Source organism: Gadus macrocephalus, chromosome 4 (assembly GCF_031168955.1).
Source record: "Gadus macrocephalus chromosome 4, ASM3116895v1".
NCBI lineage: Eukaryota > Metazoa > Chordata > Actinopteri > Gadiformes > Gadidae > Gadus > Gadus macrocephalus.
Genome location: NC_082385.1, coordinates 10,823,399 through 10,884,439, shown reverse-complemented (window position 1 = coordinate 10,884,439; position 61,041 = coordinate 10,823,399). Strand labels below are relative to the sequence as shown.

General features: G+C 43.2%; 3 protein-coding genes and 2 pseudogenes across 3 annotated transcripts; all 5 read right to left on the bottom strand.

Annotated features, from left to right (window-relative positions):
* Positions 1-470: 470 nt before the first annotated feature.
* On the bottom strand, positions 471-1,636 carry LOC132454862 (myosin heavy chain, fast skeletal muscle-like; the record flags this gene model as incomplete). Its single annotated transcript, XM_060048411.1, has 5 exons — positions 471-704; positions 797-1,105; positions 1,140-1,219; positions 1,306-1,471; positions 1,565-1,636. Coding segments are annotated over 5 exons (861 nt in total), but the record flags the coding sequence as incomplete, so codon positions are not given.
* A 7,355-nt stretch (positions 1,637-8,991) lies between these two features.
* On the bottom strand, positions 8,992-16,951 carry LOC132454861 (myosin heavy chain, skeletal muscle-like; annotated as a pseudogene).
* Positions 16,952-22,561: 5,610 nt separating this feature from the next.
* LOC132455080 (myosin-2-like) lies at positions 22,562-23,145 on the bottom strand. Its single transcript, XM_060048796.1, has 2 exons — positions 23,006-23,145; positions 22,562-22,911 (listed from the first exon to the last, which is right to left on the bottom strand). The coding sequence occupies exons 1-2, from the start codon at positions 23,135-23,137 to the stop codon at positions 22,720-22,722; spliced, it is 324 nt and encodes a 107-aa protein (XP_059904779.1). The 5' UTR covers positions 23,138-23,145; the 3' UTR covers positions 22,562-22,719.
* A 7,664-nt stretch (positions 23,146-30,809) lies between these two features.
* Positions 30,810-44,317, bottom strand: LOC132455068 (myosin heavy chain, fast skeletal muscle-like). The gene is made up of 41 exons (XM_060048777.1): positions 44,248-44,317; positions 43,803-43,837; positions 43,478-43,692; positions 43,230-43,373; positions 42,982-43,138; positions 42,865-42,892; positions 42,650-42,764; positions 42,444-42,536; positions 42,290-42,353; positions 42,110-42,208; positions 41,706-41,809; positions 41,476-41,614; positions 41,233-41,351; positions 40,961-41,110; positions 40,670-40,840; positions 40,269-40,569; positions 40,065-40,135; positions 39,863-39,950; positions 39,647-39,764; positions 39,433-39,556; positions 39,225-39,361; positions 38,889-39,144; positions 38,560-38,802; positions 38,264-38,440; positions 38,010-38,155; positions 37,827-37,917; positions 37,347-37,736; positions 37,109-37,235; positions 33,811-33,929; positions 33,527-33,723; positions 33,258-33,441; positions 32,993-33,158; positions 32,786-32,910; positions 32,395-32,703; positions 32,097-32,300; positions 31,889-32,014; positions 31,639-31,809; positions 31,452-31,556; positions 31,253-31,348; positions 31,041-31,172; positions 30,810-30,911 (listed from the first exon to the last, which is right to left on the bottom strand). The coding sequence occupies exons 3-41, from the start codon at positions 43,682-43,684 to the stop codon at positions 30,891-30,893; spliced, it is 5,814 nt and encodes a 1,937-aa protein (XP_059904760.1). The 5' UTR covers positions 43,685-43,692; positions 43,803-43,837; positions 44,248-44,317; the 3' UTR covers positions 30,810-30,890.
* A 3,217-nt stretch (positions 44,318-47,534) lies between these two features.
* On the bottom strand, positions 47,535-55,841 carry LOC132454860 (myosin heavy chain, fast skeletal muscle-like; annotated as a pseudogene).
* Between the last annotated feature and the right edge of the window lie 5,200 nt (positions 55,842-61,041).

Genomic DNA, 61,041 nt, shown 5'->3' with positions numbered 1-61,041 from the left:
ATTTTTGGTGTGATGACATCACATTTTGGATAATGGGGGTGATTCTAGTTGAGTTTAACCTTTCAAACAATGTTGGGGTCAGGGCAGCTCAGCAACTTGTTTCTCCGTATGTGTATCGCATAACCCTGCAGGCTGCAATAAGAATTGCAATCCGCTCTAAAAGACACCTCGTAAAGTAGTCTGCCCAATGGTCATATTCTAGAACTTTTGTTGTTTTAACTCAAATTTTTCCGCCAGTATCTTTCATCGTTTCTATATCAGATGCGGATAGGGCGAGTGCTGTTGCACCTGTTACAGTGTCATCAAACAACTTGGCCCAGACAGACGACAAGTTGTTTAATGTAAAAGTTTAAAGTTGTTTAATGTAGCTCAAAAAATATACATATAAAAAAAAACATATACATTGTGGATGTGGTCATATGCTAGTAGTTTCTGCCCCACTGAAATTTAGGGTCACCGCACACTGCTGTTCAAATGATAGGATTAGAATGTTTGTTAACCTGAGAGTGCAGCAGTCCAACACGCTCACTGGCGTCCACCAGCTCTTGCTCAGCCACTTTGCGGCCTCTCTCTGTCTGTTCCAGAGCTGCCCTCAGTTCCTCAATTTCAGCCACCATGAGACCGTTCCTACGGTCCACCATGGCAGCCTGCTCCTTATGGTCTCCTGCAGCTCTGATAGCATCATCAAGATGCAGTTGTGCATCCTAATATTCACAGAAAACTTTTATCAGAAAACAGCCCAACAGGATGGCTTGAACTATGTTTTACATGCGCCATACATTTGTTTGTGTCATACCATCAGTTGTCCCTGAACATTCCTCAGCTGCTTCTGGGCGTCAGCAGCCTGGCGGTTGGCATGACTCAGCTGGATCTCCATCTCATTCAGGTCTCCCTCCATCTTCTTCTTGATTCTCAGGGCATCATTCCTGCTCCTGACCTCAGAGTCCAGGTTACTCTGCATGGAGTCGATGACCCTCTGGCTGTTTCTCTTGATCTGGTCCATCTCCTCATCCTTCTCAGCCAGCTTCCTGTCAACCTCACCCTTAATCTGATTGAGCTCCAGCTGGACACGCAGAATCTTGGATTCCTCATGCTCCAGAGTTCCCTATTGTTTGTAATTAAATTAGTCAAATTTGTACCACCTGCTTCTTGGATTTCTCCAGCTCATGGATGCTCTTTCCGGTCTCGCCAATTTGTTCGGTCAGATCGGAAATCTCCTCTACAGAGCAGATTTGTACTTGTTATAAGTCTGATGCATATTAATCTGCAAATTAGTAATACTAATATTATTGACCAAAAACTCACGTTGGAGGTTTTTATTTTCACGCTTCATGGTCTCCAGATGATCCAGTGTTTCTTCATAGGAGTTCTTCATCTTGAAAAGCTCAGTGCTGAGAGAACGATCCTCTTTCTGAGTTCCTTCAAGCTCTGCCTGGCCCTCCTCATATTTCTGCTTCCAGTCAGCCAAAACCTATACATTATTTTTGGTAAGTGGTGGTTTAGGACCGGAGGAAGGATCATGGGATGATAATAATACAATTTATTTAAATTAATTAAAACTCACCTTATCAAAGTTCCTTTGCTTCTTGTCAAGGTTGGCAGCCAGTCCATTGGCCCTCTCCGCATCCAACCCAGTCGCCAAGAAAAAACGTTGACGGTGTACGTTTCCATGAACACTGGATACGTAGCATTTCAATGTAAAATAGCGTGTTATACCTACAGTATCCACGCGTGCCGCTGTGGAGGCGGGTTTCAGGGTTTGGATTTCACAGGTTTCGCGGCAAATTGTGGACACGATTGTTGAAGGGGGAGGTAGACTGTTGTTGACCGGGGAGGGGGGGGGGGGGAGACACGTTTGTTGAGGGGGGGGGGACACGTTTGTAGGGGGGGGGGGAACAAGTTAGTTGAGGGTGAGGGGGGGGAGAGACACGTTTGTTGAGGGGGGGGGGGGACACGTTTGTAGGGGGGGGAAACACGTTTGTTGAGGGGGGGGGACACAGATACACCATTAAACGCGTTTCTAATGACATTTCTAGGGAGAAATGTACATTTTCCTTACATAATCTTCAGTCAGTGAATGTGTATGATCTTTATTAATCTTTATTATCTGAATGGGAAATGCAATATTTTAGGACCGATTCACCGTTATACGTGTTTCTAATAACATTTCTAGCGAGAAATATACTTTTTACTTGCATAATCTTCAGTCAGTGATTGTGTCTGATCTTTAGTTTTATAGTTATTAGGAAGATTTTATCGGCTCCCTCGCATGTTTCAATGACGTCAGGTTGTTAGGGACGCTGCTTTCGCTAAACTAGCAGCTCACGTGTTTCCTGCATTTGTGTTATTAAACCTCTACTTTATGTAACTTTTAATGATATCATCTTGTTAGAAACACGTATATCTGAGAGCCAACCCAGTCGCCAAAAGCATACGTTGACAGTGTACGTTTCGTGAACACTGGATTACGTCGCATTTCAACATAAAATAGCGTGTTATACACACACACACACACATACGCACACACACGCACACACACGCACAGACACACACACACACACACACACGGTGCATTTCGCTGCTAAAACAACAACAAAAAAATATTCCCTCGAATATTATTACTTTCAAAACATTGACCAAAATGGCCAATAATATCATTTTTATTTGGGATGCTTCTAGGACATTTTGAGTGGATTTTGAATGGTACGTGGGCAGCACGTTTTTTGCAGGACCTGGCAACCCTGCGCTGTTGCCCGAGGTGCTGAAATGCTCCGGAACAGATCTGGATCCACCCCCCCCCCCCTAAATAAATACTATGGCAGAATAAAGAATCAATTCATGCATTATCATTAAACTTGAACATTTGTTTTGACAGTAGAGTGGTGGAGGGATGACGTATGTTGGCCAACCCCGAAGTTAGCGTCGCCCTGGGTTCCCTTGACAAAAAGCCAAAGGGTTTTTCCATTGGATTTTGGATTATTGCAGAAAAATTAGCATATTTGAAGCACCTCCTCAAAAACTGAAAATAAAAAAATAAATAAAAGAACCATGCTCCTAAGAACGAAATGTAAACCAATGCATTCTGAATGGGAGTGTTTCTCCGATTTTTCCATGCTACACAGAACGAAATGTAAACCCATAAAAAGACCCAAATAAAGACTTCATGGTCATAATAATTTAAATATCATTAATCTCCTGAGTGTGTTGGGTGGTATTCTATTTTTTTCAACGGGGCTGCATCCAGTCACTTGACCGTCATGGTTGCTATGGTGGTTGCTATCGACCGCCCCCTCTAATCCTTACATGGCTCTAAAAAACACGCGGCAAAGGAGCTGCCGTCAATTGTGTTGTTTTTGTCGTAAACTGGGGTCCGACAGTTAAAAAATAGACAGATATTCCGAGGTATCCTTAAAAGGCAGCTTGGATGTTTTTATTTTCTGCAGTTTAGACTTCTTCTATAACCTATTTTTTAAAGCAAAACACCAAGTTCATTGATTTAACGAGGCAGGGTTATTTGAAACAATTTATTAAAGAGCCCATGCCATTAAAATCACATTTTTCCTATTGTTTGTTAAATAACATAGGTCTGAATAAGTTTGTGAGCTGTGGTAAGTTTGAAATCTATGCAGTTTGTCTGCTGAATGCAATAGGCAATGAAAGGAAAAAGGCAGAAGAAATGAGCCGATCTGGATAAGGTGACACTGTGACGTAGCGTTGTCAAACTATTATTCATGGCCCTGCCCACTTGGTTGGTTCGTAACCACCCACAAGAATTCTGAAAGTCGTGATTGAGCTAGTGCTAAATGCTAATCCGTGTACGGTAGTTGCTTAATTCGTAGTAACAGGCTAGTTACAGAATTTTGAATGCAATGGCAGAACGACATCGAAGTACATGAACTGCGACATGCTGCCTGCCGCCGGTTGCCGCGAGGCACCACCGCCGCGAAGCACCACCGCCCGGCAGCGGGCAGCCGGGCGGTGGTGCCTCGCGCCGGGAGCAGCGCGCGGTTCTGTCTACTACAGATTGATGTGGAAGTGGAAGAACCAGAGACGTCGGAGAACCCGACGAAGTCCTTTGTGATTCATTATATCGTCTGGACGTGCACACAGCTTTTGGCCGTGATAATATGTATTTTTTGATATAGATATCTATGTATCATATGATATTATTTAGATATAGAGCTCCAGGACTGTAACGCAATTGTTGTACACTTCCTTGTTATTTGGATAACCGTTCTGCTGTTGGTGTGATGGCGCATAACACGTCGGACTCTCGTCTCTGGTATTTCTACAACGAGACTCGTAGTGGGGGTTATCTCAGCCATGGCCAAGGGATTGTTGACCGCGGTCGTCTCCCGCCGGAGTCTCGCTGCCGATGGACCACCGCCTCGGCTTCAGGAGGCGGTGATTAGCGCTGACCGCTGCCGAGGCGGTGGGAAGCAGGGCTCAAGCGGGATACATTCGCGGCCAACAATCCCCTTCTCCTCCATGTCGTGGTTCATGTACTTCAGGGAGTCAAAGCCAAAGTTCCTTTCCCCCAATTCATTATCAACCATGGCTGCGATAACCCCCACTACGAGTCTCGTTGTAGAAATACCAGAGACGAGAGTCCGACGTGTTATGCGCCATCACACCAACAGCAGAACAGTTATCCAAATAACAAGGAAGTGTACAACACTTGCGTTAGAGTCCTGGGGCTCTACATCTAAATAATATCATATAATACATAGATATCTATATCAAATAATACATATTATCACGGCCAAAATCTGTGTGCACCTCCAGACGATATAATGAATCACAAAGGACTTCGTCGGGTTCTCCGACGTCTCTGGTTCTTCCACTTCCACATCAATCTGAAGAAGACGCAGTCGTTTGAGATTCATAATAGCCTATCGTCTGGAGGCTCACACAGCTTTTGGCCGTGATAATACATATTATATATTATATGATATAGATATCTATGTATAATATGGGTTTCTAAGAGCCATTGCGATACATCCACCGTAAACAGAGCGCATGGTACCGTGGCTACAAGCTGCTCAGGGCCAGGTGATAATATATATTATATTATATAGATATCTATGTATAATATGGGTTTCTAAGAGCCATTGCGATACATCCACCGTAAACTGAGCGCATGGTACCGTGGCTACAAGCTGCTCAGGGCCAGGTGATAATATATATTATATTATATTACATAGATATCTATGTATAATATGGGTTTCTACGAGCCATTGCGATACATCCACCGTAAACAGCGCATGGTACTGTGGCTACAAGCTGCTCAGGGCCACACCCCCACCCCCCTCCTTGACCTGCCTTGACACGCCCACCGTAACCAGAGCGAATGGTACTGTGGCTACAAGCTGCTCAGGGCCACACCCCCACCCCCCTCCTTGACCTGCCTTGACACGCCCACCGAAACAGCGCGTTTGGGGGAAGCTCAATGTGCGACTAGTTCGGAGTGGCTGTAACTCTGCACCACGGCTGAATTTCGGGGACGTCTTTGAATACTGTGTTTGTGGCCCACTAATACCTATATTAAAGCATCCATAAAATAGCATGGCATGGGATCTTTAAATAAATATTTGTGAGAGGTCATTCCTTCTCCTGAGTTTGCTTCCTATTTATGTCTAGTGTACACCCCTACTGTCCAAAAGCATCCCCCCCCCTCCCCATATGGATTTGGAGAGTTGTTGCCACGTCCCAGTGGTGGAAGTATCATATAATATGAAAGAGGGCATTCAATTATACTGCAATGATCAATTAGGAGGCCGAAGCCCTAAAGGAAGTGATGCAATAGGTGACTGAATCGAGAACATTTAAGTAAACTGTACCTTGGGGTCTCTTATATATCAAAGGGGGTTTCAAAGGACGCATACGCTTCAACCTGTTGCTCCAGCCCTACAGGAAATGACTCAGCAAGTGCTCCATCTCGTTGCACCTCACCCACCGGCTCGCTTGCAAGATTTTGGCCTGAAGTTCTTCCCAGACCTACACCCTAACAGTCCAACATGCATATCTGAGAATCAGGCCTCTCTTCAATAATGACAAAAAGTTATGAGAGAAATGCACATTCACTTTTTGTTATCTCATACATTTCGTTCTGTGTAGAATGGAAAAATCGGAGAAACACTCCCATTCAGAATGCATTGGTTTACATTTCATTCTTTGGAGCATGCAGCCGCGTGCCGTCCATATGGGCAGGTGGGGCGGCGAACTCCCTGAAAAGCATGCTCCCAAAAAAAATAGTTCCTCAGTAAATCATTGCTCCAAGTTTATTTTTAATAATGTGATTGTCACATTAACTATCTAAAGTTTCTGTAGGCTTTCAGACTATTTTTGGTCTGTCGATATCAAATTGATGGTGGCGATTCTAGTTGAGTTTAAAGGTGCGGCCACACCAAACGCGTTACCCGCGTACCTTGCGTATAAAATTGTCAAATTTTCCATAGGGAACCATTGGTTTACGCGCGTATGAGACGCGTACACGCGTTACATGCCCTAGAGCAACATTTTACCCGCGTTAGCCGCGCGTACATAGCCGCGCGTACATAGCCGCGCGTACATATACGCGCGTACATATACGCGCGTACATATACGCGCGTACATATACGCGCGTACATATACGCGCGTACATATACGCGCGTACATATACGCGCGTACATATACGCGCGTACATATACGCGCGTATATATACGCGCGTACGCGAGGAGTTAAAAAAATGGAACTTTTTACGCTCATACGCATGACGATTAGCCGCGTTGCCCAATCAGCGTTGAGCTTGACCCGACGTCACTGGCAGAGAGTAGTGAGCTTGGACAGAAGCATACGGCCGACATCTTTCTTTATTCTGTGTGGAAATAGTAACATAGTTACGCCATTAAATGCTTTTATGGAAACATAGGCGCGTAGGAGCGGGCGCGTTAGGAGCGTATGCCCATTTTTGACACAAAATGGTCAAGCAACATTTTAGCTGCGTTACGCGCGTAAAAATTACACGAGATACGCGTCTGGTGTGTTCGTACCATAACGTGTCATGCAATGTGGGGCGGCGGAGCTCAACGACCGCGTCCCTCCCTATGTTTCTCGCATAACCCTGCAGGCTGCAATAATAATTGCAATCAGCGCTATAAGACGCCCATATGGTCGTAAAGTAGTCTGCCCCATGGTCATATTCTAGGACTGTTGTTTAAAATCGAATTACTCCGCCTGTATCTTTCGGCATTGAAGACTATTTATTTCAGCAGGTATTCAAATTGCATACCTGATTTCATTCCTGATTTAAACAGCTGTTATTGAGAAATATCTGATTTCAAAAGTGTTGTTATTGAGAGATTTGCACACATCGTCGGGCCAAGTTCCAAATCGAAGGTCTGCTTGATTGATGACTTGTATTTCTACTTTTCATGTATTTGCAATGCACTCGCTAAGCCTGTTGTCAAAATAAAATATGGAAGAAATAACTTCCCTATAAGGGACATGACGAGTGTTGCGGATGGCACTTCAAAAGCGTGCAGTAACATTAGGCTATTAGTTTATTTTTAATTCTTACTCACAATTAGTTTAGTTAACATGTTTTAATGTAGCTCAAAATATATATGTAAAAAATAAAAATAAATTGTGGTCATACGCCAGTAGTTTCTGCCCCACCGAAATGAAGGGGCACCGCACGCTACTGGGAGCATGGTTCTTTTTATTTATTTTCAGTTTTTGAGGAGGTGCTTCAAATATGCTAATTTTTCTGCAATAATCCAAAATCCAATGGAAAAACCCGTTCGCTTTTTGTCAAGGGAACCCAGGGCGACGCTAACTTCGGGGTTGGCCAACATACGTCATCCCTCCACCACTCTACTGTAAAATAATTTATTCTGCCATAGTATTTATTTAGAGGGGCGGGGGGGGGGGGAGGGGGGGTGGTGGATCCAGATCTGTTCCGGAGCATTTCAGCACCTCGGGCAACAGCGCAGGGTTGCCAGGTCCTGCAAAAAACGTGCTGCCCACATACCGTTCAAAATCCACCCAAAATGTCCTAGAAGCATCCCAAATAAAAATGATATTATTGGCCATTTTGGCCAATGTTTTGAAAGTAATAATATTTGAGGGAATATTTTTTTGTTGTTGTTTTAGCAGCGAAATGCACCGTGTGTGCGTGCGTGTCTGTGCGTGTGTGTGCGTGCGTGCGTGTGCATAACACGCTATTTTATGTTGAAATGCGACGTAATCCAGTGTTCACGAAACGTACACTGTCAACGTATGCTTTTGGCGACTGGGTTGGCGCTCAGATATACGTGTTTCTAACAAGATGATATCATTAAAAGTTACATAAAGTAACGGTTTAATAACACAAACGCAGGAAACACGTGAGCTGCTAGTTTAGCGAAAGCAGCGTCCCTAACAACCTGACGTCGTTGAAACATGCGAGCGAGCCGATAAAATCGTCCTAATAACTATAAAACTCAAGATCAGACACAATCACTGACTGAAGATTATGCAAGTAAAAAGTATATTTCTCGCTAGATATGTTATTAGAAACACGTTTAACGGTGAATCGGTCCTAAAATATTGCATTTGCCATTCAGATAATAAAGATTAATAAAGATCATACACATTCACTGACTGAAGATTATGTATTTTATGCTATTCAGAATTGTGTCACATTGTATGACTTTTACAATGTGCAATATTTCCAATGGAAAGGAATTATTCAGCACTCTCCTTGCCCTACGAGAAAAAACAAAACAAATGTAGGAATTAGAGATAAAGTATTTTTTAAATTAAATCATTAAAGTCGATTCTAAGATATATATTTGTGCAATAATCTGAACTGTACTATGCCATCGAAATACCTTTCCAGAGTCACGGCTCTTGGCCCTCAGCTTGTTGACCTGAGTCTCGGCGATGTCAGCACGTTCCTCAGCCTCCTCCAGCTCATGTTGAACCTTCCTGCACTTGGACAGGTAAGAGTTGGCCTGCTCCTCCTGTAGGAACATTCATAATTTGTTTAAATAGGTACTAAAATTGATAACTTGATTTTGTTACGTAGCTTTTACTTGCCGCTTCCTCAGACTGCCTCTTGTAAGCCTTCACCTTCAGCTGCAGCTTATCAACAAGATCCTGGAGTCTGCAACCATTCTTTTTATCCTCCTCAGTCTGATGCACATTTTAAATCGAAAAATCAACATCATGTGGCCTTTAGATATCAAAATTTCATCAAAATGCTAATGCCGTAGAAACATATTTAGAGATGTAAGTTTGACATACCTGGTAGGCGAGTTCCTTGACCCGTCTCTTATGTTTGCGGACACCTTTTACAGCATCTGCTCCACGTCTCTGTTCATTATCAACCTCTGCCTCCAGATCACGAACCTTTCGAATTAAAGTGAATTAATGAATCTCCTTATATTGGACTTAAGTCTATTCTTAAATGCTTGATGATTAATTTCTTACTCTGGCCTCCAGTTTCTGAAGTTGCTTCTTGCCACCCTTCATGGCCAGGCTCTCAGCCTCATCCAGGCGATGCTGCAGGTCTTTCACTGTGACCTCCAGGTTCTTCTTCATCCTCTCTAAGTGAGAGCTAGTGTCCTGCTCTTTCTTCAGCTCCTCAGCCATCATGGCTGCCTGGACGTAGAAAAAAGGAGCGAATTTTTTTATGAAGAGGTATTTTGATTTGTCGTTTGATGATTTAAGAAATAAAAATAAACCTACATCAGTGATGGCCTTTTTGGCCTTCTCTTCTGCATTTCTGGCTTCCTGTACACCATCGTCCACCTCACCCGGGACTTGGACCAGGTCGCTTTCCAGCTTCTTTGTGTTCAACAAGCTTGTGTTCTGAAACATATTACAATGCAATTACAGTCAAAATATTTGTGTTCTTGTATTCAAATGATAGGATTATATTGTATGGTTACCTGAGAGTGCAGCAGTCTAACACGCTCGCTGGCGTCCACAAGCTCTTGCTCAGCCACTTTGCGGCCTCTCTGTCTTTTCCAGAGCTGCCCTCAGCTCCTCAATTTCAGCCACCATGAGACCGTTCCTACGTTCCACCATGGCGGCCTGCTCCTTCAGGTCTTCTGCAGCTCAGATGGCATCATCAAGGTGCAGTTGTGCATCCTTATATTACCAGGAACAGAAAACATCAGAAAAGGATATCTTGCACTACATTTTATATGCGCTGTTCATCCTTGGTGTCATACCTTCAGTTGTCCCTGAACATTTCTCAGCTGCTTCTGGTCCTCAGTAGCCTGGCGGTTGGCATGACTCAGCTGGATCTCCATCTCATTCACTCTTCCATCTTCTTCTTGATTCTCAGCGCCTCATTCATGCTCCTGACCTCAGAATCAAGAGTGGTCTGCATGGAGTCAATGACCCTCAGGCTGTTCCTCTTGGTCTGCTCCATCTCCTCATCCTTCTCAGCCAGCTTCCTGTCAACCTCACCCTTAATCTGGTTCAGCTCCAGCTGGACACGCAGAATCTTGGATTCCTCATGCTCCAGAGTTCCCTAATGTATACAATTAAATTATGCACATTTATTAAAATTAGATCTACATTTATTTAGATGTGGTTTGCTGATTTAATCATCCTCACCGTAGCTTCCTCAAGGGCTGACTGGATCTCAGTCTTCTGTCTACACCTGCTTCTTGGATTTCTCCAGCTCATGTATGTTCTTTCCGGTCTCACCAATTTGTTCAGTCAGATCAGAAATCTCCTCTGCAAAGCAATTTTGTATTTGTTATTAGTCGGAAAAGCAAAATAGTGATACTGATGTTATTGACAAAAACTCAGGTTGGAGGTTCTTGTTTTCACGCTTCATGGTCTCCAGATGATCTAGAGTTTCTTCATAGGAGTTCTTCATCTTGAAAAGATCAGTGCTGAGAGAACGAGCCTCTTTAAGACTTCCTTCAAGCTCTGCCTGACCCTCCTCATATTTCTGCTTCCAGTCAGCCAAAACCTGTTTATTATTATTAATAGAGGGGTGCATGTTTAGCCCCTGAGGAAGAATCATAGGATGAAAATAGAAAAATGTATTGAGATGAATAACAACACACCTTGTCAAAGTTCCTCTGCTTCTTGTCGAGGTTGGCAGCCAGTCCATTGGCCCTCTCCACATCAACCATGAGGTCCTCCACCTCACCCTGGAGTCTCTGTTTGGTCTTCTCCAGAGAGGCACACTTTGAGTTAACAGCCTCAATCTGTTCCTCAGCCTCCTGAAGGCGCAGGGGCCAGCTTTTTCCTGTTAATGAATAACTTGGCTTAAATTGTGTACATTCATCAAATATAATGTCTACTAAAACAACTATGTTTTAAATGTGTGACTCACTTGGACTCCTCTAGCTCTTCAGTGCGCTGGATAGCATCAGTTTCATACTTGCTCCTCCACTGGGCCACCTCACCATTGGCCTTGGACATTCCACGCTGCAGCTCAGCCTTAGCCTCCTGCTCCTCCTCAAACTGCTCCCTCAGAAGGTCACAGTCATGGCGGGCTGATTGCACACCATGAGCAAGAGCATTCTTTACCTACCAAAGGCGAAACAGAGATCTCGTAAATTCAATGCATTTCTTGATCTTTGAACCCTACCGTCTTTATGAATAAATTATCCTTACTTTTACTTCCTCCTCATTTTGCCTCTTCAGCTCCTCAACCTGCTGAGTATAGGCCTGCTTGCCTCTGGTCAGCTGGGAGACAAGAGCTTCCTTCTCCTCAAGCTGTCGCCCAAACTCACCTTGTCGGAGGAGGTGTATCGAATAAGTAATACATATTGAATTTGTGAGAAAATGTATGTTCAATTATATTCCCAAAATGGTACCCCCAGAATTTAAAATGATACAAACGACTGAATAAAATAATATCAACCATTTTCTGTCAGCAGTCTTGCTCTCTGGGCACTGATGTCATTGACCTGGCGAGCATTCTCATCACTCTTAGCCTTGATTTCACTGAGTTGGTCCTCAAGGGTACGGCAAATCTTTTCCAGATTTCCCTGATGATTAAAAGTTAATCAATTTGAAATCAATGTTGACTTATAGTTATTTATGTTCTTATTATTTCTTTACACAATGAAGGTTTTGAAGAATCACTTACCTTGGCCTTAGAAACAGCTTCCATGTTGCCGGAGATGTCATCAATCTCCATCTTGTACTCGCTCTTCTCCTTCTCAAGCTTCTGCTTGACACGCTGGAGGTTATCAATCTGCTCTCCCAGCTCTGCTACACTGTCAGCCTGCTTCTTACGCAGAGCAGCAGCAGTGGCTTCATGCTGCAGGGTGGACTACTCAAGGTCACGACGCAGCTTCTGGAACTCAGCTTCACGCTTCTTGTTCATCTCAATTTGAGCAGAAGTGGCTCCACCAGCCTCCTCAAGCCTGTCACTGATCTCTTCAAGTTCTCTGGAGAGATCAGCTCTCTGCTTCTCAACCTTGGCACGAGCAGCACGCTCAGCCTCAATCTCTTCCTCCAGCTCTTCAATCCGGGACTAAATAATGAAAATATTGAGCCAAATAACCAAATATTCATTTCAGAAAATGTATATTCCTTTTGTATTATTTTCTCACCTGTAGCTCCTTGATCTTTTTCTGAAGCTGAGCACCCAGGGACTGCTCATCCTCAATTTTGCTCAGAAGCTGGCTGGTCTCAAAGTCCTTCCTGTGAATGATTAATAAAAACAAAAAAATAACAATTTTGGTGGCGAGCTGGCTGTCGCCTTGCATGGTTGACTCCGCCGTCGGTGTGTGAATGTGTGCGTGAATGGTGAATGTGAGGCAATATTGTAAAGCGCTTTGGGTGGCCGATGGTCAGAAAAGCGCTATATAAATGCAGTCCATTTACATTTACATTTACATCCTCCAATCTCTCAGTTGTCTCTTTAAGTTTGGCCTCCAGCTGAATCTTACTCTTGATGAGTCCTTCACACCTTTCTTCAGCACCATTCAGATTTTCTCCTTCCTGTGTGATATTTAGAGATGTAGAACATGTAACATCACATTTACCTCACTGTGTACGGACAGGGATACAAAAATAATGTTTACTTACAGAAGCAACTTGCAGTGAAAGATCATTCTTCTCCTGCAGGAGAGAAAACATCTTCTGCTCAAGTTCCTTCTTCTTGGCCAGGGCAGCTGCCAGGTCTGTCTTCATCTTTTCATAGTTATCCTTCATATTGGAAAGCTCCTTCTCGGTTTCAGCACTCTTCAGAAGAGGCTTGATCTTGTAGTACACCTTCATCCATGGCCAGTGTTTGACATTCATGAATGAGCGGATGTTGTGCTGAATAGTATAGATGGCTTCCCTATAGAATAAAATAAACCATAATTTTGGGGTTCTACTTGGCAGTTAAAAAGCTTTTTGAGTTTTGAGCACTATGTCTAAAAACATACCTCCTCTCTCATCTTCACATACTCCTTTCTCATGACATAACCTCTGCATGCAGCCTGAATCATTCCGACAAGAGCAGCCAGCTTCTCATCTCGCATCTCCTCAAGAGTACCCAGAAGACCAGCTTTGAAGAACACCTTAATGTAAGAAAAGACTTGTCAGCTAGTGACTTACAATGAAGTATAAACATAGTTTTTGACAACAATAAACTGACCTTGGTGTGTCCAAATTTGTACTCATCGTGAGGCACATCGATGGACCCAAGCAGTTTCTCAGAAGCCTTCTTGTTGTCAATAAACTGGCCTACAGGGATGACACCGGCGTTCAGTACTTTGTACCTGAAGAAGACCATTATAATGTTTTTAACATTCATTCAAATGTCCAAAGGCATTTGTAAAGTTGTCCTTGAAAAATCCTTGAGTTAATACCTCTGCTTGAAGTCAGCATAGAGAATTCTGCTGGGGAAGCCCTTTCTGTTAAGGAAGGCTGCGGGTGCAGGCAGGCAGGTAGGACCCAGACGCAGACGGTTTCAGGAAACGGCACTTTAATCAGGCCTAAAGGCTAAGGCACAGGAATCAGGGAACTCGGGAGACAACAGGGAACTCGGGAACACGCAGGACTAGCCACCACAAATAACCACAGACAACCACAATGACAGCACAAGGAACAAAGGAAAGACGAGGGCTTAAATAACAAACACAACGAGGAACAGCTGAGACACATTAGGGGAGGGAACAGTAATCAACACAGGAGGGAAACACAGGAAACACACACACCCTGACAGTACCCCCCCCTTAAGGGTCGACTCCCAGGCGACCCACGACAAGCAAAAAAACAAAGAATGTCAAACCCAAAACGGGTGGGTGGAGGGGCGCCAGGAGGGGGGAATCAAAAAAAAAAAAATGGACTGGGGCAGAGCCGAGGGACGTCAGGCGGGCGGCCAGAAAACTGCCCCAGGGCATGGCAGGGAGCCTCAGGCGGACGGCCTGGGGGGCAAGCAGAGGCAGAGGGAAGGCGGAACCCTTCAGGAGGCCGGCGGCAAGGACGATGAGGGCTCAGTCCCTCAGGAGGAAGGAGAGGTTGAGGGCGGATCCCCTCTAGAGGAAGGCCAGGTCGAGGGCGGGTCCCCTCAGGAGGCAGGCCAGGTAGAGGGCGGGTCCCCTCAGGAGGCAGGCCAGGTAGAGGGCGGGTCCCCTCTGGTGGAAGGCCAGGCAGAGGGCGGGTCCCCACAGGAGGAAGGCCAGGTAGAGGGCGGGTCCCCACAGGAGGAAGGCCAGGTAGAGGGCGGGTCCCCACAGGAGGCAGGCCAGGTAGAGGGCGGGTCCCCTCCGGTGGAAGGCCTTGAAGGGGAACCCCCCTCGGGAAGGAGTGGAGGAGGGCCCCCACAGGCAGGAGCGGGGGGCGTGCCTCCCCTGGACGGTCTGGAGGGCGGACCCCCTCCGGCAGGAGCAGAGGCCGGTCCCCCTCTGGAAGGAGCAGGGGGTGGGCCCCCTCAGGCAGGAGCGGAGGGCAGACCACCTCAAGCAGGCGAAGAGGCTAGGAGTGGGCTCAGGAACCGGACAGGGCTCGGGGACCGGAGTCAATGCGGGAGCTGGAGTGCCAGGAGGAACCGGGTGGTACCCCAAACTCTCCCAGCGATCTATTGCCTTCAAAATAAATAAATCCTCCCACTCAGGAACCGGGTGGTACCCCAAACTCTCCCAGCGATCTACTGCCTTCATAATAAATAAATCCTCCCACTCACGGCTAACTTGATCGTCCGCTGGGTCCATTGTTGGTGCTGTCATTCTGTTAAGGAAGGCTGCGGGTGCAGGCAGGCAGGTAGGACCCAGACGCAGACGGTTTCAGGAAACGGCACTTTAATCAGGCCTAAAGGCTAAGGCACAGGAATCAGGGAACTCGGGAGACAACAGGGAACTCGGGAACACGCAGGACTAGCCACCACAAACAACCACAGACAACCACAATGACAGCACAAGGAACAAAGGAAAGACGAGGGCTTAAATAACAAACACAACGAGGAACAGCTGAGACACATTAGGGGAGGGAACAGTAATCAACACAGGAGGGAAACACAGGAAACACACACACCCTGACACTTTCTGCATATTCTGATGCCCTCCAGCACACCGTTACACCTCAGCTGGTGGATAACCAGGGAGTTCTCCATGAGTCCTGTTACATTGGTGATAAATACATCGTCAATATAATTAGTTTGGTGTATCAGTGACTAACATGTCATATCCTAACCCAGACAATACACACATTTGTTAGTGCTCACTGTACCTGGAGTCTTTGACTCATTGGGAATCAGGCAACGCACAAAGTGAGGATGGGTGCTCCTCAAGTTGGTCATCAGTTTGCCCAAGTTCTCCTAAAGACATATCCCCGCATAACATGAAATATATACCAATTTACTTAGAAAGAACACATTCTGAAAAATGAAATAAGGTCTCATTTTTACATTTGTTTGTGTGTTAACCCTTACCCTGAACTGTGAAGACACGGTCTGCATGGAGCCACTCTTTTTCTTGCCTCCCTTCTTTGCACCCCCGACCTCTGTTATTAATTATTGGTCATGAGTCAGAGTTCAATTTTCACATTTATATTTGTAAAACAGAGGCAATAAATGGCTTGAAAATCTATGGGTATTATAATAGAATGGATTAACAGTTATAAACTATGGTTAAATACTATAAATATGTACCTTCAACTACAGGTGGGTACAGGACAGGCAGCAGTTTGTTTGAGGACTTCTGGTACAGCTGAATAACAGAGTCATTCAGGGGATCCTTGTTCTTGTCCAGCCAGCCAGTGACGTTGTAGTCCACGGTACCAGCATAGTGCACCAGGGAGAAGTGGGCCTCAGCCTTGCCCTTTGCAGGCTTGGGCTTCTCAAATGCTTTGGTCTTGCCAAGATGCTGGTCATACAGCTTGTTCTTGAAGGTAACGTCTGAGGCCTTGGGGAACATGCACTCCTCTTCGAGGATGGAGAAGATGCCCATTGGCTTAAGAGAAAAATGGATGGATGAAACATTATCAAAAGTAATTCGTAAGTCACGCAAAGTATAATGATGTATAGTTATAATATTCAGTTGTACCTTCTCAATAAGATCAATGCAGGCAGCCAAGTCCATGCCGAAGTCAATGAACTCCCAGATGATACCCTCCTTCTTGTACTTCTCTTGCTCCAGGACGAACATGTGGTGGTTGAAGAACTGTTGCAGTTTCTCATTCACTGGAAAAAGGGTTTTAAGCCGTACTTCATCTGATTATTATTTTGTAATTCAATTCAAATAAACATTTTTTGTTTTATTTTTTAAAATAACTTTTTTTTATTTCAAAATACTGTGAAATATAGATATTTTTAATTAGGAGCTCAATTAAGAAATATCCATTTTGACAAATGTACAATTTTAAGGTTGTGTATTCAACTGATTAATAATTTTGTCATTCAATCCAAATATTTTTTTTTTGTTTTCTTCCTAAACCACTGTTATATTTGATTAGGAGCTCAATTTAGAAATATTTGTTCAGACAAATGTACAATTTCAAGGTTACGTACAAGCCTGCGCATGCGCATTAAATACAAAGACGCTTACGACTACTGGACCAAACCGCAGTGTTGCCAACTTAGCGATTTTGTCGCTATATTTAGCTACTTTTCAGACCCCTTTGGCGACTTTTTTTCAAAACAGCGACAAGCGACAAATCAAGCTTCTTTTTCAGCTGCTATTGGTGACTTTTGGCGACTTTTTGAGGTGAAAGCACTAGCCTTGACCAGAGTGACGATGACTCACTGGTTCTGTGAGCTAGGACAGTCTGTCTGTGTCTGGAGGGAGGTCTGGAGTAGGTCTAACTCTGCCATTTAGATTGTTAATATATATTGTACATTGTGTCACCAAGCAGAGTATCGAGGTGTCTCTGACAAAGCACCTATCCCTGACTGATGTCGCGATGTGATGTCGAATCCAGACAGAAGCGCCCCAAGGCCATGAAGCGGCGAGTTGATGATGATGTATACAAAAATATGTTATGTTTAAAAATGTTAATGTTTAAATGAGAAACAATTGTTTGATTAAATTGTAATCTTTTTGATTGGATAAAACAAATTATTTCTGATTGATATTTCTTAAATGAGAAACAATTGTTGGAGTGAATCAATATTTTTTTGTTTAGGATTTAACATACGATTTAAATGTATTAACTTCATTCAAAGAATAGAATTATACTTGGTGCCAAGTTGTATTATTTTGTTTTTATGAACATAGGAAATATTGTTTGAGGCAAGCTATATATTTGTCATTGGCTCAAGTTATGTAATATAGATGTGAACCATTACCCTTGTTTTTTTTATTGGTTCAACAGAAGGCTTTTTCCAGTGTTGGTGAAGTTGATGCATAGCTGCTCCATGCTGTTGTACTAGTAGGGGACATTTAAAAAACTGACTCTTACTAGTTTTCAACAATTGAATGGTAATGACTATAGACTCAGAATGAAGGAAATGCTATCAGAAATGCTGCCCCTTATTTAACAACTTACATCAAAAATCTCAAAACCAGCAATGTCCAGCACACCAATGTAGAATTGTCTTACTTGCTTGATGTCCAGCATCGTGTTGATACAGATGACCATCCACAAGAACATCCTCTCATAGATAGATTTGGCCAGGGCACTGACTGAGTTGTTGACCTGAAATTATTTTTTCTAAATAATCACAAATATTTATCTCACATAGAAAATGCATCATGTTAACAGAATATTTTACCATATTTCGTCGAAACATTGTGTTTTTCTTACCTGAGGTACAGTCTGTCCCTTGGTGACATACTCATTTCCGACCTTCACTCTTGGGTAGCAAAGAGCCTTGAGCATATCAGCAGAGTTCAGACCCAGTAGATAGGAAATCTTGTCGGCCTCTACAAAGTTAACATGAAAAATGAATGGATTATTATCCTGTATAATAATGACTCCAAATGTAATTCAATCAAATATGAACCAATATTCCTTCTAGTGCACTGATGAATACATGTTAATGGTTACCTTCATTGCCATCTGGCTCAGCCTGCTCCTCACGCTGCTTCTGCTTGAACTTCATGTTACCGTGGTGAAGCACAGCACCAGTAAACTTACAGATGCCCACCTTGTCCTCATTAGTGAAGCCCAAAATATCAATAACAGCCTGTGTTGAAAACAAAGAACATTTAGAAAACATTTTGTAAAACGTATGCCACGTGGAAAATATATGAATTGTTTTCCAATCAACCACTGACATCAGTAGCATCCAGCTCCTCTTTGACATCAATGCTGGCCATAGTGATCTGACCCTGACTGCACATGGGGAAGTCGTAGGGGTTGCTGGTGATGAGGGTCATTTCTGAGGGATTAAAGGTCCCATGACATGAAAATCTCACTTTGGGAGGTTTTCTAACATAAATATGAGTTCCCCTAGCCTGCCTATGGTCCCCCAGTGGCTAAAACTTGCGTTTGGTGTAAAACCAGCACTAGCTGTTCTGCTCGCCTTTGAAAAAACGGAGGCTCAAGCGCGCTGACTTGGAATGTCTGTGCTCATGACGTCATCAGGAATCTCAGCTCCTCCCCTTACTCTGCCTGGCCCGCCCAGAGACGTTGGCCCGCCAATGAGACTCGACCGTGCGAGCGCCAGTGTTGCCAGATTGGGCGGGTTCCCGCCCAATTGGGCGACTTTAGATTTCATCTCGCGGGGAAAAAATGCATTGGGCGGGTATATACATTTTGGGCTGCTTTTGCCAATATCTGGCGGTTTTTTAATAATGTGAAAACAGCACACCAAACTGTTATTTTATGGTTTAAAAACAGTACAAATACAAAACTCAGTAGGCCAATACTTCAATATACTTCACGTCGTGATGTCACATCAACAAACCGTTGTGCGCCGACGCAGAAGTCTGAGGCAAAAGCCCGCTCTCTCTCAACTCTGTTAGCGAAATAAGCATCATGCCGAAGTGGGGGAAATATCCACATTTTCTGTGACATGCACGGTCTGTGATAATAAAATAGAACTTGCCATTTGGGCTTAATTGTTTAATACCGTAGCGTTACCGCGTAATCAGAAGGACGAGTCGATATGGTAAAATCCCCAGGGATGTTTATTATTACTCCTCAACCGGACGGAGCCTAAAACATTGCAGCCATGAGAAGTAACTCTTGGCGCATATAACACTAGAACCACAACATGCGTTTAATGTTTATTCAAAAATTATTTTTTTCCTGTGAAAAACGTCATTGGGCGGTTTTTTGCTGAAGTGGGCGGGTTTTGGAACGTTATTGGGCGGATTTAGCTCAACCAAATCTGGCAACACTGAGCGCCACATGTGTGTGTGAATACACACACTGTAACGCAAGTGTTTCTTGTCGGTTCTTTGACGTGTCTTGTATTTCCACAACGAGACTGTCGTGGGGGTTATCTGAGCCATGGTTGAGAAGGAATTGGGGGAAAGGAACTTTGGTTTGACTCGCTGAAGTACATGAACTGCGACATGCCGCCGGTTGCCGCGAGGCACCATCGCCCGGCAGCGGGCAGCCGGCAGCAGGTAGCGCGCGGTTCAGTCGACTTCAGGTTGAGGTGAAAGTGGAAGAACCAGAGACGTCGCAGAACCCGACAAAGTCGTTTGTGATTCATAATATCGTCTGGAGGCGCACACAATATGTTATATGATATAGATATCTATGTATTATATGATATTATTTAGATATAGAGCTCCAGGACTGTAACGCAAAAGTGTTGTACACTTCCTTGTTATTTGGATAACCGTTCTGCTGTTGGTGTGATGGCGCATAACACGTCGGACTCTCGTCTCTGGTATTTCTACAACGAGACTCGTATTGGGGGTTATCTCAGCCAAGGTTGAGAATGAATTGGGGGGAAGGAACTTTGGCTTTGACTCCCTCAAGAACATGAACCACGACATGGAGGAGAAAGGGATTGTTGGCGGCGAATGTCTCCCGCTTGAGCCCCGCTGAGGGACCACCGCCGGAGGCGGAGGTGCATAAGCGCTGCCCGGCAAAGATCCCTTTCTCCTCCTTAGATATCTATATCATATAACATATTGTGTGCGCCTCCAGACGATATTATGAATCACAAACGACTTTGTCGGGTTCTACGACGTCTCTGGTTCTTCCACTTTCACATCAACCTGAAGTCGACTGAACCGCGCGCTGCCTGCTGCCGGCTGCCCGCTGCCGGGCGATGGTGCCTCGCGGCAACTGGCGGCATGTCGCAGTTCATGTATGGCTACTTCAGCAAGTCAAACCAAAGTTCCTTTCCCCCAATTCCTTCTCAACCATGGCTCAGATAACCCCCACGACAGTCTCGTTGTGGAAATACAAGACACGTCAAAGAACCGACAAGAAACACTTGCTACAGTGTGTGTATTCACATTGATGTGGACGTTGAAGAACCAGGAACGTCGGAGAACCCAACGCGGTCGTTTGAGATTCATAATATCGGCTCACACAGCTTTTGGCCGTGATAATATATATTATATGATATAGATATATGTGTAGGCTATAGGATAATATTTAGATATAGAGCTCCAGGATACCTCGGGGAAGACCCAGGACTAGGTGGAGAGATTATATCTCAACACTGGCCTGGGAACGCCTCGGGATCCCCCCGTCAGAGCTGGTCAATGTGGCCCGGGAAAGGGAAGTCTGGGGCCCCCTGCTTGAGCTGCTCCCCCCGCGACCCGACCCCGGATAAGCGGATGACGATGAGGATGAGGATGAGGAGCTCCAGGATTCCTGTGTGTTCTAGAATATTTACAGAACACGGCAAAAGGCTGTGTGCGCCTCGCCATTGCGATACATCCACTGAAAACAGAGCGCATGGTACCGTGGCTGCAAGCTGCTCAGGGCCACACCCCCACCCTCCTCCTTGACACGCCCACCGAAACAGCGCATTTGGGGGAAGCTCAATGTGCGACTGGCTCGGAGTGGCTGTAACCCTGCACCACGGCTGAATTTAGGGAACGTCTTTGAATACTGTGTTAGTTGCCCACTAATACCTATATTAAAGAATACATAAAATAGCATGTCATGGGACCTTTAAATATATGTCATTTCTCTGCTTAGATTTTGTCATTATCGTTTCCAATCTATATTTTTCTAAATCGTTTCATGTGTAATTTCTGAGGGATTAAACAAATGTATTTTTTCTGCTTGATATGCTGCTACCTAACAGATAACTTCTGAATAAAAAACGAATTAATCTTTCTTAGCACTTACATGCAATGCATGTTTTCCAAATGCATTTCCACAATATGCAATGGAAGATATAATCTTTACCAAAAACGATTTTTTCTAGAGAGAAAATTAGCCCTTTAAATATTTGAACTTCAGAATCAGAAGTCATTTGTACATATTAAGTCATATTTGAATAGATAAAGGCAATTCAGGAAAACTTTTCATCTTAATATTAAGTACATTCTTCACACTCTTACTATTATAAAATCTCACCAATGATCTCAGGTTTGTGGTTGGTCATCATCTGGTAGAAGATGTGATAGCCTCTCTCATCGGGAAGCTGGAATGTCACTCTTGACTTCTCCAGCAGATCTATAAGGCCCATTCATTAATCAAAACCTATACCACTAATAATCTTGGTTAAGGAATCCACATGTAGAACTAGATACTTACACGTCTCAATGTCAGCACTGGATAGTTTACCGTTTGCGTGGAAATGAATTCTGATGAATTTACCCTGTTTGCAAAATAATTAGTTTTAATCATCCTCAAAAAAATACTCAAAAACTAGGGAGCATCTTCAGGGAGGAATTCATTTCATACTTACAAAACGGGAGGAGTTGTCATTTCTCACAGTCTTGGCATTACCATAGGCCTCCAGCAGGGGATTGGCTGCAATAATCTGGTCCTCCAGTGACCCCTATAATCAAGCATAAAATGTTAATACCTTTTTACTGAATTATATTTGAATTCTTCGTGTTTTTACGTGATTTTTTAATGTATTGATTCATTGATATAATGTTTATTTTTATTTTTCAAACATACTTTTATCTTTCCAGCGCCTGCATCCTTCTTATTATCTCCTCCACCACCCACTGAGATGGAAGCAAAGTACTGGATGACACGCTTGGTCCTTCCAGCACCGGATTCTCCACTGGGTGTGAAAAGAAGCATAAAGTAATTTCATTTTGACATGTTTTCCAACGAGGGAATCATTGTAGGCCTATTATATTTATATCATGTTTCCAGCATCAAATTTACGTGATAAGGACTGACTGGTTCTCTCTATCTGTTAAACAAATGTATCAAACATTGCATGAGTATGCCTCGAATTGATGAAAACTAGATAAGATTAGGGATTTGAAACTTTGAATTTACAAACCAGTTGTTCTGGAAGGCGTTGTCAGAGACAGAGAAGATGTGGGGTGGAGCCTCCATACGCTTCTTGCCTCTGTAGGCATTGACAACCGACTGGTCGTACACTGGGAGCCACTTGTAGGGGTTTACAGTGGCACAGAACAGCCCAGAGTAGGTCTGAAGGAGGTCACATAGATTCACATTGATTTGACCTATTAACGATTCATTTCACTTACTTTTCTTATATTTTCATTGAGGCAAAATATCTTACATAGATCCTCCATGCTGAATAACGCTCTGCAAGGTTATACAACACAGAGGCTTCATTGAGATGGGTCATCATGGCCATGTCCTCAATTTTGTCATACTTGGGAGGGTTCATGGGTGTGATATCGTCCTCCATGACTGTCTTCACCTAAAAAATGGAAACCCATTTTTAGTTTTCTTACCAGTGCAGCTATTGAGACTTAAACTTTCTTAATGATACCAGTTGATGATCAATCTCTGCCTACCTATTTTGTAGCCAAAACTGTGACGGTGACTTTGCCACCCTCCCTCTTATTGATGGTACACTTTACGTACAGTTCCTTAACATCAGTGACATATGCAGCAGCCTTCGCATCGAATGGCGCGCTCTGGGCCGCAATCCTCTCCTTCTCTGGCTTCCGGAGGAAAATGGCCGCCTGGCCGTAAACGGCCATCTCTGCGTCCGTACTCATGATGGAGGCTTATTTGATAAAAACAAACATACTACTTGATTAATGTTATCTTACAAGTACACATAGCTTCAAGAAGGTTTGGAGATATTTAGTGACGTGATGATATTAAATAATTCTTACCGTTTACTTCCCTTCAACCGCAGATGAAATTATGAGTCATATTGGTTACAAGTCAGTCTAATCTACACATTCTAATGGCTCGTTTTTGAATGAATTGGAAAATCTTACATAAAATGTATGTCAGTGCAGAGCTACTTGATTTTTCGTACTAAATTACGTCGTAAATGTCTCTTTTCTATCAACATTTAACATCTGAAACCAACAAAGTAAACCATCAAATTATAAAAAAAATATCATCTTCATAAAATGATGTAAAAGTAGTTAAGTGCTAAGTAAATAATACATTACACAGAAGTTCCAAACATAACGTAACAAGAATCCCCCACATTCTCTTATGGTTTCTATAACAACGTAACTGAACAAATTTTCATTCAAAGTAGAATATAAAAAAATATTTTCGAGGTAAGGCTAATTCTAATAACCTTAAAGGGTATCGATGAAAACAACACTTTTCCTACGATTCGGGCTGTTGTTTTGGGTCTTTGGTGCTCCCACACACATACGAACTTTAAAAAAAGTCTGTACGTGATTTTTGTAAGATATGCATTGCTGAAAGCGAGTCAGTTCCGGCGCCCCTCCTACGTAGGAATGGGATATGTTTGAATATGACCTCCCATTTCCCCACCCCCCTCCAATCAGAGCATAGCTAAGATTTTGTGGACCAGCGGACGAGCACTGGGCGGAGATGTTTGCGCATTCAGAAGCAGGGATATTCGTTACAAATATAGATGTCTAATTTGTCAGTTTGCCATGTGACTGCCTGGCAGGGAGTCCGGCGTAGCTGTCGGATTGCCGCCGAAGCTCTGGAGCAAGTCCGGCAGTTAAGGTGGGGGAGCTTCGGCGGCAATCCGGCAGCTCCGGCAGGGGGAGTTCGGCGGCAGCCCGGCAGCTCAGCTCCGGAAGTACAATCCATTTCTCCGCTAGAGCTGCCGGACTGCCACCGAGCTCCCCCCGCCGGATGTGCCGGACTGCCGCCGAAGCTCTGGCGGCAGTCCGGCAGCTCCGGCGGGGGGAGCTGGGCGGCAGTCCGGAAGCTCAGCTCCGGGAGAACAATCCCTTTTTCCTCCATCTCGCTGATCAATATGGACGTCAGAGAGTCAAGGCCAAAGTTCCTTTCCCCCAATTATTCTCAACCATCGCCGAGATAACCCCCACCACGAGTCTTTACTTGTTGTGGAAGTACGAGAGACATCAGACGCAGTCTTTATGATTCATAATATCATCCGATGGGCACATAGCTTTTGGCCGTGATATTAAATATAATATTATATAATTCGCTATATATTATTATTATTATTATTATGATATCCTATTCTATAGATATAGAGCTCCGGTAGTCCGTAAACGGCAACCATCACTTCTCCTCCATGCTGTGGTTCACTCTGACAGCTCATTGGTCAATGGGCAGCAGCTCATTTGCGTTAAAGGTACAGGCACCAGAAAAAGCGCATTCCGAAGGGACTGAAACAGAGGGGAAAAGCGAGATCTTTTTTCCTAAAAGCTATTTCCAGCAAACAGCTTCAAAAATATGTTTTCTGGAACTCATATACTTTGTTTACTTGTTGGGAAAACACCATAATATGTCTCCTTTAATGAAAACAAGGACGCAATATTCCCTATTCTAAAGCAATAGTCTTTCCTAGAAAGCAGCTCTCCTGGACAGCGGTCTGACTTGGTTTGAAAACACTGAAAACGTCATTCAAAACATGAATTCCCAAAACATATGCAATACAAACAAATGCCTGAATAAAACCTCAATGTATTTAACTATTATGTAACGGCTTCTTAAATAATATACAATAAAAGAAATCTCCATTAAAAAAAAGTTAACAGAAGGCAGGTAGCCTAAATATGGAAGTAGTCATTTAAATAAATGAAAAGAAGCTCCATGAAAACAAGAGTGTAAAAATCTCTTCTCTAATGCAATGGTCCCTCCAAGACAGCAGCTGAAGCATCAGTCATACTTACCACCAGTTGTAATAACCTGAAAATCCCCTGCAGTCCATCCATCTCATCTTCTGGCCTCTTTTATAGTGGTGGATCTGCAGTCCAGGCAGAAACTATATAAGGGCAGATCTTCAAAACTCTTTTTTTAAACTTTGCAAATAATCTGTTCATTGGCTCATTCTTTGAGTGCCTTACATGATAACAATTTATGTAGTTGATGTATTTATATCTCAATAGCTTAACTGCCACATCAACACATTTCAACAGTTTTCATGCTGGAATTAATTTCCTAATGTCTGGGGATATTTCATGTTTGCAGTTTTTTTCATGAAAATTCAGAACATTAACTCGGTTTAACAAGTTAAGAATCAGTTAAATCTAAATATAATATAGTAATGTTTATTACAAGTGCTTGCCACATTGCAAGCGTTAGCCAACATTCCGTATGGTTGGCATGATTTAATATCTTTTATTTTTCATTTATGTTTACTCTAAATAAACATAAATAAACATACTCTTCTTTTTATATATTATATAATATAAATTTAATTAAAATAATGAAAATTGATCTATATATTAAGCAACAGCAATTCTAATATAAGATCCCTATCTTACTTAATCATCTTTACATTTTTATTTTTGAATTTATATGTCTGATTTTGTTTCTGTAGCACTGAATCTGTTAGCTTGATGTCCGAGTGCTTGACCTCATTAAAAGGCACCAATGGCACATTGCATCATTTTCATGAGCAAATGCCGTTTATATGGAATTTTGAGCATTATTGAGAATGAAATCCACATTGTGACAGATTTTTGGAGTTACTGACAATTTTGTGTCATGAACTCCAAAAATCGGTCACAATTGTAACTTTTAAAATTAACAGTAAAATTGTGGAATTGTGATTGATGGAACATTGCAAAAACAAATGTCAGCCATCTTTTCGGGAATCATAATTTTCCGTAGAGAAGGTCGACGAAATTTGGTGTAATTTTCCGCCTGCGGTTATTAAGATCACGATTTTTGATGTTTTCCTAGAACTTTCACTGTAAAAAAAATAAAGACGGACATTGTGGGTTGTAGAAAAAATCATGTAAACTATGATATGCCAAGATTCAGAATTGTTCCTCCATTAAGGCAGCGGGGCTACACCGCAGATGTCTTTTTCTTTTTAATCACAAATCTTGGGTACGTGAAAAAATAGAATCGTTGCACCAATCGTGTTCCTATTTACACAATAGGTATGTACCGTTCAGTTTCGGCGTTTCCATCAAGGTCTTATCCAACATTTCAATAAACCATTGACTACTCTGTTCTTCATCTCATCTCATCTCATCTTCATCCGCTTATCCGGGGTCGGGTCGCGGGGGGAGCAGCTCAAGCAGGGGGCCCCAGACTTCCCTGTTCTACTCTGTTCTTTAATATAAATTTATTTCTACACATTTAGTTGAATGAATCGTACATCTAAGTCATTATAGTACCTCAATAAGTCAAACGTTTTCTAGTCTACTATCGCTAACCATGAGCCATAGCTGCTCCCCAGAGGATAGCCGCCTCCCACATGCCTGAATAAGTGCCTGCACTGCTCTGCCTAGATGATTATAAGCCACATATGCCCATGACCACTTAAGCAGGCTAGAATTCGTGGTGAGTAGCCAATGAATGCTAGGCATTCACCCTCATGCCATGCTACACAACAGCTGTAAATACATGTGGTCTGATTAATGAATATTGGGGGGAGAGCGAGAGGCGGAAGAGAATACAGTTTAAACTCTTTAATCGAAATGTGTATTAATTAGGTATTTATTGAAGCTCCGCCTGCCCATTTGGGAGCACTGTGTTGCCTAATGGCGGGAGGCTGTTTTAAGATGATTGCTACCATTCTCTGCATTTCAAAGCAACCTTGTGCAATTATTTGTGTAGGATTATGTTCTCCCAAAGCTTAACGGTAATTCCTTGACGAAAGTGAGTTCATTACATTGACTTGGTAGCCCAAATTGAAAGTTGTATGGCAGCAGCTAAACCTGTGGCACTTTGATTGTGGGGTTACCACCAGGATATGCAGTTAGGGTTGATTTTGCTGAAGTACTGTGCTTAAAATTCAATTCAATTCAATTCAATTCAATTTTATTTGTATAGCCCTTAATCACCATTACAGTCTCAAAGGGCTTAACAGGCCAAATATTTGTGACACCCCCCTTTACCCATGCCCCCACACGGGCAATAAAAAACTCCCTTGAATCAGCAAGGAAGAAATCTTGAGAAGAAACGCAGTGTAGGGGATCCCTTCTTCCAGGGATGGTCAGGAGTGCAATGGGTGCCACAATTGGCATACAGGTAAATACATGTACATCATATTAAAATGGTGATGGGGTTCTGGCCGGTTATCCATGAGGAGAGTCCAGGCATCCAGTCCAGCACCCGCAGCACGCTACAACTGACAGAATAGTGAATTAGAACGGAAAAGTACATAGTGGGAATGTATAATGTAATAAGAAAAGCACAAGCAAACAGAGTTGTCTTCACTACGCATCTGTTGTTTTCACACTCCAAATGCAAGATTGTAGAGGTGCGTTTTGAGCTTCCCTTTGAATAGCTCCACAGAGTCAGCTTCCCTGATCGCTGATGGCAGCCTATTCCATAAAAAGGTGGCTCGATAGGCAAACGCTCTCTGTCCAGCCGATTTCTTTTTAACCTTCGGCAATGAAAGAAGGCCGGCTCCTGAAGACCGGAGAGACCGAGAAGGACTATAAGGAATGATCAGGTCCTTCAGGTACAATGGAGATAGTCCATGCAAGGCTTTATAGGTTAGCAATAGCACCTTAAAGTCTGATCTGAAAGTTATTGGTAGCCAATGTAAAGAGGCGAGAATAGGTGTAATATGATCAAACTTTCTCGTTCTGGTCAGCAATCTAGCTGCCGCATTGTGTACCAGCTGTAGACTCTTTGTAGTAGAGTTCGGTAATCCCGAGAACAGTGCATTGCAATAGTCCAGTCTTGACGAGACAAACGCATGAATCAGTGTCCCTGCATCCACTACAGATAACATTGATCTGATTCTTGCAATGTTTCTCAAATGGAAAAAGGCAATTCTAGTTATACTTCTTATATGCTGATCAAAGCATAGTTGAGGGTCAAACAAGACACCAAGATTTCTGACGGATGCACTCTGTGGGATGGCGAAGCCATCCAACCACAGAGAGACATCCTCAAACTTTTCCCGGTCCCGCTTCAAGCCGATAATCATCAGCTCTGTCTTCCCAGTATTAAGCTGTAGGAAGGTTTGTGACATCCAGCCCTTCACAGCAGCCAAACAGGACTCAACCTTTTGAATCTGGGCAGAATCCCCGGAATCTACAGGAATGTAGAGCTGGGTGTCATCCGCATAGCAATGGAAACTAATTCCGAAGCTGCGGATAACGTCACCGAGGGGAAGCATATAAATTGCAAAAAGCAATGGACCAAGAACCGACCCTTGTGGTACGCCAAAGCGCAATTTACAATGCTTCGATTCTGCACCCTCCTGAAGCACAAATTGGGTTCTATCTGTGAGGTACGATTCAAGACAACCAAGAGCCGTACCCCCGAAACCAACATAGTGTTCAAGACGGTGAAGAAGAGTGTTATGGTCAATCGTATCAAACGCAGCGCTCAGATCCAACATCACAAGCATTGTGCTTGTATTTTTATCCAAAGCAAGAAGTATGTCATTTACAACTCTTGTAATAGCAGTTTCAGTTGAGTAGAAATTCCTGAACCCCGACTGGAAAGGTTCGAAGAGATTATTCCTCTTCAAATAGTCAACAATTTGCTTTGCTACAATCCTTTCCTGTACCTTAGACAAGAAGGGCAGATTCGATATAGGCCGATAGTTCCTGGCTAATTCAGGATCTAAGCCAGGCTTTTTGAGTAGCGGTTTTAACACCGCAGCCTTGAAATTGGAAGGAACAATTCCTGTTGAAAATGAAAGATTCATAAGCAAGAGGATAACAGGCCCCACCGTTGGAAAAAGTTCCTTAAGAACCCTAGAAGGGAGCGGATCCAACATACAAGTTGTTGGCCTTGAGGCCTTTATCACCCTTTCAAGTTCCACCAAGGAAATCGCCTTAAACTCCAAAAGAGTTGCGTCAGAGTTCACCATCTTACTTGGCAGAACCCCATCCTGCCCCACAGGATGTGTAGGATTAGCCGCCCGGTAAGCATCAATTTCCTCTCTAATTGATTGAATCTTATTCTCAAAGAAATCCATGAATTCACCTGCCGAGATCGAGGAGCATACGGTCTGATTCTGTTTCTGAGTGAGACTCCTCACCGTGTCAAAAAGAAACGTAGGATTATTTCTATTCAAATTAATGATACTAGAAAAGTAGGTGTTCCTGGCGATAGTCAGCGCACCCTTATAGGTGATCAGACTATTATGCCATGCAAGATGAAAGACCTCAAGTTTAGTCGAGCGCCATTTGCGTTCAAGGATCCTGCAATTTCGCTTCAAAATGCGAAAAAATTGCATTAGTTGTCCTTAAACCTCTTAGAACATTCCAAAGCATTATTTTACTTTTAACTCACTCTATTTGTCTTATGCCTGAATTATGTAACTAAAAGTAATTTTAGGTTAATTTTAGAAGATGTCAAAGAAGCCATTTCAGCTAAAACTGAATTATAAATATTGAAACTAAACAACCCAAAATATCTCTCCTCCCTCCATCCCTAAGTGTTGCATGTTGATATTGTGATGATGTTGATCTCATTACAGTCCATTCAATTTGGTAATAGCTTGACGAATGGCATTAAAAATGACATGGCATTAATCTTAAATCTTAACTCCAGCAATTTTAGAGTTGGCATTAGTTTAGTGCCAGGGAACCCGAAATCATGTTATTTTGGTTTAAAACAACTTATTTTGTCTTCCAGTAATCCAAACCATTTTTTCACTCACTAAAATGAATGTCATTCACATAAAACAATTATCCAATCATATATTTTTGCCAGTCTCTGTCAACCAGTTTGTGAACACTGGACCCTAGGAAATAGAAGACCTGTCATTCCCTTTCATCTGCAAGCCTGTGTAAAGACAGAAAATCCCAGCAATATGACGCAGTGACTGAAGCAATTAATCATTACATTAATAAAAAAAATCAGCATAAAATCTCTTTCCCAACAGCCGAATGACCTTGTGTCTGACCACATCCAATTAGCTCTTGATAAGGATCCAGATCCAGTGAAAATATTCTCTGATTACAGGGCTATGCAAAGAAAGTAAGGTCAAACAAATAAATACAAAATACAAGATGGAAAGTTGTTCTATAGTTTATTCTATTCACAATTTAGCCATATTTTATGACTTGTATGAATGATGTTTCAAATATGAGGAATTATTCAGCAGTCTCCTTTCCCTAAAGAGAAAATCAAAAGAAAAGTAGGGTTTAAATTTGTAAAAGGCATTTTTAAAGTAAAGAATTCTAGGAAATTATTAAATAGAAAATAGTTGAAAAATCTGAACTGTACTTTTACTGTCCAATTACCTTTCCAGAGTCACGGGTCTTTGCCCTAAGCTTGTTGACCTGAGTCTCAGCGATATCAGCACGTTCCTCAGCCTCCTCCAGCTCATGTTGAACCTTCCTGCTCTTGGACAGGTAAGAGTTGGCCTGCTCCTCCTGTAGGAACATTCATATTTTGTCAGTTTGAATATAATGTAACAAAGTTGAACTATCCCTTGTTTTTCCTTGCAACTTACCGCTTCCTCAGACTGTCTCTTGTAAGCCTTCACCTTCAATTGCAGCTTATCAACAAGATCCTGAAGTCTGCAGCCATTCTTCTTATCCTCCTCAGTCTATTGCACATTTGAAAGTGAAAAATCCACATCATGTGGCCTTTAGATATGATCAAAATGCTATATCAGTAGAAACATATTTGGAGATGTAAATTGGACATACCTGGTAGGTGAGTTCCTTGACTCTCCTCTCATATTTGCGGACACCTTTTATAGCTTCTGCTCCACGTCTCTGTTCATTATCAACCTCGGACTCCAGATCGCGAACCTTGAGAGTAAAAGTGAATGACTCAACCTTGTCCTTACACTTGAGTAATACATTTTTAAATGCCGGCTGATTATTGTCTTACTCTGGCCTCCAGTTTCTGCAGCTGCTTCTTGCCACCCTTCATGGCCAGGTTCTCAGCTTCATCCAGGCGATGCTGCAGGTCTTTCACTGTGACCTCCAGGTTCTTCTTCATCCTCTCAAGGTGAGAACTAGTATCCTGCTCTTTTTTCAGCTCCTCAGCCATCATGGCAGCCTACAAGAACAAGTAATATATTCATCAAGAGTTCCATTAAGTTCTCAAAACATCAATTAACAAACAAATATAGGCCTACATCAGTGATGGCTTTCTTGGCCTTCTCTTCAGCATTTCTGGCTTCCTGGACACTGTCGTCAACCTCACCCTGGACTTGGACCAGGTCACTTTCCAGCTTTTTCTTTGAGTTCAACAGGCTTGTGTTCTGAAACATATTATTACTCAATTACTGTTAAAACATGAACGTGTTCTTGTAATCGTATGACAGGATTCAAATGTTTGTTTACCTGAGAGTGCAGCAGTCCAACACGCTCGCTGGCATCCACCAGCTCTTGCTCAGCCACTTTGCGGCCTCTCTCTGTCTGTTCCAGAGCTGCCCTCAGCTCCTCAATTTCAGCCACCATGAGACCGTTCCTACGTTCCACCATGGCAGCCTGCTCCTTCAGGTCTTCCGCAGCTCTGACAGCATCATCAAGATGCAGTTGGGCATCCTAATATTCACATGAAGACAGAACTGAATAGTTCACCCCAAGATATAAATGCAACTATATTCTACATGTGCAGTACATTACATCTGTGTTTTACCTTCAGTTGTCCTTGAACATTTCTCAGCTGCTTCTGGGCCTCAGCAGCCTGGCGGTTGGCATGACTCAGCTGGATCTCCATCTCATTCAAGTCTCCTTCCATCTTCTTCTTGATTCTCAGGGCATCATTCCTGCTCCTGACCTCAGAGTCAAGAGTGGCCTGCATGGAGTCAATGACCCTCTGGCTGTTCCTCTTGATCTGCTCCATCTCCTCATCCTTTTCAGCCAGCTTCCTGTCAACCTCACCCTTAATCTGGTTCAGCTCCAGTTGGACACGCAGAATCTTGGATTCCTCATGCTCCAGGGTTCCCTAAGGTATAAAATAAAAATTGACAAAATTGCAGACACTAATTATTTGATTTTTTATGTTGTTTTGCAGATTGAATCCTCACCTCAGCTTCCTCAAGGGCTGACTGGATCTCAGTCTTCTCTGTCTCCACCTGCTTCTTGGATTTCTCCAGCTCATGGATGCTCTTTCCGGTCTCACCAATTTGTTCAGTCAAATCAGAAATCTCCTCTGCAGAGCAATTTTGCATTTGTCATAAGTCTGATACATATTTTACCACAACCTAGCACTTTAATATTTAACAAATACTCACGTTGAAGGTTTTTGTTTTCACGCTTCATGGTCTCCAGATGATCTAGAGTTTCTTCATAGGAGTTCTTCATCTTGAAAAGCTCAGTGCTGAGAGAACGAGCTTCTTTAAGACTTCCTTCAAGCTCTGCCTGACCCTCCTCATATTTCTGCTTCCAGTCAGCCAAAACCTGCACAATATTGTTAATAAAGTAGGAAAAGTTTAGCACTTGAAGAATAATCATTGTATACAAATATTTAAAATGTCATCTCAATTAATTACAACACACCTTGTCAAAGTTCCTCTGCTTCTTGTCTAGGTTGGCTGCCAGTCCGTTGGCCCTCTCCACATCAACCATGAGGTCCTCCACCTCACCCTGGAGTCTCTGTTTGGTCTTCTCCAGAGAGGCACACTTGGAGTTCACAGCCTCAATCTGTTCCTCAGCCTCTTGAAGGCGCTGGGCAAGCTTTTTTCTGTTAAAGAATAACATGGCTTGATTTGGGTACGTTTAACAATTACAATGTCCAATTTAGGTAAAGTTTTAAATGATTTACTCACTTGGACTCCTCAAGCTCCTCAGTGCGCTGGATAGCATCAGTTTCATACTTGCTCCTCCACTGAGCCACCTCACCGTTGGCCTTGGACATTCCACGCTGTAGCTCAGCCTTGGCCTCCTGCTCCTCCTCAAACTGCTCCCTCAGAAGATCACAGTCATGGCGGGCTGATTGCACACCATGAGCAAGAGCATTCTTTGCCTACAAAAGGCGAAACAGGGATCTCGTAAATTCAATACATTTCATGATCTTTGAAGCCTACCGTCTTTATGAATAAATTATCCTTACTTTTACTTCCTCCTCATTTTGCCTCTTCAGCTCCTCAACCTGCTGAGTATATGCCTGCTTGCCTCTGGTCAGCTGGGAGACAAGAGCTTCCTTCTCCTCAAGCTGTCGACCAAACTCACCTAGTTGGCGGAGGTATGTCAAATTAGTTATACATATTGAATTTGTGAGAAAATCTCATCTCATCTCATTTTCGTCCGCTTATCCGGGGTCGGGTCGCGGGGGGAGCAGCTCAAGCAGGGGGCCCCAGACTTCCCTTTCCCGGGCCACATTGACCAGCTCTGACGGGGGGATCCCGAGGCGTTCCCATGTCAGGGTGTGTGTGTTTCCCTGTGTTTCCCTCCTGTGTTGATTACTGTTCCCTCCCCTAATGTGTCTCAGCTGTTCCTCGTTGTGTTTGTTATTTAAGCCCTCGTTTTTCCTTTGTTCCTCGTGCTGTCATTGTGGTTGCTTGTGGTTTGCTGTGGTTGTTAGTCCTGTTAGTCCTGCGTGTTCCGTGTTCCCTGTCGTCTCCCGAGTTCCTTGTTCCCTCTCGAGTTCCCTGTTGTCTCCCGAGTTCCCTGATTCCTGTGCCTTAGCCTTTAGGAGTGAATAAAGTGCAGTTTCCTCAATACCGTCTGCGTTTGGGTCCTACCTGCCTGCCTGCACCCGCAAGCCCCTAACAGAATGACAGCACCAAGTTTGGACCCAGCGGACGCTCTGTTTTTCCGTGAGTTGGAGGATTTGTTGGTGACGATAATCCTGTCTATGGATGGCTGGGAGAACATTCCCAGCAGGAAGGAGCAGGAGGCTGTGTTGGGGCGTATGTGCAGGGCTGTTGCGTCAAGGCCAGAGTTGGAGGACGCCTTACCCGAGTGGGCAGTCGAGCTGCTCAACCCCACAACCTTTTGGCCGGAGAGCTACATGCCACTGCCACCGGACTTTGGTGACCGGCCTAAGCCTCCACGCTCCTACTCTCAGCCTCTGCCCCCGGTTCCCCGCTACCAGCCTCTGCCTCCGGTTCCCCGCTACCAGCCTCTGCCCCCGGTCCCTAGCTACCAGCCTCTGCCCCCGGTCCCTAGCTACCAGCCTCTGCCCCCGGTCCCTAGCTACCAGCCTCTGCCCCTGGTCCCTAGCTACCAGCCTCTGCCCCTGGTCCCTAGCTACCAGCCTCTGCCCCTGGTCCCTAGCTACCAGCCTCTGCTCCTGCCGGAGGTGGCCCGCCCTCCAGACCGTCCAGGGGAGGCACGCCCTCCGCTCCTGCCGGTGGGGGCCCTCCTCCACTCCTTCCCGAGGGGGGTTCCCCTTCAAGGCCTTCCTCCTGAGGGGACCCGCCCTCTACCTGGCCTGCCTCCTGAGGGGACCCGCCCTCTACCTGGCCTTCCTCCTGAGGGGGTCCGCCCTCTACCTGGCCTTCCTCCTGAGGGGACCCGCCCTCTACCTGGCCTTCCTCCTGAGGGGGTCCGCCCTCTACCTGGCCTTCCTCCTGAGGGTACCCGCCCTCTACCTGGCCTGCCTCCTGAGGGGACCCGCCCTCTACCTGGCCTTCCTCCTGAGGGTACCCGCCCTCTACCTTGCCTTCCAGTGGGGACCCGCCCTCTACCTGGCCTTCCTCCTGAGGGGACCCGCCCTCTACCTGGCCTGCCTCCTGAGGGGACCCGCCCTCTACCTCGCCTTCGCCGGCCTCCTGAAGGGTTCCGCCTTCACCGCTGCCGGCCTTCTGAGGGGGTTCTTTGCCACTGCAGGCCTCCTGAGGGACTGAGCCCTCATCGTCCTTGCCGCCGGCCTCCTGAAGGGTTCCGCCTTCACTCTGCCTCTGCTTGCCCCCCAGGCCGTCCGCCTGAGGCTCCCTGCCATGCCCTGGGGCAGTTTTCTGGCCGCCCGCCTGACGTCCCTCGGCTCTGCCCCAGTCCATTTATTTTTTTTTGATTCCCCCCTCCTGGCGCCCCTCCACCCACCCGTTTTGGGTTTGACTTTTTTTTTTTTTTTGCTTGTCATGGGTCGCCTGGGAGTCGACCCTTAAGGGGGGGGTACTGTCAGGGTGTGTGTGTTTCCCTGTGTTTCCCTCCTGTGTTGATTACTGTTCCCTCCCCTAATGTGTCTCAGCTGTTCCTCGTTGTGTTTGTTATTTAAGCCCTCGTCTTTCCTTTGTTCCTCGTGCTGTCATTGTGGTTGCTTGTGGTTTGCTGTGGTTAGTTGTAGTTGTTAGTCCTGCGTGTTCCGTGTTCCCTGTCGTCTCCCGAGTTCCTTGTTCCCTCTCGAGTTCCCTGTTGTCTCCCGAGTTCCCTGATTCCTGTGCCTTAGCCTTTAGGCGTGAATAAAGTGCCGTTTCCTCAATACCGTCTGCGTTTGGGTCCTACCTGCCTGCCTGCACCCGCAAGCCCCTAACATCCCAGGCCAGTGTTGAGATATAATCTCTGCACCTAGTCCTGGGTCTTCCCCGAGGTCTCCTCCCCACTGGACGTGCCTGAAACACCTCCCAAGGAAGGCGCCCAGTGGGCATCCTTACCAGATGCCCGAACCACCTCAGCTGTCTCCTTTCTAAGTAAAGGAGCAGCGGCTCTAATCCGAGTTCCTCACGGATGGCTGAGCTTCTCACCCTATCCCTAAGGGAGACGCCAGCCACCCTTCTGAGAAAACTCATCTCGGCCGCTTGTACATGTGATCTCGTCCTTTCGGTCATCACCCAGCCCTCATGACCATAGGTGAGGATGGGAACGAAGATCGACCGGTAGATCGAGAGCTTTGCCTTGCGGCTCAGCTCTCTTTTCGTTACAACGCTGCGGTAAAGCGAACGCAATACCGCCCCTGCTGCTCCGATTCTCCGGCCAATCTCATGCTCCATAGTACCCTCACTCGCAAACCAGACCCCGAGGTACTTGAACTCCTTCACTTGGGCTAAGGACTCATTTCCTACCCGGAGTAAGCAATCCACCGGTTTCCTGCTAAGAGTCATGGCCTCAGATTTAGCGGTGCTGATCCTCATCCCAGCCGCTTCACACTCGGCCACCAGCCGATCCAGTGAGTGCTGAAGGTCACAGGCCGATGATCCAATGAGGACCACATCATCTGCAAAAAGCAGTGACGAGATCCTCAGACCACCGAACTGCAACCCCTCCCCACCACGACAACGCCTCGATATCCTGTCCATGTATATCACAAACAGGATTGGTGACAAGGCGCAGCCCTGGCAGAGACCAGCACCCACTGAGAACGAAACTGACTGGCTGCCGAGGAGGAAAATGTATATTCAATTACATTCCCAAAATGGTACCCCCAGAATTTCAAATGATACAAATGCCTGAATAAAATAAATACCAACCATTTTCTGTGAGCAGTCTTGCTCTCTGGGCACTGATGTCATTGACCTGGCGAGCATTCTCATCACTCTTAGCCTTGATTTCACTGAGTTGGTCCTCAAGGGCACGGCAAATTTTTTCCAGATTTCCCTGATGATTAAAAGATTATCAATTTGAAATCAATGTTGATTAATAGTTATTTATGTACTTATTATTTTGCATTATTTCTTAACACAATGAAGGCATTGAAGAATAACTTACCTTGGCCTTAGAAACAGCTTCCATGTTGCTGGAGAGGTCATCAATCTCCATCTTGTACTCGCTCTTCTCCTTCTCAAGCTTCTGCTTGACACGCTGGAGGTTGTCAATCTGCTCTCCCAGCTCTGCTACACTGTCAGCCTGCTTCTTACGCAGAGCAGCAGCAGTGGCTTCATGCTGCAGGGTGGACTCCTCAAGGTCACGACGCAGCTTCTGGAACTCAGCTTCACGCTTCTTGTTCATCTCAATCTGAGCAGAAGTGGCTCCACCAGCTTCCTCAAGCCTCTCACTGATCTCTTCAAGTTCCCTGGAGAGATCAGCTCTCTGCTTCTCAACCTTGGCACGAGCAGCACGCTCAGCCTCAATCTCTTCCTCCAGTTCCTCAATACGGGCCTAAATAATACACAAATATTAAGGTCAATATCCAAGTTCATAATTTCAGAACGTTTATATTAAAACAATTAAATTGATTAATTTTCCCACCTGAAGCTCCTTGATCTTTTTCTGAAGCTGAGCACCCAATGACTGCTCATCCTCAATTTTGCTCAGAAGCTGGCTGGTCTCAAAGTCCTTCCTGTGAATAATTAATAAGAAAAATTATAAACTATATCAAAACAGTCACATGCACTAAACCCGATTGTTATTGTTAAAAAACAAATTAATTACTTCTTGATTTTCTCGTCAGACTGCTGTTTGTCATTCTCAAGATCCATGACAGTTTCCTGAGCCAGTTTCAGATCACCCTCAAGCTTTCTCTTGGATCTCTCAAGGTCCATACGGAGCTTCTTCTCTTGCTCCAGAGAACCTTCAAGCTGGATGTCAATAATTTAAAAATAATTAAGAACAATCCAATGTAATATTGAATATTCACTCAACTCCATTACTAATATTCATTGAAAGTTTCCATGAGCTTTTCTCACATCATCCACTTGCTGTTCAAGCTTGGTCTTGGCCTTGGTCAGAGTGTTGACTTTGTCTTCCTCTGCCTGCAAGTCATCAAGAGTCTGCTGATGTGACTCTTGGAGGGCTTTCTTCTCCTTTGTCAGCTTAGCAACGCTCTCATCCTGAGAGGCCATCTCCTCAGTCAGGTTCTTCACCTGAAAAAAACAAATTCACGTTTCATAATTTCTCATATGTAAAATGTAACCTTCCCTTAAACTCTATAACGGATGGACAATGTTGATGGTGATGGTATTGTGGTTAAATCTTAACAAACCTTGTTCTCAGTGGCATGTTTCTCCTTCTCCACTTTGGCCAAGGTAAGCTCCAGGTCATCAATGTCCTTCTTGAGTTCAGAGCATTCATCTTCCAGTTTTCTCTTCTTGGCAGTCAGCTCAGCATTGATTTCCTCCTCATCCTCCAATCTCTCAGTCGTCTCCTTGACTTTGGCCTCCAGCTGGATCTTAGCTTTGATAAGTCCTTCACACCTCTCCTCAGCATCATTCAGATTGTCTCCTTCCTGTGTGATATTTATATTGGTAAAACATGTCACATCAAATGTATCTCAATGTTTGCACACATACATTTTACATAATGTTTACTTACAGAAGCCATTTGCAGTGAAAGATCATTCTTCTCCTGCAGGAGAGAAACCATCTTCTGCTCAAGTTCCTTCTTCTTAGCCAGGGCAGCTGCCAAGTCAGTCTTCATCTTATCATAGTTTTCCTTCATATTGGCAAGCTCCTTCTCGGTTTCAGCACTCTTCAGAAGAGGCTTTATCTTGTAGTACACCTTCATCCATGGCCAGTGTTTGACATTCATGAATGAGCGGATGTTGTACTGAATAGTGTAGATGGCTTCCCTATAGAATAAAATAAACCATCATATCGGGGATGTACTACAAACCCATTGGTGTTTTGACAACAATGTTTAAAAACATACCTCCTCTCCGTCATCTTCACGTATTCCTTTCTCATGACATAACCTCTGGCTGCAGCCTGAATCATCCTGACCAGAGCTGCCAGCTTCTCATCTCGCATCTCCTCAAGAGTACCCAGAAGACCAGCTTTGAAGAACACCTTAATGTAACAAGAGACGTTTGTCAGCATCAAATCCAGTATAAACCTAGTTTTTGCAGCAATAAACATACCTTGGTGTGTCCAAATTTGTACTCATCATGAGGTACGTCAATGGATCCAAGAAGTTTCTCAGAAGCCTTCTTGTTGTCAATAAACTGACCGTCAGGAATGACACTGGCATTCAGTACTTTGTACCTGAAGAAGACCATTGTAATGTTTTTAACAATAACTAAAATGTTAAAAGACATTTTTAAAGTTCAAAAATCAAAATCCTTGAGTTAATACCTCTGCTTGAAGTCAGCATAGATGATTCTGCTGGGGAAGCCCTTTCTGCAGATTCTGATGCCCTCCAGCACACCGTTACACCTCAGCTGGTGGATAACCAGGTGGTTCTCCATGAGTCCTGTCATTTTGTTGAAATTCATGAATTTAATATTATAAGTTAACTAAATGTATAATCTTGATGCAGACACAATGAACATTTACTAGTAGTCACTGTACCTGGAGTCTTTGACTCATTGGGAATCAGACAACGCACAAAGTGAGGATGGGTGCTCCTCAAGTTGGTCATCAGTTTGCCCAAGTTCTCCTAAAGGCACGAAACTAAATATTAATTACGTAGAACGATTTAGAATTATAGATGCATATGTAGTAAGTAGTACTACAAGTAAATTTTTACATTTATTTGTGTGTTTACCCTTACCCTGAACTGTGATGACACTGTTTGCATGGAGCCACCCTTCTTCTTGCCTCCTTTCTTGGCACCCCCGACCTCTGTTTTTAATTATAGTTGATTGGTCACTGTTCAATTTATAACTTTCGTTTTTTCTAAGAAACACATTTAGTGGCTGGAAATAATTATAATATCACTGACGTAAAAACTACTGGCCCCAAATGTGAGCCGTACCTTCAACTACAGGTGGGTACAGGACAGGCAGCAGTTTGTTAGAGGACTTCTGGTACAGCTGCACAACAGAGTCATTCAGGGGATCCTTGTTCTTGTCCAGCCAGCCAGTGACGTTGTAGTCCACAGTACCAGCATAGTGCACCAGGGAGAAGTGGGCCTCAGCCTTGCCCTTTCCTGGCTTGGGCTTCTCAAATGCTTTGTTCTTGCCAAGATGCTGGTCATACAGCTTGTTCTTGAAGGTAACGTCTGAGGCCTTGGGGAACATACACTCCTCTTCAAGGATGGAGAAGATTCCCATTGGCTTAAGAGAAAAAAATATTGATGAAACATTATCAAAAGTAATTTATAATATATAATTCACGCAAAGAATAATTATTTATAGTTATAATATTCAGGTGTACCTTCTCAATGAGCTCAATGCAGGCAGCCAAGTCCATGCCAAAGTCAATGAACTCCCAGATGATACCCTCCTTCTTGTACTCCTCTTGCTCCAGGACGAACATGGTGTGGTTGAAGAACTGTTGCAGTTTCTCATTGGTAAAGTTGATACACAGCTGCTCCATGCTGTTGTACTAGTAGGGGACATTTAATAAACCGACAATTACTCGTTTTCAAGAATTGAATGGTAATGACTAACGTCTCAGAATGAAGGAAATGCTTTCAGAAATGCTGCCACTTATTGAACAACCTACATCAAAAATCTCAAAACCAGCAATGTCCAGCACACCAATGTAGAATTGTCTTGCTTGCTTGGTGTCCAGCATCGTGTTGATACGGATGACCATCCACAAGAACAGCCTCTCATAGATAGACTTGGCCAGGGCACTCACTGAGTTGTTGACCTGAAAATATTTTTTTTTATAAAATCATCACAATTATATCAAAATATACTATACGTCATAATAGACAAACCATGTTAACAGAAATTGTACCATATTTCCTTAACAAACTGTGTTTTTCTTACCTGAGGTACAGTCTGTCCCTTGGTGACATACTCATTTCCGACCTTCACTCTTGGGTAGCAAAGAGCCTTGAGCATATCAGCAGAGTTCAGAGACAGTAGATAGCAAATCTTGTCGGCCTCTACAAAGGTAACATGAAAAATGAATGTGTTATTATTCTGTATAATAATTACTCCAAATGTAATACAAGCAAATATGCACCAATATACCTTCTAGTGCACTGATGAATACATGTTAATCGTTACCTTCATTGCCATCTGGCTCAGCCTGCTCCTCACGCTGCTTCTGCTTGAACTTCATGTTACCGTGGTGAAGCACAGCACCAGTAAACTTAAAGATGGCCACCTTGTCCTCACTAGTGAAGCCCAAAATATCAATAGCAGCCTGTGTTGAAAACAAAGAACATTTAGAAAACATTTTGTAAAACGTATGCCATGTGGAAAATATATGAAATGTTTTTCAATCAACCACTGACATCAGTAGCATCCAGCTCCTCTTTGTCATCAATGCTGGCCACAGTGATTTGACCCTGACTGCACATGGGGAAGTCGTAGGGGTTGCTGGTGATGAGTGTCATTTCTGAGGGATTAAACAAATGTATTTTTTTCTGCTTTATATGCTGCTACCTAACAGTTAACTTCTGAATACAAAAATAATTAATCTTGCTTTTCCAAATGCATTTCCATAATATGCAATGGAAGATATAATCTTTACCAAAAACGATTTATTCTAGAGAGAAAACTAGCCCTTTAAATATTTCAACTTCAGAAGTAATTTGTACATATTACGTCATGTTCGAATAGATAAAGGCAATTCAGGACAACTTTTCATCTTAATATTAAGTACATTCTTCACACTCTTACTATTATAAAATCTCACCAATGATCTCAGGTTTGTGGTTGGTCATCATCTGGAAGAAGATGTGATAGCCTCTCTCATCGGGAAGCTGGAATGACACTCTGGACTTCTCCAGCAGATCTATAAGGCCCATTCATTAATCAAAACCTATACCACTAATAATCTTGGTTAAGGAATCCACATGTAGAACTAGATACTTACACGTCTCAATGTCAGCACTGGATAGTTTACCGTTTGCGTGGAAATGAATTCTGATGAATTTACCCTGTTTGCAAAATAATTAGTTTTAATCATCCTCAAAAAAATACTCAAAAGCTAGGGAGCATCTTCAGGGAGGAATTCATTTCATACTTACAAAACGGGAGGAGTTGTCATTTCTCACAGTCTTGGCATTACCATAGGCCTCCAGCAGGGGATTTGCTGCAATGATCTGGTCCTCCAGTGACCCCTATAATCCGACATAAAATGTTTATACCTTTTTCTGAATTATATTTTAATTCTTCATGTTCTTATGTGATTTATTAATGAATTGATAAATTGATTTAATTGATTTAAACATACTTTTATCTTTCCAGCGCCTACATCCGCCTTATCTCCTCCACCACTCACTGCGATGGTAGCAAAATACTGGATGACACGCTTGGTGTTCACAGTCTTTCCAGCACCGGATTCTCCACTGGGTGTGAAAAGAAGAATAAAGTAAATTCATTTTGACATGTTTCCAATGCATGATTCATTGTATTATATCTATGTCATATTAACAGGATCAAACTTACGTGATCAGGACGGACTGGTTCTCTCTGTCTGCAAAGAAAATTCACATTTGAATGATTATACCATTTATTCATAAAAACAAGGTAAGATTAGGGATTTCAAACTTTGAATCTACAAACCAGTGAGCATGAACTGAAAGGCGTTATCAGAGACAGAGAAGATGTGGGGTGGAGCCTCCATTCGCTTCTTGCCTCTGTAGGCATTGACACACGACTGATCGTACACTGGGAGCCACTTGTAGGGGTTTACAGTGGCACAGAACAGCCCCGAGTAGGTCTGAAGGAAATCACAGAGAGTTTCAGGGTAATTTATATACTATACTATTATATATTTTATGTATTTTAATTTAGAATGTTAAATATCATACGTAGATCATCCATGCTGCATAACGCTCTGCAAGGTTATACAACACAGAGGCTTCATTGAGATGGGTCATCATGGCCATGTCCTCAATTTTGTCATACTTGGGAGGATTCATGGGATAGACATCGTCTTCCTTGACTGTCCTCTCCTGAAATATGGAAACCCATTTTTAGTTTTCTTAATAATGCATCTTTCACTTTCGCATTGTTGATGCCAACAATCTAGTCCATGCCATGATCAACCTCTGCCTACCTCCTTTGTAGCCAAAACTGTGACGGTGACTTTGCCAGCATCCCTCTTAGTGATGGTACACTTGACGTACAGTTCCTTAACATCAGTGACATATGCAGCAGCCTTCGCATCAAATGGCGTGCTCTGGGCCTCAAGCCTCTCCCTCTCTGGCTTCCGGAGGTAAATGGCAGCCGTGCCATAAATGGCCATTTCTGCGTCCGTACTCATGATGGAGGCTTATTTCATGAAAACAAACATACTCATTTATTTATTTTAACTGACATATATAGATGGCTTCAAGAAGGTTTTGTGATGGTGTTTGTCCACGAGATATTCATATTCTTACCGTTTCCTTCCCTCTAATCGAAGAAGAAATTGTTCCTTTAAAAATAAAAGTTATTATTAGTGTTATGAAGTCACATGTATAAGTAAAGGTAGATTTTTACATAAATAACATCAATGTTTTGTTTTGACAACAAAACAATTAAATTCAAAATTCAGATAAGATGCAGCTTTAAGACACCTCTAATGACCTCTAAAATAAGAAGAATACCTAGAAAGAAGATTACTTGAAAAATCTTTACGAATGTAAACAACACTAGATAGTAATTTGAATAACCAAAGATCCTAAACATTATCTAAAAGACATGTGAATTAAAAATATTCTTCATGATTCTTTTTAAGAGGTAGATAAATAGGAATATATTCAATGAACGCAATAAAAAAAGCATTTCTGATTCCCCATGCAATGATCTCCCTTCCACAGCAGCTGAAGCATCAGTCTGACTTACCACCAGTTGTAATAACCTGAAAGCCCCTGCAGTCTCTCCATCTCATCTTGTGGCCTCTTATATAGAGGTGGTTCTGCAGTCCAGGCTGAAACTAAATAAGGGCAGATCTTCTTGTTCTGTTGAGCTTTGCATTTAATTAGTTCATTGGCATGTACATTTCCAACAGTTACAATTCTGAAAGCAAATTAATCATTGACTTTGAATATATATAGAATACAATATAATGTTAGCTTATTGTATTTTCTCAACGTATATTTTGTTATTCATATTTTGTTTCCTTGCAGATTGTGATCACTTATTTAACAATCAGTTTCACACAATCTATAATTATATCATGTACAAACGTTGAATACGTATCCATGCCACAATGCAACTGTAAGCAAGGGTTCCTTTTTTGGCTTTGTCATAGTATTCAAACATTTATGACATAATGCCAAGGTAGACGATTCAATAGAGGCCCTTATGCTGGGGGGTATAGGGCTGCATGTGTTCATTTATTTTAATCATGACTGATTTTTTAAGTTCTTGTATACTTGTATCCACAGGTGTACAGACACTCATCTGCCGTCTCCCTATATTAATAGATATACCATGTGCATATCTGTTCAAAAACTATCTTTAGTATCATTTATTTAATTTAACAGAATAAAAGATGAAGAAGAAGTTTGTGATTCTATAAATATCCAAATTATTGTCTATATTGCAACATTGCAACTGTCACCTGATTACCCCTTTAGGCATGGTTAGAGTATATCAAATTTAATGACATGATGCCAAGGAAAAGTGATGAATGTATTTTTACATTTTTTGGAGATTTACAGATTGTGTTTCCATTCAGCTTTGCTTCAATTATTTGTTCAATCTGCAATGATTGTGCTTTTAAACTGAATACATATTCAATCTAATGTGCAAAAGTGGACCACCAAGGGAATAAGATGTTTGCTTGTTTTTTTGGCATATATCTATAAACATATATATATATTCAAAGGTCTATCCACAAATTAATTCTACTATGTAATCACCTTCATATTCAATTGTATGAAAATACTTTTTATTGTACTATTGTATGTTTGATATCTTCATAATGGACAGTTGTTTATGTTACACTGTATCCTCTAGCTTGATGTCGGAGTGCTTGACCTCACATAAATACACCAGTGGCACATCGCTTGCTATTTGGCTGGCAGAAAGGATATTAAGATTGAACAGACTTTATTGGCTTGTGTAACCCGTCAAAAGCAATTATATTTATATTGGCACCCATATACATACATATACATACATACAACATTTCCACACATATCAAAAATTGTCTTAGATGTGTAACTTCATTGCAGATGCCAGTTGTAAATACATGTGGTCTGATTAATAAACATTGGGGGGAGAGTAAGAAGTTTTATGGGAAAGAGAATACTGTTTAGCCTCAAAAATAGTTTTGCAGGGAGTCATATTTCAAGATGTTTTAGAAGGAGGAATCCTCCCTTCAAAACAATTATAATAAAAAAAGTATACATTTTATGTATATATATACACACTGCTGAGTCGTCCTCTCAGCCATGTTTTCCGATATCTTTTGTAGGTGTTGTGATTCCTCCTAAGGATTACCTTTACCTTTAGTCTTGCTCTCTCATTGGATGAAGGTTGCTACTGTCATTGACAGTCGCTCATTCTTTTAGTGCCATACATGATAACAATCTATAGTTGTATAAGTTGTATATGTATTTTATCTCAATAGTTTAAATGCAACATCAACACATTTCAAATGTTTTTATGCTGGAATCCAATTCATAATATCTGGGGACACTTCATATTTGGTTTCTTGGAAATGCAGAACATTTACTATGTTTAACAAGTTAATAATCAGTTTAATCTATAAATATATTAGTTACGTTTATTACCAGTGCTTGCCACATTGCAACAGTTAGCCAACATTCTGTTTTGTTGGCAAGATTTTCAATCTTTATGACTTAATGCCAGGGAACGTAAATTAATCAAGGCCTGATACCTTGGAAGGTATAGTGTTGCATTTATTAATACCTCTTGGAGTGCACTCCCTTCACTTCTTCCATTGCCACTAAGTATTTCATCAACATAGTGTGTGTGTGTGTGTGTGTGTGTGTGTGTGTGTGTGTGTGTGTGTGTGCAATGTAAGCATTCTCATGGTGGCTTAACCTAACACAATGCATATATGGAGTAATGGTTAAAGTATTTTATCAGCAAGACAGCAAGGAGTAAAAATGAATAAATCAGTTCATCACTCGTTCATCACAATGTAAAAAAATTGTAGGTTATAAAACTTCTTATTGATGCTTCTCTTAATTCATTTGGACCAGAGTACTGGCTTCATTCATGTATTTTTTTATTTTGAACCGTTATTATAATTATAGCAGTTTAATATTGCGTTTGAAATGTAGAAATGTAAATCTCCCCTTTTTATTATCATTTTTACTGCAGTCAGCGCACACACTGAGACACAAGGGCATCATTCCTGTCTCTTTACCATTTCCCATTTTACCATTGTAATATCAGCCAAAAACCAGCTGCAGTGACATTTACCTTCTATCACAGATTGAATGATAGTTGGGCATCTATCTATAAATAATTAGGTTGACATCGAAACTGAATACAGATCCTTTAGCGGCATGGTTGGGATCATGTTATTGGATTTTATATACTTTAATGACATGATGCCAACGAAATGTTAGATTGCATTTCCATTACTCAGTATTTCATATATCAGTATATGTATAAATAAGGTTGTGGGCAGAGCCTTTGGACTACAAGACCGGTCCAGATATTAAACCTGCTTGATATCACTCGGGGCTCTGCAATATCTAACTGCGCCTATCGGATTGCGTCTTTGCAGTTCACACTATCATCACTCTAAGGCACATGCTACGATATGCCTCGAAGCTGTGGGCTGTCTTTCACTTGAAAATCTGGCTTAAATCATGTAGTGTTAGCATTTTAGTATTCACGACCAAATCATAAGGAGTGAAGATGTGTGTTACCACCAGGGATGGAAAGTACTTAAACTAAAATGCTGTACAACACACTTTTGCATTAGTTGTGCGTTTCTCAAGTAGTCCAATGTTTACACTTGAAAATGTCACGCACATTCCAAAGCCTAGCTTTTCTTTTGCTTTCACTACATTATCCATAGCATATGCATATGTTAAACCCTCCGGCCTACATTCAATGACTTATGAGATACAGCTCTGGTAAAGATAAACCCTGTTGAGTGAGCAAAGGAAGTAAAGCCCAAAAAATAGCCGCACATTGCAGGATGGAAAGTTGACACATAGTTTATTGTTTGTAATTCACATTTGTGTCATATTGTATGACTTTTACAATGTGCGATACTTCCAATGGAAAGGAATTATTCAGCACTCTCCTTTCCCTACGAGAAAAAAACCAAACAAATATAGAAATTAGATACATAGTAATTTTCAAGTAAATAATTTCAGTTAATTCTAAGATATATGTTTGCGCAATAATGTGAACAGTACTTTGCCATCGAAATACCTTTCCAGAGTCACGGCTCTTGGCCCTCAGCTTGTTGACCTGAGTCTCGGCGATGTCAGCACGTTCCTCAGCCTCCTCCAGCTCATGTTGAACCTTCCTGCACTTGGACAGGTAATAGTTGGCCTGCTCCTCCTGTAGGAACATTCATAATTTGTTTAAATAGGTACTAAAATTGATAACTTGATTTTGTTATGTAGCTTTTACTTGCCGCTTCCTCAGACTGCCTCTTGTAAGCCTTCACCTTCAGCTGCAGCTTATCAACAAGATCCTGGAGTCTGCACCCATTCTTCTTATCCTCCTCAGTCTGATGCACATTTTAAATTGAAAAATCAACATCATGTGGCCTTTAGACATCAAAATTTCATCAAAATGCTAATGCCGTAGAAACATATTTAGAGATGTAAGTTTGACATACCTGGTAGGTGAGTTCCTTGACCCGTCTCTCATGTTTGCGGACACCTTTTACAGCATCTGCTCCACGTCTCTGTTCATTATCAACCTCTGCCTCCAGATCACGAACCTTTCGAATTAAAGTGAATTAATAAATCTCCTTATATTGGACTTAAATCTATTCTTAAATGCTTGATGATTAATTTCTTACTCTGGCCTCCAGTTTCTGAAGTTGCTTCTTGCCACCCATCATGGCCAGGTTCTCAGCCTCATCCAGGCGATGCTGCAGGTCTTTCACTGTGACCGCCAGGTTCTTCTTTATCCTCTCTAAGTGAGAGCTAGTGTCCTGCTCTTTCTTCAGCTCCTCAGCCATCATGGCTGCCTGGACGTAGAAAAAAGGAGCGAATTTTTTTATGAAGAGGTATTTTGATTTGTCGTTTGATGATTTAAGAAATAAAAATAAACCTACATCAGTGATGGCCTTTTTGGCCTTCTCTTCAGCATTTCTGGCTTCCTGTACACTATCGTCCACCTCACCCTGGACTTGGACCAGGTCGCTTTCCAGCTTCTTCTTTGTGTTCAACAAGCTTGTGTTCTGAAACATATTGCAATTACAGTCAAAATATTTGTGTTCTTGTATTCAAATGATAGGATTATATTGTATGGTTACCTGAGAGTGCAGCAGTCCAACGCGCTCGCTGGCGTCCACAAGCTCTTGCTCAGCCACTTTGCGGCCTCTCTCTGTCTGTTCCAGAGCTGCCCTCAGCTCCTCAATTTCAGCCACCATGAGACCGTTCCTACGGTCCACCATGGCGGCCTGCTCCTTCAGGTTGTGCATCCTTATATTACCAGGAACAGAAAACATCAGAAAAGGATATCTTGCACTACATTTTATCTGCGCTGTTCATCCTTGGTGTCATACCTTCAGTTGTCCCTGAACATTTCTCAGCTGCTTCTGGTCCTCAGTAGCCTGGCGGTTGGCATGACTCAGCTGGATCTCCATCTCATTCAGATCTCCTTCCATCTTCTTCTTAATTCTCAGAGCCTCATTCCTGCTCCTGACCTCAGAATCAAGAGTGGTCTGCATGGAGTCAATGACCCTCAGGCTGTTCCTTAGTCTGCTCCATCTCCTCATCCTTCTCAGCCAGCTTCCTGTCAACCTCACCCTTAATCTGGTTCAGCTCCAGCTGGACACGCAGAATCTTGGATTCCTCATGCTCCAGAGTTCCCTGATGTATAAAATTAAATTATGCACATTTATTAAAATTAGATCTACATTTATTTAGATGTGGTTAATCATCCTCACCGTAGCTTCCTCAAGGGCTGACTGGATCTCAGTCTTCTCTGTCTCCACCTGCTTCTTGGATTTCTCCAGCTCATGTATGTTCTTTCCGGTCTCACCAATTTGTTCAGTCAGATCAGAAATCTCCTCTGCAAAGCAATTTTGTATTTGTTATTAGTCGGAAAAACAAAATAGTGATACTGATGTTATTGACAAAAACTCACATTGGAGGTTCTTGTTTTCACGCTTCATGGTCTCCAGATGATCTAGAGTTTCTTCATAGGAGTTCGTCATCTTGAAAAGCTCAGTGCTGAGAGAACGAGCCTCTTTAAGACTTCCTTCAAGCTCTGCCTGACCCTCCTCATATTTCTGCTTCCAGTCAGCCAAAACCTTTTTATTATTATTAATAGAGGGGTGCATGTTTAGCCCCTGAGGAAGAATCATAGGATGAAAATAGAAAAATGTATTTAGATGAATAACAACACACCTTGTCAAAGTTCCTCTGTTTCTTGTCGAGGTTGGCAGCCAGTCCATTGGCCCTCTCCACATCAACCATGAGGTCCTCCACCTCACCCTGGAGTCTCTGTTTGGTCTTCTCCAGAGAGGCACACTTTGAGTTCACAGCCTCAATCTATTCCTCAGCCTCCTGAAGGCGCAGGGGCCAGCTTTTTCCTGTAAATGAATAACTTGGCTTAAATTGTGTACATTCATCAAATATAATGTCTACTAAAACAACTATGTTTTAAATGTGTGACTCACTTGGACTCCTCTAGCTCTTCAGTGCGCTGGATAGCATCAGTTTCATACTTGCTCCTCCACTGGGCCACCTCACCATTGGCCTTGGACATTCCACGCTGCAGCTCAGCCTTAGCCTCCTGCTCCTCCTCAAACTGCTCCCTCAGTAGGTCACAGTCATGGCGGGCTGATTGCACACCATGAGCAAGAGCATTCTTTACCTACCAAAGGCGAAACAGAGATCTCGTAAATTCAATGCATTTCTTGATCTTTGAACCCTACCGTCTTTATGAATAAATTATCCTTACTTTTACTTCCTCCTCATTTTGCCTCTTCAGCTCCTCAACCTGCTGAGTATAGGCCTGCTTGCCTCTGGTCAGCTGGGAGACAAGAGCTTCCTTCTCCTCAAGCTGTCGCCCAAACTCACCTTGTCGGAGGAGGTATATCGAATAAGTAATACATATTGAATTTGTGAGAAAATGTATGTTCAATTATATTCCCAAAATGGTACCCCCAGAATTTCAAATGATACAATCGACTGAATAAAATAATATCAACCATTTTCTGTCAGCAGTCTTGCTCTCTGGGCACTGATGTCATTGACCTGGCGAGCATTCTCATCACTCTTAGCCTTGATTTCACTGAGTTGGTCCTCAAGGGTACGGCAAATCTTTTCCAGATTTCCCTGATGATTAAAAGTTAATCAATTTGAAATCAATGTTGACTTATAGTTATTTATGTACTTATTATTTCTTAACACAATGAAGGTCATCAATCTCCATCTTGTACTCGCACTTCTCCTTCTCAAGCTTCTGCTTGACACGCTGGAGGTTATCAATCTGCTCTCCCAGCTCTGCTACACTGTCAGCCTGCTTCTTACGCAGAGCAGCAGCAGTGGCTTCATGCTGCAGGGTGGACTCCTCAAGGTCACGACGCAGCTTCTGGAACTCAGCTTCACGCTTCTTGTTCATCTCAATCTGAGCAGAAGTGGCTCCACCAGCCTCCTCAAGCCTCTCACTGATCTCTTCAAGTTCTCTGGAGAGATAAGCTCTCTGCTACTCAACCTTGGCACGAGCAGCACGCTCAGCCTCAATCTCTTCCTCCAGCTCTTCAATCCGGGCCTAAATAATGAAAATATTGAGCCAAATAACCAAATATTCATTTCAGAAAATGTATATTCCTTTTGTATTATTTTCCCACCTGAAGCTCCTTGATCTTTTTCTGAAGCTGAGCACCCAGGGACTGCTCATCCTCAATTTTGCTCAGAAGCTGGCTGGTCTCAAAGTCCTTCCTGTGAATGCTTAATAAAAACAAAAAATTAATACATTTTTTTAACAATTTTAAATTTAATTTAATAAGAAAGCATATGAAGTTCATCCTATTGTGGTTCACAAGATACACATATCTTACTTCTTGATTTTCTCATCAGACTGCTGTTTGTCGTTCTCAAGATCCATCAGTTTCCTGGGCCAGTTTCAGATCACCCTCAAGCTTTCTCTTGGATCTCTCAAGGTCCATACGGAGCTTCTTCTCTTGCTCCAGTGAACCCTCAAGCTGGATGTCAATAATTTAATATGATTAAGAACCATCGTATTGTAGAATATTACCTAAACTCAATTAACAATATGAATAACAAGTTCCCATGAGCTCTTATACACTTACATCATCCACCTGCTGTTCAAGCTTTGTCTTGGCCTTGGTCAGAGTGTTGACTTTGTCTTCCTCTGCCTGCAGGTCATCAAGGGTCTGCTGGTGTGACTCTTGGAGGGCTTTCTTCTCCTTTGTCAGCTTAGCAACACTCTCATCCTGAGAGGCCATCTCCTCAGTCAGGTTCTTCACCTAAACAACATAGCCCCTCAGAAGTGTTACCTGCAAGACCTAATGGTTCAGAATGTGGTGGAAAAACAGTTTTTGAGATAGGAAGGTCCTACCGCCCTGAAATTTGAATACCTTATTCTAAGGCCTAACTGGGACCCCCGCACCGAAACTTGGCCCGGTCGGACCCCGAGGGCCGGAATGGGGGGCCCTTCCTGCCCTAAACTTGGCCCAGTCGGACCCCGAGTGCCGGAAGGGGGGGCCTGGACTTTCATAATCCTCGCTTGGTGACTGTAAAGGATGTTTGGTCGGATGTTATGACGAAGAATCATAATGTGAATGGGAATATTCTATAAATGTCTTGATATCATCTTTCGTCTCAACACTTCTGCTGCAGCCACTTAAAGTCTCACTCCGAGAACCTTAAAATATGAATCAATTCATTAGAAGTATGAAAATATCTTCCCGGTTACGTAACGGGGCAAACAAGGTGTCCTTTGACATCTACGTTTCGAGGCGATTGCAACAGTGCCACACATGATCATATTTGAATATGTTTCGGGGTAGTAATTAGCTGTCGATTTTGGAGGCCTTTATCAATAATGACCAGCTATAGATTTGCTTCCCGATGGAGATTTTTGACAAATTACATGTTATTTAGCATCTACACGTTAAGCTGAGTCCAATGAGATCAAGCTTGCCCTCTTGCTACACCGAGATCATGTCCTAGACCTAGGTGTACCATGTAAAATACATGTTACCATTTTCTAGAGTGTCATGCTTGGTGTCATTGGACTCAACTCAACGTGTAGAGGCTAAATAACATGTCATTTGTCACAAATTTCTATCGGGAAGCAAATCAATAGCTGCTCATTATTGATTAAGGCCTCCAATTTCGACAGCTAATTACTACCATTAAACATGTTCGAATATGCTCATGTGTGGCACCGTTGCAATCGCCTGGAAGCGTAGATGTTGAAGGACACCTTGTTCTCCCTCTTACGCCACCGGAAAGATATTTACATGCTTTTGATTGACTAATGAATTGATTCAGCTATTCCCCCAGAAGTCTGGGGTCAAAAGGTCAAAAGGAGCCGGCACCACGCCGCTTATGAGTCAAAAGTTAATGTGTATTTCTCTCATACATTTTGTCATTATTAAAGAGAGGCCTGATTCTCAGATATGCAGGTTGGATGGCTACGGTGTAGGTCTGGGAATAACTTCAGGCCAAAATCTTGCAAGCGAGCCGCTGGGTGCAGGTGCAACGAGATGGAGCACTTGCTGAGTCATTTCCTGTAGGGCCGGAGCCACAGGTTGAAGCGTATGCGTCCTATGAGACCCCCTTTGATATATAAGAGACCTCAAAGTAAAGCTTACTTAAATGTCGTCGACCCAGTCACCTATTGCATCACTTCCTTTAGGGCTTCGGCCTCCTAATTGATCATTGTAGTATAATTGAATGCCCTCTTTCATATATATGATACCTCCACCACTGGGACGTGGCAACAATTCTCCAAATCCATATGGGGAGGGGGGGTGATGCTTGTGGACAGTAGGGTTGTACACTAGACATAAATAGGAAGAAAACTCAGGAGAAGGAATGACCTCTCATAAATATTTATTTAATAAATTGTTTCAAATAACCCTGCCTCGTTAAATCAATGAGCTTGGTGTTTTGCTTTCAAAAATAGGTTATAGAAGAAGTCACTAGTTTACGACAAAAACAACACAATTTACGGCAGCTCATTTGCCGCGTGGTTTTTAGAGCCATGTAAGGATTAGAGGGGCTGGTGGATAGCAACCACCATAGCAACCATGACGGTCAAGTGACTGGATTCAGCCCCGTTGAAAAAAATAGAATACCACCCTCAGGAGATTAATGATATTTAAATGATTATGACCATGAAGTCTTTATTTGCATGGGTTTACATTTCGTTCTGTGTAGCATGGAAAAATCGGAGAAACACTCCCATTCGGAATGCATTGGTTTACATTTCTTTCTTTGGAGCACAGTTATTTTTATTTATTTTCAGTTTTTGAGGAGGTGCTTCAAAGATGCTAATTTTTCTGCAATAATCCAAAATCAAATGGAAAAACCCGTTGGCTTTTTGTCAAGGGAACCCAGGGCGACGCTCACTTCCCGGTTGGCCAACACACGTCATCCCTCCACCACTATACTGTAATAACGCATGTTGAAGTTGAATGATAATGAATTAATTTATTCTTTATTCTGCCTTAGTATTTATTCATTTGGCAGCGAAATGCAGTGTGTGTGTGTGTGTGTGTGTGTGTGTGTGTGTGTGTGTGTGTGTGTGTGTGTGTATAACACGCTATTTTATGTTGAAATGCGACGTAATCCAGTGTTCACGAAAACGTACGTGTTTCTAACAAGATGATATCATTAAAAGTTACATAAAGTAACGGTTTAATAACACAAAAGCAGGAAACACGTGAGCTGCATTTCCCATTCAGATAATAAAGATTAATAAAGATCATACACATTCACTGACTGAGGATTATTCAAGGGAAAAGTACATTTCTCGCTAGAAATGTCATTAGAAACACGTTAAATGGTGAATATGTCCTAAAATATTGCATCTCCCATTCAGTTAATGCTGGGTTTTTCGTATCATATGCACACATGCACGCGAAATGGACGTATCCGCCCTCCACAGTAGTTAATGCTGGGTTTTGCGTATCGTATGCACACGAAATGGTCATTGGGCGTATGTAGGCTACTGCACGCATCTTGAAAGTGTCAAACCGTGCGATCTGTGCGCATATTGGTGAGACTGGAAAAGCTGTCATATTCTTAGTTATCACAGACAATTTTTAACAATAAATGTTCTGTACGGAGCTCCTTAAGGGACAATAGGGAGAAAGCTCCCGGACAGAACCTTAGATGGAAGTCGTGCTTAGTGACAAATCACGACAAATACTTCCAATTGATATGCATGAGTTTGAAAATTGTGCTTTTTGACACGAACATTTAGAAATACGTGTAGGCCTACCTGATCACGTTTCAATAGATTAAATAACGTGACAATGTCACCTATTTTCGTGAGCCCGGGATGCCTGTACGCCGGCCATTATCGCCCGATGAAATATTCTTCGTCATATCTATCAAACCAAACATCCTTCACATTCGCCGAACGACGATTATGAAAGTAAAATGCACATTTCTCGCTAAAAATGTTTACATAAACACTTTTAATTGTTTAACTATGCTAAAATATCATATTTTCCACCCAGGATAAAAAAGTATGTCCGCCATTTTCACAGAAGAATATCCTAAAAACTATCCAATAGGAAAGATGCTCACAGCGTCTATTAGAGACGTAGTGAGGCACCCCCCATTCCGTATGCAGAAGACGCCGAAGGGTACCTTTACCGTCACCGAGCGAATAAAAAGGGTACCTTTCCCGTCAGTCACCGACGCTAAAGGGCCTTTGCCAACAGTCGGTATTTGACGTTCTCGGAGTGAGACTGTGTTGACTTGGGAGGGTTCATGGGTGTGATATCGTCCTCCTTGACTGTCTTCACCTAAAAAATGGAAACCCATGTTTAGTTTTCTTACCAGTGCAGCTATTGAGACTTAAACTTTCTTAATGATACCAGTTGATGATCAATCTCTGCCTACCTCTTTTGTAGCCAAAACTGTGACGGTGACTTTGCCACCCTCCCTCTTATTGATGGTACACTTTACGTACAGTTCCTTAACATCAGTGACATATGCAGCAGCCTTCGCATCGAATGGCGCGCTCTGGGCCGCAATCCTCTCCTTCTCTGGCTTCCGGAGGAAAATGGCCGCCTGGCCGTAAACGGCCATCTCTGCGTCCGTACTCATGGAGGCTTATTTGATAAAAACAAACATACTACTTGATTAATGTTATCTTACAAGTACACATAGCTTCAAGAAGGTTTGGAGATATTTAGTGACGTGATGATATCATATAATTCTTACCGTTTACTTCCCTTCAACCGCAGAAGAAATTATGAGTCATATTGGTTACAAGTCAGTCTAATCTACACATTCTAATGGCTCGTTTTTGAATGAATTGGAAAATCTTACATAAAATGTATGTCAGTGCAGAGCTACTTGATTTTTCGTACTAAATTACGTCACAAATGTCTCTTTTCTATCAACATTTAACGTCTGAAAACAAAGTAAACCATCAAATTATAAAAAAAATATCATCTTCATAAAATGATGTAAAAGTAGTCAAGTGCTAAGTAAATAATTGTTAAGGAACTGGGGGTGCATGCAGGCAGGTAGGACCCAAACGCAGACGGTATTTCAGGAAACGGCACTTTATTCAAGCCTAAAGGCTAAGGCACAGGAATCAGGGAACTCGGGAGACAACTCGGAACTCGGGAGACAACAGGGAACTCGGGAGACAACAGGGAACTCGGGACACGCAGGACTAACAACCACAAACAACCACAGCAAACCACAATGACAGCACAAGGAACAAAGGAAAGACGAGGGCTTAAATAACAAACACAACGAGGAACAGCTGAGACACATTAGGGGAGGGAACAGCAATCAACACAGGAGGGAAACACAGGGAAACACCCACACCCTGACAGTACCCCCCCCTTAAGGGTCGACTCCCAGGCGACCCACGACAAGCAAAGAAAGTCAAACCCAAAACGGGTGGGTGGAGGGGCGCCAGGAGGGGGGAATCAAAAAAAAAATGGACTGCGGCAGAGCCGAGGGACGTCAGGCGGGCGGCCAGAAAACTGCCCCAGGGCATGGCAGGGAGCCTCAGGCGGACGGCCTGGGGGGCAAGCAGAGGCAGAGTGAAGGCGGAACCCTTCAGGAGGCCGGCGGTAAGGACGATGAGGGCTCAGTCCCTCAGGAGACCTGCAGTGGCACAGAACCCCCTCAGAAGGCCGGCAGCGGTGAAGGCGGAACCCTTCAGGAGGCCGGCGAAGGCGAGGTAGAGGGCGGGTCCCCTCAAGAGGGAGGCCCGGTAGAGGGCGGGTCCCCTCAGGAGGAAGGCCCGGTAGAGGGCGGGTCCCCTCAGGAGGCAGGCCAGGTAGAGGGCGGGTCCCCTCAAGAAGGAGGCCAGGTAGAGGGCGGGTCCCCTCAGGAGGAAGGCCAGGTAGAGGGCGGGTCCCCTCAGGAGGAAGGCCAGGTAGAGGGCGGGTCCCCTCAGGAGGAAGGCCAGGTAGAGGGCGGGTCCCCTCAGGAGGAAGGCCAGGTAGAGGGCGGGTCCCCTCAGGAGGCAGGCCAGGTAGAGGGCGGGTCCCCTCAGGAGGCAGGCCAGGTAGAGGGCGGGTCCCCTCTGGTGGACAGGGTAGAGGGCGGGTCCCCTCAGGAGGAAGGCCAGGTAGAGGGCGGGTCCCCTCAGGAGGAAGGCCAGGTAGAGGGCGGGTCCCCTCAGGAGGAAGGCCAGGTAGAGGGCGGGTCCCCTCAGGAGGAAGGCCAGGTAGAGGGCGGGTCCCCTCAGGAGGCAGGCCAGGTAGAGGGCGGGTCCCCTCTGGTGGAAGGCCTTGAAGGGGAACCCCCCTCGGGAAGGAGTGGAGGAGGGCCCCCACAGGCAGGAGCGGAGGGCGTGCCTCCCCTGGACGGTCTGGAGGGCGGGCCCCCTCAGGCAGGAGCGGGGGGCGGACCACCTCAAGCAGGCGAAGAGGCCGGTCCCCCTCTGGAAGGCTAGGAGTGGGCTCAGGAACAGGACAGGGCTCGGGGACCGGAGTCGGTGCGGGAGCTGGAGTACCAGGAGGAACCGGGTGGTCCCCCAAACCCTCCCAGCGATCTATTGCCTTATTTATCTTGACTAGTAAATCCTCCAACTTACGGTCAAATTGAGCGTCCGCTGGGTCCCATAGTGGTGCTGTCATTCTGTTAAGGAACTGGGGGTGCATGCAGGCAGGTAGGACCCAAACGCAGACGGTATTTCAGGAAACGGCACTTTATTCAAGCCTAAAGGCTAAGGCACAGGAATCAGGGAACTCGGGAGACAACTCGGAACTCGGGAGACAACTCGGAACTCGGGAGACAACAGGGAACTCGGGAGACAACAGGGAACTCGGGACACGCAGGACTAACAACCACAAACAACCACAGCAAACCACAATGACAGCACAAGGAACAAAGGAAAGACGAGGGCTTAAATAACAAACACAACGAGGAACAGCTGAGACACATTAGGGGAGGGAACAGCAATCAACACAGGAGGGAAACACAGGGAAACACCCACACCCTGACAATAATACATTACACAGAAGTTCCAAACATAACGTAACAAGAATCCCCCACATTCTCTTATGGTTTCTATAACAACGTAACTGAACAAATTTTCATTCAAAGTAGAATGTAAAAAATTATTTTCGAGGTAAGGCTAATTCTAATAACCTTAAAGGGTACCGATGAAAACAACACTTTTCCTAAGATTCGGGCTGTTGTTTTGGGTCTTTGGTGCTCCCACACACATACAAACTTTAAAAAAAGTCTGTACATGATTTTTGTAAGATATGCATTGCTGAAAGCGAGTCAGTTCCGGCGCCCCTCCTACGTAGGAATGGGATATGTTTGAATATGACCTCCCATTTCCCCACCCCCCTCCAATCAGAGCATAGCTAAGATTTTGTGGACCAGCGGACGAGCACTGGGCGGAGATGTTTGCGCATTCAGAAGCAGGGATATTCGATACAAATATAGATGTCTAATTTGTCAGTTTGCCATGTGACTGCCTGGCAGGGAGTCCGGCGGAGCTGTCGGATTGCCGCCGAAGCTCTGGAGCAAGTCCGGCAGTTAAGGTGGGGGAGCTTCGGCGGCAATCCGGCAGCTCCGGCAGGGGGAGTTCGGCGGCAGCCCGGCAGCTCAGCTCCGGAAGTACAATCCATTTCTCCGCTAGAGCTGCCGGACTGCCACCGAGCTCCCCCCGCCGGATGTGCCGGACTGCCGCCGAAGCTCTGGCGGCAGTCCGGCAGCTCCGGCGGGGGGAGCTGGGCGGCAGTCCGGAAGCTCAGCTCCGGGAGAACAATCCCTTTTTCCTCCATCTCGCTGATCAATATGGACGTCAGAGAGTCAAGGCCAAAGTTCCTTTCCCCCAATTATTCTCAACCATAGCCGAGATAACCCCCACCACGAATCTTTACTTGTTGTGGAAGTACGAGAGACATCAGACGCAGTCTTTATGATTCATAATATCATCCGATGGGCACATAGCTTTTGGCCGTGATATTAAATATAATATTATATAATTCGCTATATATTATTATTATTATGATATCCTATTCTATAGATATAGAGCTCCGGTAGTCCGTAAACGGCAACCATCACTTCTCCTCCATGCTGTGGTTCACTCTGACAGCTCATTGGTCAATGGGCAGCAGCTCATTTGCGTTAAAGGTACAGACACCAGAAAAAGCGCATTCCGAAGGGACTGAAACAGAGGGGAAAAGCGAGATCTTTTTTCCTAAAAGCTATTTCCAGCAAACAGCTTCAAAAACATGTTTTCTGGAACTCATATACTTTGTTTACTTGTTGGGAAAACACCATAATATGTCTCCTTTAATGAAAACAAGGACGCAAGATTCCCTATTCTAAAGCAATAGTCTTTCCTAGAAAGCAGCTCTCCTGGACAGCGGTCTGACTTGGTTTGAAAACACTGAAAACGTCATTCAAAACATGAATTCCCAAAACATATGCAATACAAACAAATGCCTGAATAAAACCTCAATGTATTTAACCATTATGTAACGACTTCTTAAATAATATACAATAAAAGAAAGCTCCATGAAAACAAGAGTGTAAAAATCTCTTCTCTAATGCAATGGTCCCTCCAAGACAGCAGCTGAAGCATCAGTCATACTTACCACCAGTTGTAATAACCTGAAAATCCCCTGCAGTCCATCCATCTCATCTTCTGGCCTCTTTTATAGTGGTGGATCTGCAGTCCAGGCAGAAACTATATAAGGGCAGATCTTCAAAACTCTTTTTTTAAACTTTGCAAATAATCTGTTCATTGGCTCATTCTTTGAGTGCCTTACATGATAACAATTTATGTAGTTGATGTATTTATATCTCAATAGCTTAACTGCCACATCAACACATTTCAACAGTTTTCATGCTGGAATTAATTTCCTAATGTCTGGGGATATTTCATGTTTGCAGTTTTTTTCATGAAAATTCAGAACATTAACTCGGTTTAACAAGTTAAGAATCAGTTAAATCTAAATATAATATAGTAATGTTTATTACAAGTGCTTGCCACATTGCAAGCGTTAGCCAACATTCCGTATGGTTGGCATGATTTAATATCTTTTATTTTTCATTTATGTTTACTCTAAATAAACATAAATAAACATACTCTTCTTTTTATATATTATATAATATAAATTTAATTAAAATAATGAAAATTGATCTATATATTAAGCAACAGCAATTCTAATATAAGATCCCTATCTTACTTAATCATCTTTACATTTTTATTTTTGAATTTATATGTCTGATTTTGTTTCTGTAGCACTGAATCTGTTAGCTTGATGTCCGAGTGCTTGACCTCATTAAAAGGCACCAATGGCACATTGCATCATTTTCATGAGCAAATGCCGTTTATATGGAATTTTGAGCATTATTGAGAATGAAATCCACATTGTGACAGATTTTTGGAGCTACTGACAATTTTGTGTCATGAACTCCAAAAATCTGTCACAATTGTAACTTTTAAAATTAACAGTAAAATTATGGAATTGTGATTGATGGAACATTGCAAAAACAAATGTCAGCCATCATTTCGGGAATCATAATTTTCCGTAGAGAAGGTCGACGAAATTTGGTGTAATTTTCCGCCTGCGGTTATTAAGATCACGATTTTTGATGTTTTCCTAGAACTTTCACTGTAAAAAAAATAAAGACGGACATTGTGGGTTGTAGAAAAAATCATGTAAACTATGATATGCCAAGATTCAGAATTGTTCCTCCATTAAGGCAGCGGGGCTACACCGCAGATGTCTTTTTCTTTTTAATCACAAATCTTGGGTACGTGAAAAAATAGAATCGTTGCACCAATCGTGTTCCTATTTACACAATAGGT

Coding starts and splice junctions, on each gene's coding strand:
- LOC132455080 (XM_060048796.1), bottom strand. CDS start 23,137: ATGGAGGACGATATCACACCCATGAACCCTCCCAAGTATGACAAAATT. Junction 22,912..23,005: donor ATTCAGCATGGAGGATCTAT/GTAAGATATTTT, acceptor GACCTCCTTCAG/ACCTACTCTGGGCTGTTCTG.
- LOC132455068 (XM_060048777.1), bottom strand. CDS start 43,684: ATGAGTACGGACGCAGAAATGGCCATTTATGGCACGGCTGCCATTTAC. Junction 32,301..32,394: donor ATGTTCAAGGACAACTGAAG/GTAAAACACAGA, acceptor TGTGAATATTAG/GATGCCCAACTGCATCTTGA. Junction 30,912..31,040: donor AGACCCGTGACTCTGGAAAG/GTAATTGGACAG, acceptor TTTTCTCTTTAG/GGAAAGGAGACTGCTGAATA.